This window comes from Lemur catta, chromosome 1, assembly GCF_020740605.2.
Source record: "Lemur catta isolate mLemCat1 chromosome 1, mLemCat1.pri, whole genome shotgun sequence".
NCBI lineage: Eukaryota > Metazoa > Chordata > Mammalia > Primates > Lemuridae > Lemur > Lemur catta.
Window position 1 is genome coordinate 219,856,638 of NC_059128.1, and position 69,883 is coordinate 219,926,520.

Sequence of the window (69,883 nt, forward strand, 5' to 3'; positions counted from 1 at the left end):
GTGGAGCTAAGACTCGGACACAGGTTCCTTCTAAGTGGACTAAAGTGGTAGCTGAAAGGCAGTGAGTCCGGACAGGCGGCAGGAGGATGGAATCCTGTAGTATCCGGGGCCTGTGTACAGTGCTGCAGGAGGAGATGGGTAAAAGAGGTTAAGAACCTGAGTCTGGTTTCTGGGCAAATGAGAAAGCCAGGGGAGTAGGAGAGGGAGAGCTGGATTTGAGAGTTTGGATTCTGTGGCTACTTCCTCAGATCAGCGTGACCAAACAGAAATGTCTGGTTGTCAACTGAACCTCGGGGCTCAAGGGGGCAGCCACAGATGCAAGAAGCTCTGTGGGCCTAATAACTCAGAATGGGCGGGGTGCGGGGATAGGGGTGCAGATTGGGGGAGCGGCAGTGAGTGGAAATGATCTTACCAAGCTGGAGAGGGTGGCCAAAAAATCAGTAGGTGTGGGCTTGCCTGGGATGGTCACCCTGGGAGCAGGAGGAAGGATCAATGGGCTAAGGATTATGCGGTGTCTACACTACAAATGGGGGGATTTAGGCAAAGAAGGAGAGAGGAACAGTAGAAAGGGACAAGAGTGTAGCAATACTTCACCAAGACTGCTGCTCTTTCTAAACTTAGTACAGTAGGTTCCCGCGGAAGCTGGATTTCAGGGAGTTAAAGAAGTAGGTGGAATAAAAGGAGCCATTCCTTCATATAATTAGCCTTGACTGCACTAGCAACTTCTTGATTGTGCGCACTGGGCTATGTCTGCTATGATTGTGCCTGACGCTGTCTGAAAACATCTTGAGCCTCTGAACTCACGGGGTCCACTTGGTTACATCCCCCACTCCAGGTGTCCACCAGGGGGCGTCAGAACCCAGGACTCCGTGGTGCTCCGTTGCGGAACAGTCCGTGGTGACCTGGGTTTGTAATCCCCTGGCTCGTTTGGCTCCTTCCTCAAGCTGGGCAGAGGGGGCGGGCGTGTGGGAGCTGCGGGCAGTGCCTCCTCCCAATGCCCTAGTAAGGTGTTCAGAAAACGGAATTCCCTGGGGGCATGTGAGCCCAGCCCCCTTAGCAGCTTCAGGGACCTCGGACTTGGGCGATAGGGTGAAGGCACAGTCTGTTCTTGGTCCTGGAAGGACTTGGATTAGCAGATACTCTCCACACCTAAGGAATCCTTAGAAATTCCTCCCTTCACCTCTGGTAAGAGGCAAATGGTCCCGTCCTGACTCAGAAATCTTTGTCCTTTGTCAAATCAGATACCTGTCCTGCTCCCACCCCACACTTCCCTTGGGCTGCAGTCCAGGCACCCTTCTAGGCACTGAGATACACTTGGGAACAGACACCAAAATCTCTGGCCCCCTCTGTGCCCTGCCAGAACATACATCCTAGTCACGCCCTTCCATTTCTGGTTGCATGTTGGAATCACCTGGGGAGCTTTTAAAAAATGAAGCCGCCAAGCCCCATTTCAGAGATTGCAACTTAATTGTTCTAGGGTGGGGCTGGGGCATCAGTATTTTTAAAAGCTTTTTCGTGTGATTCTTACGTACAGCAGTATTGAGAATCTGGGTCTAAGGCTTTGCTACTCAAAGTATGGTCCATGGACCAGCACCTGAAAGTTTGATAGAAATGCTGAATCTCAGCATCCCCCTTCCAACTTGCTGAATGAATCCGAATCTGCATTTAGCAAGATCTCTATCTCATTGAGCTACACACTGAGGTTTGAGAAGCCCTGAGCTAGTCAGTAGACTGTTGTCCTTCACCCATGTTTATTATCCTGGCCTGAACGCCAGCTTGAGTGACTTTCTGAAGCTGTAGCAGTGGCTTTCAGAATTTTTTGACTATGACTTACAGAAATAGATTTTACATCAAGACATAGAGCACCCATGTGTATATGTAATGAAATAAGAATGTCACAAAAACAATACCTTTACTACCTGTGATGCACTCGCATTCATTCAGCAGATATTTTTGGCACTTACTTCATGGTAGGCATTGTTCTAGTTGCCTGTGCCTAGAACAAAAACCTCTGTTGTTGTGGAGTTTATATTTTCTGTGTGTGTGGCGGGGGGAAGGATCAGAAAGTTAAAAATAAACCCTGAATATAAAGGGCATGCTAGAAGATTAATATAATAAAATTTCTTGGAAAAATTACATGGGCTTCTGGGGTGCCGGTTATGTTCTATGTCTTGATCTCAGTGTTGGGTATATTCTTGTAAAAATGCAAGTTTTCACACTTCTTTGGATGTCTGTTGTACTCCAATAAAAAGTCCAAAAAATTACATTCTTGTATTTTCTATTCTATTATTATACTCTTTCATTGACAAAAAAGATCAAAATCCACTAGATTCAGTTCACCTCCTAGTAATAGGTTGAAACAGTAGTTTAAAAAAACTTTGTTCTCTTTTAAAAAGCAAACCAGAATGAAAAAAATCTTCAGCCCAGTTGCTCAGCAGCACCTACCACTCTTGGCTGAGCACGTGCTTGCATCTGTGAGCCAGGCTGTCACCCAGCAGTGGCCTTCCTTGCCCTCTTGCTTGCCCCACAGTTCAACCATCTCATGGTGGAGATTCTTAAGGGCACCACCAAAGGCCTCCCTCCAGCAGCTTGGTCCACCTCCGCTTAGAACTAGACCTGACAAGCCCTCCTCCTTGCCTCCACTCTGCTGTGGGCAGCTCTCCTAAAGTTCCAGATCTGGGGAGAGACTGGCTCAGGCATGTTAGAGGGTTGGGGTTATGCCTGCAGCCACCTTCTGAATCTCCTGAGCCTTATGCTTGCTTCTAGTCTGGGGTTCATTTCCTCCATTATGCTGTCAGCTGCCTGGAGGCAGAAGAGTTTCCCTTGATGTCTCTCTGGCCACAAGTAGCAGAGTCACAGAATGATGTGAAGATGTAGACAGCCTCGGAGACATCTCGCAGCTTGGCCCCAGTGCTCAACGCCATGGTAGGAACAGTCCAGGAGTTGGTGAAGATCGGGGAAGGATGAAGGAAGGAAGCAGGAGACTTCCCTTTCTCCCTCAAGCCTAAAGCTCCAGACAACCTGGACTGGAGATGTATAAGGGGCATGCATCTGGCTCTCCAGGGAAACTTGAGATATGGGAGGCTGGGGGGCTGGGTTCCCTAAGAGAAGCACCTAGCAGGACCAACTAGGATGGAGGTGCTTTGACTCCTAGCTTTGTTTGATTTGCAACTTGGTTTACTGGTAGAGAAGTTTGTTCTAAAGCAGTTGTTTGCATCTATTGACCAATAAAATTTAGTTAGTCCTGATGCTTCTAGAAGCAAGGCTCCTGGATTTGGCATTGCTTTATTGTGCCTTAGTGGTTCAGAGCACAGACTTTGGCATCAGGAAATTGGGTCTGAATCCTGGCTGCACTGCTACCAGCTGTATGACCTTGAACAAGTCACTTAACCACATAGAGCCTCAGTTCTATCATCTGTAAAATGGGGATGATAATAGGTACCTCATTAGGTTATTGTGGGGTTGGGTGAGAATAAATGCAAAGTACAGGGCCTTGCCCATAGTAAGGCTCTGTGAACCTTAGCAATTGTCATTACTGAAGTAGTGTGAGGGAGTTTGGGGAGAGAACCCCCCTCAGGTTCCTTCCCTCAAATCTGTCCTCCTGACTTTCTTTCCTGAGGCCAGGCAATAAGGGGGAAGACCCTGGCTGAGGCACGGTGCATTCACCTCTGTGGTTCCATGGGGAAGGGCTGCTGTAACTTGCTGTTACCAAATGATTTAGTAGAAAGTTGCCCTGCCCACCTCGCAGGGCAAGGCACCACAATCCAAATCCCCCCAGACTAGGCCCTGTGTAGTTTCGGGAGCCCACGTCCTTTCTCATTGCCCTATTGCCTCTGGCCATGGCCCTTGGGCCCAATGCTGGACAATGTGAGTGCAGAAAGAGGCATCCGTTATACAGTTCTCTGATGTCTGATTCCTCATTCTGTCCTGAGCTGCTTTATTTTTATACCCATTTTATAGATGAGGTAGAGACAGTAACAAGGGCGGAATGTCTTGAGCCTTCAGGTTCTAAGCCCGGCTGCCCAGGGCTGCCTCCATCTGGGCTAGGATCTAGGTCTGCAGGCTGCATTGTCGCTGGGAATCGGAGCTCTGCGCTGTTTACTTGCGGGGGGCGGGGGTTAGGGGGCAGTGCGGGGAGGAGAGGGCCTAAGAGGGGGCAGTTCAGGAAGGAGGAATGCCCCCTTGGCCCGAGACTGTTTTTGCCCCAGTCCCCGTCAGGAAATATCAATGGCCTGAGACAAATTCTCCCTCATTGAGGAGCGCCCCCTTGGCCCCAGGGAAAGAGCCGGTATGGTCCAGGTTTCTAGGCCACAGAGATTAGGACTAAAGTCCCACCCTCACTGGACGTGACCTTGGAAACTTCCCAATCTAGCCTCCTCATTTTAGAGCCGAAGCAAACTGAGATCCGGAGGAAGTGACTTTTTACACTTTCACACAGTAAATCGGCAGCAGCTGAACTGCTAGAGACTCTCATTCCAGTGCTCCTCCATTGGGCCCCGTTGATTCGGTGGGAACTCCCCTTCTGCTTCACCTCTCCTTCCTTTGGCACCACAAGAACGTGCAAGTCAGGCCCGGGGAGTTGAGGGGGGAAAAGAGGATGGGCCAGGGAGGCCGAGGGGAGGAGGAAAGGGGAGGAGTAATGGGACCGGGCCCTTTAAGAGGGCGGGCCGATCCTCCGGGCCCCGCCCCCGCGGGGCGGCGCAGGCGCAGGCGGGCTCCGGGAACTCAGGCGGGAGGGCGGGCGCTCGCTGGCTGGCTGCCGGCGCGCGGGGCCGCAGCACCTGCGGGGGCCGGCGCGGGGCGCGGGGCGCGGCGCCCGGCGGGCGGACGTCGACGCCTAGAGGCGAGGGCGAGGAGGCGGGCCCGGGACTAGGGGGCGGCCGCGGAGCCGGAGGGGACGGGACCCGGCAGCCCGCCCCCCTCGGGGGACCGGGCGGAGGGAGCCGGGCGGGGGCCGTGTAAGCGGGCGCCGAGGGCAGCACCATCTGGAGGGGCGGGACCGCGCGGCCTCTGGGGGGCAGGCGAGTGCGCTGGGCTGTGCAGGCGGGGGGCCCCCGGCGGGGAGCTCAGGAGGAGCGCGGCGGGCTCAGCCCCGCGCTGCCGGAGCAGCAGCCGCAGCGCGTCGGGGTTCTCAGCTGGGGCCCGCAGCAGCTCCGCGGGCTGAAGCTCGGCGTGGAGGAGCAGGGCGGGGTGGGTCCCGCGGTGCAGGAAGAGGGCGGGGTGGGCCTTGGGGTGCAGGAGCGGGGCGGCCGTGGCCACGAGCCCAGCCTGGGGGTGGTGTGGGGGCCGCCGGACGGCGCGGACTGGGGGCGCCCGCGGACGTGGGCTGGCTCCGCGGGCTGGCCCGTGGCGCAGGAGGAGGGCTTGGGGCCCCGCAAGCAGTATCAGGAGAAGGGGGGAGGCAGCCCCGCAGTGCAGGAGCGGGGCGAGGCCCGCGCCGGGGTGCAGGAGCGGGGGGAGGGGAGCCCACGCAGGCTGCTGCAGCAGCCGGAGCAGCAGCCCGAGTTCGGGGAAGGCTACGGCGAGCGCGGGGAGGGGCTCGAAAGTTCTGGCGAACAGGGGGAGCGGAATTGGGAGAGCTGCGGGCACCTTGGACGGGAGGCGGTGGTCCTGGGAGCGGCCCCGGCGCGCCGAGACAGACTCGAAGTGGTGGGGAGGGCCCGGCCTGTGGGGCCCCGGGGGCCTGAAGGGGAGGGGCGCCTAGGGGTGCAAGAAGCAAATTGGCTGCCTGGGGTGCAGGAGGGACAGGTGGTGCAGGCTGTCCAGGAAACATACCTGAACGGGAAGGGGTCCCAGGAAGGAGAGGGACCCCCTGAGGGGTACAGGACTCGGAGGCGCAGGCGGAGGAGAAGGTGGTAACTTGTAGGCCACCTGCCCGGCACCTGCATCTTTCTAGTGCCAAGGGGAGCGCAGGATGTAGGGGTTTAGGGAGTGGGGAGCAGAAGAACGCCGTGAACCTGAGAGCTTCAGAAGCCACTGCCTGAGGACAGGCAGTGGCCCGCACTATCCTCTTCTGCTACCTCAGCCTGAGCATCATCGAAGCTGTGTCTGCCGGGAGGCAGCGAAAGTTGACAGGCAGGTAAGAAATCCCAATTCCGTTCTCAGCTGGAGTTGGTGTGTTTGTTAGCAAGGGGCTGCAGTTACTTCGGGAGAAGGTGGTCTCAAACTGTCAGTTTTTCAATCTGGGGAGGGAGGAAGCAGTGCAGTTTTCAATCAAAAGGCAGGACTCCTCCCTCCAGTACTATATATGGCAACGGGAGGGATGGGGCATATTCTTAGAGTCTAGACTGGAGGTGAGACTGTCTGGGTGACTGCCAGGTCTGGCAGAGAGGGAAGAGAGGATAGCCCCAGGGCTGAAGTTGCAGGGTAAGTCACCCTTCCACCTGCCTACGGGTGGTGGTAGGGGTGCCTTGGTGCCATAGCTGGGGTGGTGCAGTCAGCACAGGTTGCCTCAAGTCCTCAAAACACATTCCAAAGAAGGGAAGAGGGCACTGTTGTGTTAACAGAACCTTATCTCTAACCCTGTTGGCCGTGTGAGCTAAGATGAGAGTGTAGCAGCCAGTGGCTTGGGCACGAGCCTGACTTGCTCCTGCCACACCGTCTTGTCACAGCTCATTTACTGAGGGCCCAGAGCCAAGGATGATTAGTGGGCAGAAGGGCAGAGAGCAGCTGGTAAGGCTTCAGCCCAAGGTGTGGCTCTGAGTCAGATGGCCCCCAGACTCCTCTCCTGAACCAGACTGGGTGGAGATAGTGCTCTCTGTGGGGGCAGAGGGAGTGGTGGCAGTGGCTGCTGGAGGAGCCGGTTGGCCTGCTCCTTGTGCAAACCCAAACCTGTCTGTTAGCTTCATCCCATGCCTGTCACACTGCCACCTGAGTACTCATGCACCGGAAGTTCAGCTGCTGTTTCCACGGTGCCTGGCTCTTCTGGAATGGCCAGAGTGGTTCTGGCTCTCTGGCTAAAATGGAGAGAATTATCTGTTTTAAACGCATACACACAAGCATACGTCTTCACCCACTCCTTTAGGTCAGCTTTTTTGAATTTGTGGTAGATGAGAGAGGGAGAAAGGCCTTGGCATCAGACAGATTGGTTTTGACCTGGTGTTATATACCTTGTGCTGGCTGTGTCACCTCCTTGGGCACAGTAAATTGTCTCTGGGTTTCAGTTTCCTTTTCTGTACATCGGGCTTTGGCTTTCTCTACACTGTCCTGAGTGCAGAGGGCTCAGACCCTTCTTTGCCAGCCTGGTGCCCACCTTCCAGAAGCCCTGGCTAGCAGGTATTGAGGAGAAGGGGGTCAGTGCTCCCAGACCTTTTCCTCTGGCCCCTAAGCCTGAGATGATCCCCCTGCCATGTGCTTATTCTGGAAGGTAAAGTGGGTTTTTGTTTTTATTTTTAATAACATGTTTATTGAGGTATAATGACATATGGTAAACTGAGCATATTTAAAACATACAATTTAATAAGTTTAAACATGTGCATATACCCATGAAATCACCACCATAATCAAGATAGTGAACATATTCCTTATTCCCAAATCCCCAAAAGTTTTTTGTGCCCTTTTGGAATCCCTCCATCCCACCCCTCTTCTGCCATCCTCCTTCCCCCGGTAACAGACTGGTCCATTTTCTGCCACTATACTTGAGTTTGCAGCATTTTATGTAAATGTTATCAAATAGCATGTGCTCTTTTTTTTTTTTTTTTTGGTCTGGCTTCTTTCATTCAGCGTAATTAACTTGAAATTCATCAATGTTGTTACGTGTATTAATAGTTTATTCTTTTTTATTGCTAATAGTTCATGTATATGCCACCGTCTGTTTATCCATTACCTGTTAATGGGTTGTTTTCAGTTTTGGGCTGTTACACATAAAGCTGCTGTGAACTTTTGTGTTAGTCTTTGTGTGGACATATGCTTTTATTTCTCTTGGCTAAATCTCTAGGACTGGAATGACTGGATCAGAAGCTAGGTGTACATTTAACTTGTAAGAAACTACCAGAATATTTTCCCAAGTGGTTGTACAATTTTATATACCCGTATGAAAGTTCTAGTTTGTTGACATCTTTGTCAACTTTTGGTATGGTCAGTCTCTTTAATTTTAGACATTCTGATATATCTGTAGTGATATGGCAATGTGATTTTAATTCATATTTCCCTAATAACTAATCCTGTTGAGTATCTTTTCATGTGTTCATTTGCCATATGTAGATCTTTGGTGAGGTGTCTGTTCAGATTTTTTACCCTTTTTTAATTGTGTGGGGTTTTTTTCATGTTGAGTTTTGAAGAGTTCTTATATATCATGGATATAAGCCTTTTATCAAACATACAATTTGCAAATATTTTCTTCCAGACTGTGGCTTGCATTTTAATTTTCTTAACAGTGTCTTTTTGAAGAGAAGTTTTAAGTTTTAGTGAATGCCAGTTTACCAATTTGTTATTTTATAGATTGTGCTTTTGGCGTCCTAAGAAATATTTGCCTAAGCCAAAGTCACAATGGTTTTCTCCTATGTTTTCTTGCAGAAGTTTTATAGTTTTGGGTTTTACATTTAGGTTTGTGATTCATCTTGGGTTAATTTTTGTATATGGTGCAAGGTATGAATCGAAGTTCTGCTTTTTGCTTGTGGAGATCTATTGTTCCAGCATCATTTGTTGAAAAGATGCGTCTCTCTGCTGAATTGCCTTTTAATCTTTGTAAAAAATCAATTGTGTGTGTGTGTGTGTCTATTTCTGGACTCTCTTTTGTTCCATTGATGTATTTGTCTATCTTTATCCCAGTATCACACTGTCTTGATTACTGTGAGTTTATGGTATATCTTGAAATCAGGGTAAGATCTCAAACTTTGTTTTTCCTTTTCAAAATTGTTATAACTATTCTAGGTTCTTCGCACTTCCATATGCATTTTAGAATTAGTTTGTCAACTTCTACAAAAAAGTATGTTGGGATTTTTAGTGGGATTGCAATCAATTTGGGGAGAATTGATATCTTAGTAGTATTGAACCTTTTGGCTCATGAACAACATATATCTCTGTACTTATTTAGATTTTGTTTAATATTGTTCAGCAGTGTTTTCTGGTTTTCAGTGTACAGGTCTTTTCTATCTTTTGTCAGTCATATCCTTAAATATTATGTATTTTTTGAGGCTATTGTAAGTGATATTGGGGTTTTTTTATGGTATTGGTTTTTTATTTTTATTTTTATTATTTATTTATTTATTTATTTATTTATTTGAGACAGAGTCTCACTCTGTTCCCCAGGCTAGAGTGCCGTGACATCAGCCTAGCTCACAGCAACCTCAAACTCCAGGACTCAGGTGATTCTTCTGCCTCAGCCTCCCGAGTAGCTGGGACTACAGGCATGCACCACCATGCCCGGCTAATTTTTTTGTATATATTTTAGTTGTTTGGCTAATTTCTTTCTATTTTTAGTAGAGACGGGGTCTCGCTCTTGCTCAGGCTGGTCTCGAACTCCTGAGCTCAAACAATCCACCCGCCTCGGCCTCCCAGAGTGCTAGGATTACAGGCATGAGCCACCACGCCCGGCCGGTTTTTTATTTTAAAAAACTGTTTTAATTGTGGTTAAATACACATACCATAAAATTTGCCATTTTAACCATACAGTTCAGTGATATTAAATACATTCATAATGTTGTGCAACCGTCACCACTCTCCATCCCCAGAACCTTTTTTGTCTTGTGAAACTGAAACTCTGTACCCATTAAATGGTAACTTCCCTTTCCTTCCCCCAACCCCTAATAACCATGATTCTTCTTCCTGTCTGTATAAATTTGACTACTCTAGCTGCCTCATAGGAGTAGAATTATACAGTATTTCTCCTTTTGTGACTGGCTTATTTCACTTAGCATAATGTATTCAAGGTTCATTCATAATTGTAGCATATATCAGAATTTTCTTTTTTTTTGAGACAAGGTTTCACTCTGTCACCTGGGCTAGAATGCAGTGGCATCATCATAGCTCCCTGCAACCTCAAACTCCAGGGGCTCAAGTGATCCTCCTGCCTCAGCCTCCTGAGTAGCTGGGACTATAGGCACACACCACCACACCCGCTAATTTTTAAATTTTTTGTAGAGACAGGGTCTGGCTGGTTTCAAACTTCTGGGCTCAAGCGATCCTTCCGCCTTGGATTCCCAAAATGCTGATTATAGGCATAAGCCATTGCTCCAGGCTAGAATTTTCTTCTTTTTTTAAGTCTGAATAATAGTTTATAGTATGAATATACCACCTTCATGGACACTGGGGTTGCTTTCACCTTTTGGCTGTTGCCAATAATGCTGTTATAAGATGGTATTGTTTTTTACATTTCAATTTCCAATTGTTTGTTACTAGTACATACAAGTACTATTGATTTTTGTATATCAGTATTGAATCCTGCAACCTTGCTAAACTTACTTATTAGCTATAGTAGCTTTTTTGTAGCTTCCATTGGATTTTCTACATTGAGCATCATATCATCTACTAATAAAAAACGTTTTACTTCTGTCTGGTCCTTATGTTATTTCTTTTTCTTACCTGATTGCACTGGCTAGATCATCTGGTATAATGTTGAATAAAAGAATAGATACATTGTTTCTGATCTTTAGGAGAAAGCATTCAGTCTTTCACCATTAAGCGTGATGTTAGCTATAAGTTTTTCATATGTGATCTTTATCAGGTTGTGAAAGCTCCCCTTTTATTGCTACTTTGCTGAGAGTTTTAATAAGGAATGAATCTTGGATTTTGTGAAGTGCTTTTTTATGTCTATCAAAGTGATCATTGGATTTTCTCTTTCAGTTTGTTAACATGGTGAATTACATTGATTTTCAAATGTTTAAACAACCTCACATTCCTGGGACAAGCCTCATTTGGTTATGATGTCTTATTTTTATTTTTTGTCTATGTTGTTGGATTCTATTTGCTGAGTAATTTTTTTTTTTTTTTTTTTGGAGATAGAGTCTCGCTCTTTTGCCCTGGCTAGAGTGCCATGACGTCAGCCTACCTCACAGCAACCTCAAACTCCTGGGCTTAAGCAATCTTTCTGCCTCAGCCTCTTGAGTCACTGGGACTACAGGCATGAGCCACCATGCCCAGCTAATTTTTTCTATATATTTTCATTTGTCCAGCTAATTTCTTTCTATTTTTTAGTAGAGATGGGGGGTCTCACTGTTGCTTAGGCTGATCTCGAACTCCTGACCTCAAGTGATCCTCCTGCCTCGGCCTCCCAGAGTGCTAGGATTACAGATGTGAGCCACCACGCCCGGCCATTGCTGAGGAATTTGTTAAGAATTTTTGCATCTATGTTTATGAGGATAGTTTTCTTTTCTTGTAATATCTACAGGATTCATAATACAGTTAGACCTCTATGTGTGGGTTCACCCAACCATGGATTGAAAAAAACAAAAAAACAGTAAGAAACACCAACACTTTCCAGGCTCCCGGGTAATTTCAGTGCACAGCAGGGTAAAGAACCACCACTCCAGAGCTTAGAGAAGACCCTTGCTTCTCAGATTGTGGTATATCAGCATCACTTGGAAGCTTGTTAGAAAGGCAGACTTGGCCAGGCATGATGGCTCATGCCTGTTATCCTAGCATTTTGGGAGGCTGAGGTGTGAGGATTGCTTGAGGACTGGAGTTTGAGACCACCCTAGACAACATAGTGAGACTGCATCTCTACAAAAAATTGAAAAAAATTAGCCAGGTGTGGTGGCACGTGCTTGTAGTCCCAACTAGTCTGGAGGCTGAGGCAAGAGAATTTCTTGAGCCCAGAAGTTTGAGGCTGTAGTGAGCTATGATCGAGCCACTGCACTCTAGCCTGGGCGACAGAGTGAGATCCTGTCTTGAAAAGCAACAACAACAAAAAGAAATGCAGACTTTTAGGCCCCACTCCTTGTCTATGAGATCAGAATCTGCATCTTAACAAGATCCCCAGGTGATCTGTGTGTACATTAACATTTGAGAAGCAGTGATCTGTACCTGATTTATCCATGCAACAAATATTTAGCAACACCTGCTGTGGGCCACACTATTCTGGGTGGAGTAGGGGTGGGTCTATTGAATTTTTTGTGTCTGCTGCCTTGTTTGTAATTTTGTTGTACCCCTAATTTTTAAAAATCTTGTTTTTATTTTGTAACTACAACACTTTATCTCTCTGAGGAAATTAATGAGAGTTTTCTGCCTGAAATTTTCTTCTGCAGGGTGTTTCCACTTGGTTGCTTTTTTCTATGTGTTTTGCTCTCTTTCTCCCATGTTAGAAGCTTTCCTTGGGTGTCTGGTAATTTTTTTGTTGTCTGCTCTTGATTAAGGGAGGGAGATTACAGCACTGGGTGGCCTTGTTGACTGAGCTTTGTATGGTAACTAGGATGGGCCATTTGTTGGGAACCCCCAATGTTGGTGTCTTTACATCTTTCTTGGCCTGATCACAGTCCCCAAAGAAGACTTACCTCTTATATCCTTCCAGGAGGTGGAGGCTGGTCTCCACATTCTGGGAGCAGGTAGAGAAGGGAACTGGGATCTTGACATCTATTGTGTGTGCTTTCCTTGTTTGGGATGTGGCACCCTTTGTTCTCAACCAAACCTGTTGTGCCCCTGTACAGAGACCTTCTGTTTATCCTCTCTAGAGAAATCCCTGTCTTCTGCAGGCAGGTGGCGGGGCTGGTGGCTTTGTGATTTTGTGTTGGCGAGGGAGTCTAACAGTCTTACTTGTTTCTTAAATATCTTTTTTTTTTTTTTTTTTGGAGACAGAGTCTGGCTGTGTTGCCCGGGCTAGAGTGCCGTGGCATCAGCCTAGCTCACAGCAACCTCAAACTCCTGGGCTCAAGCAATCCTCCTGCCTCAGCCTCCCGAGTAGCTGGGACTATAGGCATGCGCCACCATGCCCGGCTAATTTTTTCTGTATATATTTTTAGCTGTCCATATAATTTCTTTCTAATTTTAGTAGAGATGGGGTTTCACTGTTGCTCAGGCTGGTCTTATACTCCTGAGCTCCAACAATCCGCCCACCTCGGCCTCCCAGAGTGCTGTTTCTTAAATATCTTTTAACTAATCCTCTGTATTTTAACATTTTTAGCATTTCCCTTCTGACAAATCACCTCTTCTTCCAGAGGTTTCTGGGCTGCTAGTTCCTAGGCCATTTAAGGGTTTTGTGAAGTCAGCCAGTCCTCTCACCTTGGGATTTGTGATTTTCTTGGGTCTGCTCTCAATTGTTGCTGGTCCCTTCTCTGGGCCGCTGACCTTCACCAGTCCCTGACTTTGGCAGGGCTGCGCCTCCATGGCCAGAAGAGAATCACTATCACCCTGAACATTTGCTCTCTCCCAGCTCCTGGAGATCCGTTGTACCTATGGGAGCTTCTTAATGCCTTGGACCAGGCAAGCCCCTTCCCTTTTCAGGGTCTCAGTTTCTTCATTGATCAAGTGGGCAGGCAGGATATAGTGGAATTTAAGGTATATATCTTGAAGCTCCTGGCATTTCTCTCACTCCCAGACTCTCCTGGGCCCTCCGTCCTGTCCTAGATTATACGTTTCTGGCTCCTGGGGTTTTGGTGTAGATGTGATCTCAAGGAAATGAGCAGTGCATCTTGCAGAGTAAATGTTCTACAAATCACAGCTCTGGCGTCTTCTCACCACTGTTCCTTTCCCCACCCCACCTCCAGGGCCCAACAATGGGCCCCTTCAGCTCTGGGCTCTTGCTGAGGGGTGGGGGCAGGGCGAGGGCAGGATGACCAGCAGGATGGCCTCTGCCCAGCCCTGGGAGAGCTCCAGGAGTGGCTAGCTGCTGGGAGCTAGCTGGACTGCATCCTTCCTCCCACCCACCATCCTCCTTTACCAGGAGGATGCTGGGCCTTGGTGCTGTGACAGTGGCTGTGCTGGACAGTCGGCGAGAGGCAGCTCTCTGCAGTACTCAGCATCCCAGGCCTGGCACCCAGGCATGCGTGGTGTGCATGGGAATAAGACCCAGACAGCCGCAGGAATTTATCTTCTGTCACACGCTGCTGGCGTTCGTGTGCGGGGGAGGGATGCTCCAGGAGCGCATTAGGGCTCTCAGTGTCCTGTCTCTGGATGTCAGAGTTGGCACGCTGGTCTTGAGCTGGTGGAGCAAGAAACAGCTTCACAGTGGTTTCAAGGCCAGCTTGATACAGGTGGGGAGTTCAGTGTGGGCTGTGTTGTTTGGTCAGATCCTTTTCCTTCTTTCGAAAAGTTACACCTCGTCTGCTGGAGTTGAAGGAAATGAGGCATAGGAGGGTCCCTGTCTGGTGTGTCTGTCACTGCCTTCCCACGCTTTCCTGTGTCCCTCCTCTTGGTGAGCTGGGATGCCTGACAAACCCAGGCCCCTTCCCGTCAACTTTCATGGCATCCTACCCCAGCCCTCCCTCCACAGTCTGGTGGAAGACACCTTTGTGAAGGAAGGTTGATTCAAAGCTCTCCCCCTGCTTGAGGGACTGGCTGAATTGTCCCTGGGTCTGAAATGCCTTTATGGGAGCTAAGTAGCTTAGTGGGTCTGGGACAGGAGTGGCTGTAATGAGATTGACAGCCCCTGCCCGTGAAGGTGCTGGCTTCTCTGGATTAGAAATAATGGGGAGGGGCTAAGCTAGGGAGAGGGGAGGGCAGCCAGGCTTGCTCCTGGCATCCACTGGGAAAGTAAGGTGGCAGCAGCTTATGAGAAAGGAGGCAGGCCACCTTTCTCCAGTGTTTGTCACAAAGGCTGAATGCCTTTTCGAAAAACTCTCGACCAGGTCTCTTGCCACGTTCTGCCTTCAAGATAACAAACGTAGACAGAGGTTACCTTACAATGTACAAACCACAATAGAGGTGTGTACAAGGGGCTTCCTCAATACAATTATGTACTAATACAGGGGTTTATAGGAGTAGTGATCCTTTAAGGACAAGAGCATGATGGATAATTTAAGACGTTAACTGCCATGTGAGTTGTATTTAACTCACACTAGTTTTGAGCCCAGGGCCTCGTAAAGCCTGTGTAACTCACGTCTCTTCACCTTGGGAACTGTGAGAACTATTTTTCAAGTTGCATGTAACTCATGTACAGAAAACAATAAAAAATAACAATTTTTTCATTAAATTAGAAAGGATCATTTTGTTTTCAAAGTTTTTATTCTATTTTCATAATAAAACACCATGGCCCCAAGGAAAAAAATTTTTTTTCTAGTATGACGGTCAGTGTGTTAAATTTTTTTATTCTTTTGGCTCTTTTCCATATGAATTATTATGTGTTTATACTACTTTTGTTTTCAAGCATTTCTTCAACAAAACAACATGAGAGTATGGCAGAAATAACCATTTGGGGGTGGGAAGTGGGAATTTACAGAAGAGATGGCATTTGATTTGGGTCTTGAGGTGTATGGGAGTTCATCATGTAGACAAAGAGAAGGAGTGTCACAGACAAAGAATAGCTCAGAGACATTAAAATTAAAGAGCAGGTATGTCTAGGGAATGGTAAGCATTTAAAAGAGATGGAGGTAGAGAAATAGGCAAGGATTGGATCCTACACGGCCTTTGCGCTAACGGGGGATTTGACTCGCTGAGGAGTTACCAAAGGATGCAAGCAGAGGCGGGACATCAGGTTTGTGTTCAGGTGACAATCATAATAATGGGCAGCCATCTGCCAGGTGCTGTGCCAGGTGTGCTAGTCATTTTTCTCATTGACTCTTCATAGTAGCTCTATGAATGAGATTCTGCTTATCCCCACTCTACAGATGAGGAAATTGAGGCTTAGAGGTTAAGTGATTCGCCCCAAAGTTGCTCAACTAGAAAGTGATGAGCCAAGATTTCAGCCCAGGTCTGTCTGACTCCTGATCTTGGTGGTGTTGATGGGAGGAATACTGAGGAGGTTGAAGCAACATGATTTCGTGGTGTGTCTGGTGGAGGAGGTAGAGGAAGGGTGTACAGGGGGCATATGGTCTCTAACGCAGGTGGCTGGTGTCAGCTTGTGATGTTCTCAGTCAGGAGACAGGAGCATGGATTAGTAGAGTTTAAGGAGGGGATGATGAGCTCAGTGTGGACATGCAGTTTGTGGTACCTGTGCAGCCTCCTGGTGGAGCTGCCCTGTAAATATCTGGAAATGTGGGTCGAGAGGCACAGGATCTCAGGAATGGAGACAGCACATGGTGGTAACATGAGCCCTGGGAGGAGAGGAGGTGACCCCCAGGGAGTAGAGCATCCTTTGAGAAGAGAACAGGCATGGGTTCAAAAGTCTTAGGAAATACCAACAGTTAAGAAGAAGGGTGAAGAGGCTTTAGGGCTGGCCTTGGCCTGTGGGCCCAGTACCACCAGCAAAACACAGCCTCAGCTTAGGACCTCAGCTGCCAGGCTCCCCGGGGAGGGAGTGGGCCCTGAGTGTTCTGGAGCTGGAGAGGGTGTGGACAGCCATGGTGTGTGTCTGAATCACTCCCTTCTCTTTCCTGGCACCCGGCCAGCCTCCTCCCCAGACCAGTGTGATGTCAGACCCAGCTGACCTGAAGGTATGGGATTGCCTGGTGTACTTCCCTCTGGGATGAGGTTCTGAGGGGAACCAAGCTGGCTTTGGGCCGAAAGCGTGGGCCCTGCGCACAGAGGGGTGAGTTCAGACTGATGGGACTTGGTGGGGCTGACATGTGGAGGCAAGATATTCCCCTGGCAGGGAGAGGAGCTGTAAGCCCCCATCCTCCCCACGGTGTTGTTTTTCCTCTAGCCCTTGGAGAAGAGGGAGGTGGAGATGGGAGGAGGGCCACCTTGGAGGTAGGGTTGGCATATATTCCCAAGAATACGGTAGATTGTTTTGGAAAAATCCTCTTGGCCGGAAATTACATGTCATGTCTGCTCCTCAGCATGGATTTGTCACTTCACTGATGCTGTTGGAGAGGCTGGGGAGAAAGGAGTGGACAGCATTGGTGGGCTGGTCCCCAGCCTCTCCTGGCTGCCTTTAGCTACGTGCTGTGAAGAGAAAGAAGCGCAAGTGAAGACCAGAGAGGTGTACATGTGGGGGTTTCTCCAAATCCTAGAGGTAGCTTGGATCCTGTGGATGCCTTACAGCAGGCTAGGAGACAGGCGAATTATGGAGGGGTGAGGCAGGGAGAAAGCAGGAAGGAGGAATGGTTTGGATCAGACCCTGCATTCAACCAGGGCAAGACAGGATGGGCCTGGCAGTTTCAGCCTTGCTTTCTACAGCATCCCCTGAGTTTGGGTTTTTGCAGCTACTCCCAAGACTAATTTCTGTCTCAGCTGCAGAAAACTGCTGAGGAGTTTCTGCCTAGAATAGACCAGGTGTCCTGGACCCCCTGCCTGGCAGAGTCAGCCCCCTACCCCAGCTTCAAGGTGAGGAAGGGGCTGTGTGAGGAGAGTGGGCCTTATGGGCACCCACTCAGTGCCCTCCTGGGGTCTCCTTCCTTAGCCTGGAAGCTGAGTGGGAGGGGTGTCACGTCTCGGCATCTGTCCTTTCTCTGCCCAACCTAGGAAGGGGTGAAGGTGCCCTAAGCTCAGCCCTAAACACCTGGTACTAAGGAGTCAGTGGATGCTTCAGATGCCATGAGAATGAGAGGGTACCTGTGCGGTGCCTTGGGGCCCTGAGGGCTGGAGGAAGAGGAGGAGTCTCTGCAGCAGGACTAACCGGGCTGGCAGTGGCCTCACCCCAGTGCTGAGCGAGGCACCCCTGTGTAGGCACATGTTGCAGCGGCTTCTCCAGCAGGAGTCTGGGCGCTAGAGTCACTTCTCTGAAGTCAGAGAGGCCAGTCCCAGTACCCTGGCCTGCCCAGCGCTCCCAGCCGCAGGGCTGTGCTGTCTCGGGGAAGGGGAGGAGATGTCACAGTAGCGGGGCTCGTGGAGCTGCAGGGCGGGGCTGCCTGGCTGCTGGTCTCCCTCGAGCGCGTGCGAGTGCGAATGCGGGGAGGTGTGGCGTCCACGGCGAGGTGAGGAGCGCGTGGCGGAGCTGCGGGCGGGGGTGCGGGGCGCAGATGGCCGCCTTGCGCTCTTGGAGCAGGGTGGAAGCTGGGGCAGGTAGAAGAGTAGCGCCCAGCTACGTCTAAAAGGAGGAGTCTTAAGTCGAGTCAGGATGAGGCTTTTCTTCTTGTGGGCTTCTTAGATGGATCCCCTCATGGAATATGGGGGGGTCCTGGAGGCGGGCTGAGGGCAGAGTGGGGTTGTGGCTCCGTGGTCAGGGAAGGTGCAGCCCCTGCCCCTGCTCTGTCTCTATGGGGTCAGCCCCGGCTGGCACTGCCCTCCCCTCCGCTCCTGAGAGAAGGGGTGGGAGCAGCGCTGTGGCGCGGGGAGACGGGGAGATCGGAGTGGAGGCTGGGGGTGGGGTTGGGGGAGGGGATGGCCGCAGGCCCAGAGGACGAGAGGCCGTGACCCCCCGGCTGCCAGTTGGTGGCGGATGTGAGGCTGTGAGGTGCAGGGTCACCTGGCCTCTAGGCCAGCGGCGCTAGGGCGCATAGTGGCCCTGCTCTCCGGAGACGCTGAGGCCCGTCCCCTCAGGACGCAGGGCGGTGACGCTGCCGGTGCCGCTGGAGGGGCGGGGGCTGCGGCCGCGGCGCTGCTTCCCTCCTTGGCCGAACCGCCACCGGCAGTTTGGGCCCCATGGGGGAGAGATCTGCTTACCAGCGCCTCGCTGGGGGTGAGGAGGGACAGCAGGTAATGAGGGGAGGCTAGGGCACAGCCAGGTACCTGGGACTCAGACCCCATCACCTGCCGGTGCGCTGAGGGCCCGGCCCTCTGCAGCAGCCTGTCAGGAGTGCGTGTGTCTGTGCTTCAGGAACCGCCCGGGCGCAGAGCCCTGGTTAGGAGGCTGGGTAAACAGCGGGGTGCGTATGATGGTGTGGTGGGGCCAGGGGTTTCGGCGGTGGTGAATTAGTGATGCTGGCATTTGCCTCCGTGTGCACTGGTCCCCTGGGACCCAAATACACTGCCCTTTGGGCATTCTGTAATGTTCCTTGGGAGCCCAGGAAACACTGCTAGGATTTGGGTTTAGTCTTTTATGGCAAGTGAGTCTCTGCCCTGGGCATTCGCATTTACTGGGCTTTCAAGTATGCATATCAAGCCAAATGTCCATTTGCTTTGGAAAATGTGGTCCTCATATAGATGGGGCAGCTTCCGTTCCTTTTGGAGCGCAAGCACTTTCTCTCCTGGCCGGCAGAGGGCAGTAGCTGACAGGAGAAAGGGGGACACAGGCCCGGAGAGTTGGGGCAGAAAGGTCGGGGCTGTTTTTCTCCGGCTGCAGCATAAAGGGGTCCATTCTGACCCTCAACATATTTCACTTCTCACAGCCTCCCATGCTGGATTGCTGGGCAAGCTGCTAGGGTTTATTCTTACTGAACATGTAAGGAAGGAGGGTTCCTTCATGTCTCTGAACATGGGGTTCTGGTGGCTTTGGGTCACATCTTTCTGGGATGGCTAGTTTTTAATCTGGCTCTTCTGATCCAGCGCCCTGTCTTGCAATAGGAGTAACCCTGCTTAAATTGCCCCCGACCTCAGGTCCACCTGGGTCTCCTTCCAGGTGGTGCTTGGTGGGTGCCAGGGTAGGCTTTAGGCTTCTCTGGTTTGAGGGCATGGTCTGCCAGGATTTGGGGAAAAGTCAGCTCCAACATAACTTTGACCTGACCTTGTCTTGTCCATTAGCTCTGACCTCAGCCCTCAGACTGGTTGTTCACGGGGAAGCTGCACCTGCCTGTCTGCACAAGCTTTGGGCAGGAGATGATGGGGATTGGGAAGAGGGATTGATGCCAGGGGTGTCCCCGTACCTTTTGGGGTCAGACCAGGAAATGTCTGTCCCTTCAGGCATCCCCAGGGAGACCAAGCACTGGGAGAGGGCCTGGAAAGAGAGCCTCGGATGCTGATTCCCCAAAACTCTCTCGCCCCAGCTGCCTACCCTCTAGCCAGCTGGGGCTCCCTGAGCTGGTGGCCAGCTGGACAGGGACAAGAGAGCAGTGTGCAAGAAACAGGGGCTCCCTAGGCACGGCCTGGTGGGGGGAGCTGGGGGAGCCAGAGAGGACTTCCTGCAGCTGTCAGGTGTGTCTGGGGGCTGCAGTGAGGGGGGTGTAAGAGCAGCTGGTGCTCTTTGAGTAGGGGCAGAGGGATCATTTGTCAGTTCTAGGAACATGGGGGGCCCACGGGGGCTTGGTGGAGAGTCTCCAGTCCCCTTAAGTGGAGTCTGTTGTCTGTGTGTGGGGGTGCTATGCAAGAGACATCCTACAGCCTGGGGCCCTACAGCTTTGGGGTGGGGGCATCCCAGCAGGGGTCTTGGGGCATATTTGTTTTAAAGGGGTTTTGGACTTTGGCCAGCTGGTCTGGGTAGCCAGGGTGCTGTGGGCAGCAGACAAGGCAACCGCAGGGTAGGGGGTGGAGATCCTCACCCCCACCCCACCCTTGCTCTTGGCTGGACTGCCCCACTCTGGCAGGCTGCCGGCCTCCTATTTCCGTCGGGCACCAGGGTAACAGGGCCACATTAGGGTCTGAGCCAGGAGATGCCCAGCCAAGGCTGGGACTGGGGGGATGGGGAAGGGTCTCTGAAAGGTCTGCCTGCAGGGTCCAGGAAAGATTCTTTGGGATCCCAGCCCCCAAGTCAGGTTGTGTTCTAGTCCCCACATCCCCAGACAAGCCTGTATGGGGGCCTGTAGTCTCTCTTTGTACATGCTGTTTGATTCACATAGCCCCCACCCTAAAATCCCAGGAGTTGTCTGCAACTGTGAGAGCTGGGGTAGAAGCCAGAGACAGGGGGCCTTGTGTATGGGGAGGCAGGGGGGCCAGCGCGGGTGGCTGGGAGGAAGAGTCCCCCCCATTCCTGCTGCCCTCTTGGCAGTGATTCAGAAAGGTCCTTTTTCAGCCAGTGTCAGAGCTGCTCAGCTGGGGAGGGAGGGAGGGAGGGAGACAGGAGGGAGGGAGGGCGGGCAAATGGGTGGGGAAGCCAGGGAGCAGGGCTGGAGCTGTGACCACTGCACTGGAGAGAAGACACAGAAACAGGACAGAGGGCCCAGGCTGCAGCCAGCAGGAGAAGAGCTAATCTGCTCCCTGCCAGACTGGCCAGCTGTGGAAGCCCGGCTGGGCTTGCAGCAGAGCAGAGGGGCCCACCCTGTTCTTCTGCTCCATTTCCCACCCCCAGTGTGGGATTTTGGGGTCTCCTGGGACAGACCCCTGGCCAACTTCCCTTCTGGGCGTGAAACTCAGAAGCTGAGGCCCCTGCTCACCCACTTCCCGGGCCAAAGCCCCAGTGGCCTGCTCAGCAGGGTCCAGCTCCGTGGAGATGCCAGCGGCACGTCGGTTCCCTGGCCTAGAGCTCTCCTTTCCTCTCCTGGCCAGACTGCGGCGGCGTCTGTACACAGTGAGTGGGGGGCTGGGGGCAGGGGCCGGGCTGGCTGGGGACTGGGTTGGTTCCTCGGAGAGTGGAGAGTGGGACTGGGAATGGCTGAGGGACATCTCCAGTGAGGGCTTGACTGGGGGGTCTGGGCCAGTAGCCTCTCCCCTGTGGCTGCTGCATTCATTCTCGTTGGTCTGTGTGTTAGAAAAGTGTGTGCAGGAGCCAGGTCAAGTGTGTGCTTGCACGCCAGCCGCGGAGCCAGGTCGGACACAGGTGTGCAGACTCCACACTGTGCTGGGGGCCAGGCACACGCAGAATTGGAGACTGTCTGAGCTGGGGGGAGCTGCAGCCATGCTCTGTGCTTCACAAAGAAACTTGGGCTGGAGGAGGAATTAGAGCAGGGGAGGCAACCTGTCTGGGGTTACCCGGGGCTTAGCAGTAGAGGCAGGACTGGGACTTTGACTTCTTTCCTCCACGGGATCCCAGTGTTCTTCCCAGTCTTCCCACACACGCAAAAGCCCTGTCCCTGGGGTTAGGGAACAGGGAGGGGAGCGTACAGCTGAGCAGAGAGGTTTGTTAGCTGGTGCTTCAGGAAAAGGGAACAGGCCTGGCTGTGCTTTCCAAGTAGCTTCGGGGGAGGGGCCTCTGGGTCTCCCCCAGCTCTCACCACTCAGGGCATGGCTTTGAGCTGTTTTCAGGAGCCCAGACGAGGGCAGGAATAGGAAGCCTGGAGCCCTGGGACTTGGGGTGGGGAAGGGGAGGTGGGGGCCTATAGACTGCTTGCCTTAGTGGGGGCCAGAAACCCCATCTTGAGGCTGAACCTTGTAGGGTGTGGGGTCACTTTGCTTCAGGGACAGGGTAGCGATGGTGGGAATGCTGGCTGGCCCCGCCTGGCCAGGCCTTGGGGAGAAACTGCCTAGGCCAGTGATTTTCATGGTGCACCTCTGGGCTTTCTTCTGGAAAGCAACAATGCCCTGTCCTCTTAAACCCTTTTTTGTAAACAGATGATTTTGTTAAGGATGAATGAGTTAATACAGCTGAATGCTTAGAACTGTGTGTGTCATATAGGAACTGTAGTTGAAGTGTTAGATGTTACTGTTATTGTTACTCTTCTTAAAACTAATAGAAGTTTAACCTGTTATGTGTGTGTGTGTAAGTCAACCAGTCAACATAATGACAACTATAATGTAACAGAGAAATAAAAGGAAAATAATTTATAACATTTTATGTATTCTGATGTGTCTGTACACTAGATGACAGAATGAAGTTGTCAGATACTAAGACCTCAGGTAGAACTACCACGAAGGCAACATCTGCAAGTGCCGACTGAGGAGAGTTTTGGAATAGTAGGGGTGGGGGGGTGCTTTCATTTTTTCAAACAGCGGACTTTTGCTCTATTCTGAATAAAGGAAAGTCCAGTTTTCCCACAGTTTACACAGTTGTTCCATTCTAGGAAAATTCAGTGTATATTCAAACTACAGAAGTAGTTTCTTGTTCAGATGTTAAATGGGATTGGAGTCCAGGTCTGGATGATTATAAACAAGTTTTTCACCTGCGTGAATTGAGTTATATGGGATTCGGAACAGTATGTGAGACTGTCCTGTGTGTTGTAAGATAACTCATGTTCTTGTTCTCTAGCCACCCACTAAATGTTATTCATGCCCCCCAAACATTGTGACAACCAAAAGCGTCCCCTAGGGGGCTGTGCAGCCCTCATGAGAACTATTCAAATAAAGGGTTACAGCTTAAAGTTTGGAAACCACCGGCTGGCCCAGCCGCTTTGGTGGAAGAGCCAGGATTTGAACTGAGGGTTTCTCATTCCCATTTGTCACTCTTTGTACTTGCCTGAGCTGCCTGGGAAAGTCTGAGCTGGTACTGTGTTGGCAGGGCCCCTGGCTCATGCTGGCCGGGCTGTGAGTGCCTGCTTCTCTTCGTGCATCTCATTGTGATGAGAGCTGGGGATGAGGCCACCTTGGAGTTGGGCAGGGGCGGGGGGTTGAGGGGCATCGCTTGGCACCTAGCCGGGCAGCTGGCCTTTTTCCTCTTGCCTGCCTTCCTCATTGAGGGTTGAGCATGGGTCAGGGGCTGGCCTGGCCTGGCCAAGCGCTCGACTCTGAGCTGTCTTACTTGGACGAGGATGGGTTTGGTGTCCCAAGGGTCAGGCTGCTTAGCTTTGAAGGTGCCACTGGCTTCTTTCTCTGGGCCCAAGAGAGTATAGGTCAGATGTCATTCACCGGTACCCATTGGCTGATTGTAGCCTGCAGATGTGTTTTGTTTGGCCAGGACTATATAGTGCATGTCGTTTCAAATTTGAACGAACAGTGGACATGGTTAAAAAGTTAGGAGAAAGAAGATATATAAAGAACAGAATGATATGAATAGTGTGTGACTATTTATTTGTGTGAAGGTAAAAACAAAGTCTGAAAGAGTACATAAAAGACATTACTGGCAGCTGGCTTAAGGGACAAGGAGCTAGGTGGCTGGGCAGTAGGGGAGGGAATGAGACGTTATGGTCCCTGCGTGCCTTGTGAATATTTTACCGTGTGCATATATTACCTTTTCAAAAAAATTTTAATGGTAAGATTTCACATATAAATTCATATTTCTGGTATTTCTTGAAAAAATTGGAAGTTTTGACAACACTGGGCCAGTCTCTTGTGACAACCATTGATAGGAGCAGAACTCCTCAGTGTCTGGGGCATCTGGAAGCCTACCTCAATCCCCACCCTTCCCTATTGTCTTATACTTACTGTGGCCCAGTAGGCGCTTGGATGGTGGCCTATGGAGTGGTCTTTGGATTTTTGGAAGAGACTCCAGGGTTGTTGAACATTGGGAGGAACTTAGCTTAGAGCTTTGGTCCCAGGATCTTCCTGTGGAGCCCCTCAGATATGAGGAGCCCCTGGGTGGGCCTAAGAGGACACTGTACCCCCAAAAACATTTTACTGAAACTTCAGGAGTAAGAATATGTCTGTTTTCAAGGAGAGACAATTGTTTTTTATCAGATTTTCAAAGGACTTGTGCCCTGTGGAGACTTGAAGAGCCGGTTGATCTCAGGTTGCTCGGCCACAGATTTTGGGAGTAAAACCCTGACTCCTGACTCCAGGGCCAGGGTTGTATCCCAGCTGCCCTAATTCTACCCTTGCGGCTGGCAGGAATGGGGGAAGCACATACAGGCTGTTCTATACAGCTGTTTTGGGGAGCAAGAAGGTGGCTTATGAGTTCTTCCAGACAATGGTCTAGTAGATGTGGGTGAGCCTCGGGCACTCAGGGGCAGGGCTCCTGTTACCTCCCGCATCCCTGGTCCCTGAGTCGTTCTCCTCTCCTCACAGCGGCTGGGCAGCAGCAGCATGCAGCCAGAGGAGGGCACAGGCTGGCTGCTGGAGTTGTTGTCCGAGGTGCAGCTACAGCAGTACTTCCTGCGGCTCCGCGATGACCTCAATGTTACCCGCCTGTCCCACTTTGAGTATGTCAAGAATGAGGACCTGGAGAAGATTGGCATGGGCCGGCCTGGTAGGTGCAACCTTGGCCTTGCTTGTCTTTACCTTTGTAACCATTTACATCCTCTATCCTCAGGACCACTAAGCACATGGAAGACCCGCCCCCCTTTATTCCATGGGGTGGCAGCTGAGAACTCTGTCTGCCTGTCCCAGAACCCCCAAGGTGGGGCTGGAGGGACATCAGTAGTTGCTGCACACAGGAGTTTGCGGGTGTAAAGGTGCATCAGAGTTTGGGGAGAATAAAGACTTATTGAAGCTCTGGCTACTCAGGACTCATTGCATACCCTCTTTGTTTGATTGACATCTGTAGGACATCTGTGACATCTAGTGATCTCACCGTCTTGTGTAAGCATAGGATCAAGTCTGTTCTGGTCACCATTCGGAACACCAGGGGCGTCAATGTTCAGAGATCCATAGGGAGAAGAAAGATAAAAACTTACAGTTGATGATTTGCTAACTTTCTTTTTGTCCGTCTGTCTTTCTCTCCCATGTGCGCGTGCACGTGCATACACACACTCACACCCAGAAAGATTTGCTCTAAGTTGAACTCATTTCTTATCTTTGTATTTATCCTAAAAGTAGGGGTTGTAGCATCTAGAAGTCATGGTGTTCTTTGTAGAACATTGGAAACTTAGTGCATTCAACTTAACATAGCTAAATAGATAAAATAATGTGCTAGATTAAACACTGACTTACGCTACTTTTGGCCTGGATAGTTGGTGTCTGATGCCAGTAGCATAAGAAAGTTTTATAGGGAAAAAAACTCAAAATTGAGAAAATTCTGTTTACTACCTTGATTTTTTTCCCGAGAGCTGGGAGATCACTACTATTCAATTCATGTGGTTAAGCATCTGGGAACCATTGCCTAGAAGTGCAATGCAGTGAGCATCTGGTCAGTTGAAGCTCCCGGTTAGTTGAGATTGATTTCGTTGGTATCCTTGTGCTGGACAGTATCTAGCAGTGGACCCAGCCCAGGGGGACCGAGGAAGCCCGTGGGGCGGGCTCTGGGGGTTGTGAGCCATCTTAACAGTGCCGGGCTCCCCTTGCCTCCCTGCAGGCCAGCGGCGGCTGTGGGAGGCTGTGAAGAGGAGGAAGGCCATGTGCAAACGCAAGTCGTGGATGAGCAAGGTGGGTGAGGGGTGGGGAGGTTGCAGCCTCGAGGGCCCACTCTGCTGTCGGTTCTGGGAGCCTTCCCCTAGTCCCCAGGCAAGTGTAATCTCACCATGTTCCCTGGCACTTTGTACAGACCTCACTCCTCCAGGGTCTTATCGGGCAGGGCACTTGTAGAGCTGCCCGGCTAAGTGTCTGTCTCCGCCAGAGATGGACACGTGAGCAGCCTGTGTGCAGTAAGGTCTTCACAGCCCCTCCCCGAGCGCCTGCAACAGGAGCTCGTTGACAAGTGCGCCTTAACTTAGCCTTGCTCTGTCTGAGTGTTGGGGCCAGTGTCCAACGTTTGGTGGTGGAGACTGTCTGGACCCAGGACATCTTGCTTTGCTTCCCTCCTCCCCTATCCTCTCTAGGTGTCTCTGGTCATCTGGCTCTGCTGACAGCTTCCTTCCCCACAGCCTGCCCCCACCCTCCCACCTTGTCCTAATTTGGGATTGTGGTGTAGTGAGTCCCTGGTCTGACTCAGTGGAACTTTGCCCATTGTCTGGAAGACAATGAGAGAGGAAGTGAGCCAGCCAGGGCCTTCCCTCCCCACTTCTGGCCTCAGGGCTCGGGTAGGGGGTGGGCAGGGCAGAACAGCTGGGCTGGGATTGGGCAGCAGAGATTTTCTGGCTACAGTCCGGCAAAGGGGCTGTCTCTTGGGATCCTGTGGCCTTTTCTGGGAACACTGTCCTGGTCCCTTGCCCAGGTTTTAGGGAAGGATGAGTGTGTTGGGGCGGGTAAAGGCAGGAGAGAAGGGCAGTGTGGTTTGCCAGGATTCAGGGGTCTTGGATTTGCCACTGGCTTTTATGATAGGTCCCTGGGCAATTGGTGATCCTCCCCAGACTTTAGTTGTGTCTTCAGTGAGCTGCTGTGGCCCCATTGCCCAGCTCACCTGCAGGTCTGTGGGGAGGGGCCCCAAGACAATGGCTGTGAAGGGCCTTGTAACCTGAACATTGCTTGCAAAAGTAAGGAATTCCACTTACGAGGAGGAAGGAAGGCCAGAAGAGGCCCTCAGATTTGAGATGCTCCTAGCTCATAAGGCTCCACCAGCTTCGGGTGTGGGGGGCCTGAACTGGGAGCGTGCAGCCTGAAGCCAAAGCTTTGAATGCCCGAGTGGACGTGGCCAGCTTTGACCCTCACAGCTTCCTTCCTCCTGTCCCTTGATCTTTGGTCCCCTTCCTCTCCAGCCCAGGCCTCAGAGTCCCCTCTAGTCTTCCTTCTTTCTCAACCCTCAGCTTTAGGCGCCCCTCCAGAAACCCAGCTGTCTTCCTGGGCCCTTCCCCAGCAAGGACTAGTTTCATTTGACACACACACACACACACACACACACACACAAACACACTCTCTCTCTCTCTCTCTCTCTCTCTCTCTCTCTCTCTCTCTCTCTTTCTCTCCCCCTCCTTCCCTCTCCCTCCCCCACTTCAACCTAGACTAAAATTATCCTCTCCCCTGGGCAGGATGAAGGGCAGCCGACTCCCTGGGGAGGGTGGAGACAGACAGTGCCAAATGGTCAGCCCAGAGAAGGGGCCAGGGCTAAAAATGGACAGCGAGGTGTTTGTGGAGGGCCCCTCAGGCTCCTGCCTCATCTCCTTGGTTTAGGGGCTGGAGTCTGTGCTGGGCAAGGGGTGCAGTGAGGGGGGTGGGCAGGAGGACTGGGAGGAGATTCAGAGCTGGGGTGGGTGGTGCCTGAGGGCTTCGGACTGTCTCTTTCCCCACAGCTGGGTGTGGGGCCACAGCAACCACAGGCTGCGTGCCTGTCTGTTTCTGCCACCCACCCTGAGGATACTCTGAGACTGTGGGTGTCTGTTTGGGGGTTCCCCCGGAGGGAATGTGGGCCTCCAGCCAGGCTGCCCCCCACAGTCTGACAAAGCCAGGACCTGTCTGGAGTCTGAGCTGAGGACCCAGGTGGACCCAGTGGGACTGAATGACTGGCTCTGCAGTCTTGGGTTCCATCTGGCCCCTGGCTGCCTTCAAACAGGTGTTCAGTGGAAAGCGGCTGGAAGCTGAGTTCCCCCCTCATCACTCTCAGAGCACCTTCCGGAAGACCTCGCCCACCCCAGGGGGCCCAGCAGGGGAAGGGCCCCTGCAGAGCCTCACCTGCCTCATCGGGGAGAAGGACCTGCGCCTCTTGGAAAAGCTGGGAGACGGCTCCTTTGGCGTGGTTCGCAGGGGCGAGTGGGACGCTCCCTCGGGGAAGACGGTGAGCTCTCTGTGCCAAGCGGGCATGGCAGTGGGATGGGCCCCGAGGCTGGTAGAGGCTCTTCTCCCCTCTCTGCTGGGATGTGGATGGGGACAGGTCACAAAGTGGCTCACCCTGGAGTCCATGCTCAGGTTTAACTAAGCACCTGTGTTTCTTGTTTCAATTATAAAAATAACTTGCCTATCATAAAAGTTTGGAAACTATTTGAAAAATAAGAAAAAATAATTGCCTGTAATTTCACTACTTAGAGGAAGCAGAGGTAGCATTCCTGCCTTTTTCTCCCTCAGGTATTTTACTGGATTTAGTTAAGATACAAATTTTGGATGCAACTTTTTAAAACTTATCCTTTCTTTTTGGCATTTAAAAATTTTTCCAGAGGGATAACATGTATACACTAAAGCATATAAATTTTCAGTGACTTTATACATTTGCATAGACCCACGATCAGCCTGCTGTCCAGACGGTGTATGGAGCATTCCAGCACCCAGAAGGCTCCTCATGCCTCTTCCACTCTGTAGCCCCTTCTGCAAGGGAAGCTACTATTCTGACTTCTCAAACTGTAGATTAGTTTTTTGGCATTATATTTAAAGCATTTTCCTTCTACACCAAAAAGACTTTTTAGGTTTCATTGTATTATAGTGTTTTAATATCCTGTCATCATACTGGTCCATCTCCTACCTTATGATTGCTATTTAACCTAGAAATTCCCCCAGGAAGGGGAGGCCCAGCTGATAGCCCCTAGGGACCAGCCAGCTGCCCTTCCTCAGTCAGGCCACATGCAGAATGTGTCAGCCCAGGCACTGGTAACATGCTCACCCAGATGAGCAGATCTGAGGCAGGGATCTTTGAGCTGAATTGGAGGGTGGAGCAGCTTCTCTCTGCTCTGAGGGTTGGGGGCTGGGCAAGTCCTGACTCCTTGCAAATCCCACTCTGGGCAGGTGAGTGTGGCTGTGAAGTGCCTGAAGCCTGATGTGCTGAGCCAGCCAGAGGCCATGGATGACTTCATCCGGGAGGTCAACGCCATGCACTCACTTGACCACCGAAACCTCATTCGCCTCTACGGTGTGGTGCTCACACCACCCATGAAGATGGTGAGTGCTGTGGGCAGACAGGGGCTCTGGGCCCCCAGGTGTCCCCCCTGCCCCAGGGATGAAGGGGCTCACAGGGGCCCGTACGGTGCCGACTGTCTGCTGGAGCCCACGTCCATCCCTGGGCTTGGCTGGTGCTCATTGGCAGAGCAACACCTATGGGAGGGCCTGGTCCTTGAATTTAATTTTTGGAATTGCAAGGCTTTGCCCCTTTGGGCTGCTTCTCTTTGGGCCTTAGTTTCCCACATTTCCTGGAAGGAGAGGCCTGGGAATCTGTAGGACTCCTGTAGGTCCTCAGATGACAGGCCAGGAAGGCGCATTGAGCATGGCTCTGGCAGGCCTTCAGGAGAGGGACTGGCAGCCTAGCGTGGGATACTGAGAGGGCGGGGCTCATCCAGGCCTGTTCCTCCTGCCTCTTCCGTGGCCTCAGGTGACAGAGCTGGCACCGCTGGGATCGTTGTTGGACCGGCTACGTAAGCACCAGGGCCACTTCCTCTTGGGGACTCTGAGCCGCTACGCCGTGCAGGTGGCTGAGGGCATGGGCTACCTGGAGTCCAAGCGCTTTATTCACCGTGACCTGGCTGCCCGCAATCTCCTGTTGGCTACCCGAGACCTGGTCAAGATCGGGGACTTTGGGCTGATGCGAGCACTGCCCCAGAATGATGACCATTACGTCATGCAGGAACATCGCAAGGTGCCCTTTGCCTGGTGAGGGGCAGGTGCTGCCGGCTCACGGGGTCTGGACCCCACCCTGGTCCCTGCAGACCCAGGCCTCAAAGCTTCTGGGCCCTTCTGTACCCCATAGCCCTTGGCTCTACCTGGGCCTGCCCTTGTGTACTGTGGGCCTAGGGTGCCCTTCTTGTGTACCCATCCGTTCACCCATCCATCCAGGACTTCTCGAGGGCCCATGTGTCAGGGTCTGGGTACTGGAAGGCACAGGGATGAATGCTGTGGGGACTCGTACAGCAGTGTGTTACTCAGTGGGGTATTAAAAGGCCTCCTGGAGGACTCCATGTTAAGCTCCTGAAGCATCAGGAGAGTTAGCCAGGCAAAGACTGGAGGTTAGGCATGTTCTAGGTGGAGCTAGTGGTAGGCAGGGCCAGACCGCACTGGGCCTCATAGACTGCCTGGGGCTAGCCACCTGCACACTGGGGTGGGTGGCACCTGGCCCTGTGCTGGCCCATGTGTGGGCATATCCTGTGCTGAGACCATTGTGGTCCTCTGGTACCAGAGGTACCCAAAGGAGTGCGCTCTCCCTGCTTTGGGGTAGGAGGGGTTGGTCCAGTTATGCTTGCCAGAGCTGTGGCTTTGGGCATCCCTTATAACCCAGCATGTGTGCTACCCTAATTAGTAACTGACGTTACATCCAGGGTGACTATAGATCCTAGATTATGCCTGTTGTCCTGGAGTAATTTATAGCACCCCCTTTTGTATTCAAGTACCCTGGATTGGATGGTAAATTATAAGGTCACATTTTTGTGTTATAGCCCCTTAAAACAACCCTGTGGAGTGGGCAGGTTATTGTTCTCCTTACACAGATGAGCAAAATGAGGCTTAGAGATCTTGAGTGACTTTCCCTGGGTCCTGTCCCCTTTGAGTGGCAGTGCCAGCTCTTGAGTCCCATGAGAGATCCTTTGGTTCCACTTCCAGGGTGCCATCCTCCTCTCTCTGCACCTCAGTCCACACTGGAGCCCCCCTTTTCTAGCCCCACTGCCGTGGTGCTTCTCCCTCACCCAAGAGGGAGGCCCAGGGAGAAGTGCGGATATACTGGGGTGAAGCCAGTGGGACTGCACCCATTTTGGTTCTTTACCAGGCCCCATCTGAATTTGCCACCCCCACACTTCCTGGCTGAAAGGACCCAAATCCAAGGATCCTGCCCCAAATCTGGAAATTCTCATCCTCCCACCACAGTTAGCAAACAGGCTGCATTCTCATCCCCGCCGCGTCCTGGAGCCTCTGACCTCCTCCTTCCCGTTCATGCTTCCCTGACTGGGGAACGTCACCTCCTTTTCCCACCCCAGGGTGCGTGTGAATAAGAGACCTGAGCGTAGGGGATTTTCTCCAAGTCTGTGCACTGTGTAGTCAAGAAGTCCTGCCCCTCCCTGTCCACTTCATGTTGTGTCCCTGATACCTGTTGAGCCTGGCACATGTGGCAACCACAGATGCTTGCTGAATGAGTGTTTTATGTCCATTGGGGCTGATACATGTGGGGGTGCTCAAGGGGCCTTCTCTTTGACCCCTGCTTCTGCCAGGTGTGCCCCTGAGAGCTTGAAGACACGTACCTTCTCCCATGCCAGCGACACCTGGATGTTTGGGGTAACGTTGTGGGAGATGTTCACCTATGGCCAGGAGCCCTGGATTGGCCTCAATGGCAGTCAGGTGAGAGGCCTGGGAGCTGTGCTTCCCATAGGGTATTGGGGGGGCTGTTGATTTGATCTCTGGCTCCCAACCTGACCTTGTTGGATCTGACTGTCATGTGATGGACCCCACCCCCCCATGTCTGCGTGACCTCTCAGGGAGAACTAAGCAAAAAGAAGGGGCTGCCCTTGCTCCCTAGCCCTTGCCACGTCCACCCATTCTGAGGCCCCAGACCTGGGAAGATGGGTCAGAGTTTCTGGGAGAGGCCCCCCCCCCCCCCCTGCAAGCAGATCCCTCCTTTGGAGGAATGGCACTGCAGCCAGCAGCTGCAGCTGTGGGGTGGGCTAGAGGGAAGGTGGGGAGTGAAGAGCTGAGTGCCCTGCTGGTCCTCAAACTCTGCACCACCCCATCACCCCACTTCAGATCCTGCATAAGATTGACAAGGAGGGGGAGCGGCTGCCCCGGCCGGAGGACTGCCCCCAGGACATCTACAATGTCATGGTCCAGTGCTGGGCTCATAAGCCAGAGGACAGACCCACATTTGTGGCTCTTCGAGACTTTCTGCTGGAGGTGAGAGTCAGGTCTGCCCACCGGAGCAGGGATATCCAAGCAGGGGCTGCCCAGGGGTCAGTCCTGGGTGGGTAATGAACTGTCTCTGCCCCCAGGCCCAGCCCACTGACATGCGGGCCCTTCAGGACTTTGAGGAACCAGACAAGCTGCACATCCAGATGAATGATGTCATCACTGTCATTGAGGGAAGGTAGGGAGTGCAGGGGCTGTGCCCTGCCCTGGGATACCTTGAAGGGCACAGGTTGGAGGGGCATGTGGACAGAGATCTCTTCTGCCTCCCGTGGTGCCACACAGGCTGGTGGTTGGGCCTGAGCCCTGCAGTGTGAAGGGAGGCCAGGCCTGGGTCAGACTCCTGAGTGCATGGGGTTGAGGACTCAGATGCTGCTGCTCAGATGGGCTTTTCCCTGCCTAGCTCCTCTGTCACCCTTTTCCACTGGGCTCTAGCCCCGGCTATGTGGATGGGGCCAGGCTGCTGGCCTAGAACTCTGGAACCCCAAACATTCCTCCTTTAGGTCGCCCCTTCTCTCCATGCCTCTTCTCAGCATGAGGACTCTTGACTGTCTACCTGGTGCTTTTCGGTACCCAAGCAGCCTTCCCCTTGCCCAGGCCACCCCTAGTTTGGGACCTTCCCCCATCCTCTACCCAGGCCCCCACCTTTGTCCCCCTTCCCAGTCTCCCCTCACAGGGCCCTCTCTGCTCCTGCCCCCACCCCAGCCTCTCCTGAGTCACTGTCTCCTACCTGCAGCCAGAGTGCTAGCTGCCCCCCCTTGGAGGCCCCGCCCACCACTGGCCCCACCTGCTGTTATCTGAGCCCAGAGTGTCTGAGGAACTGGTTGGGGCAGGGCATGCCTCAGGTGCCTTTGGGGCAGGGGGTGAGTGTCGAGGACCAGGAAGAGGAGTGAAGCTGAGGAAATTCCCTGTGCTCCCTGCTCCTCTGACTCAGAACCAGGCAAGGATGGGGGCTTGGAGCTGCTTCCCATGGAGACTTTTCTACCTGGACGTTAGGGTGTGGGGCTTGCAGCCTTCAGTTAAATCTTGGGCCTCATGGGGAGTCGGTGAGGCGGGAGAGCCTCTGGGTCTGAGTCAGGTGATAGAGCAGGGCTGGAACCTGGGCTGGCTGTGTAGGAACAAGACCTGCACCGCTGTGGCCCCAGCACCTCCTCCAGGCCAGAGTTCCCTCGCCTTTGAGCTAGAGCTGGGAACAAGAATGACATACCAACAGGTTGTAGGCGTCAGCTATGGCTGGGGAGTGAGTGGTGGTGGAAGAAAGCAGAAGGCTTCTAGAAGAAAAGAGACTGGGGGGACAGGAAGGAACACGGTCAGTGGGTTTGGAGCTGAGGGGCCAGGGAAGGGACTGTGAGCACAGCACTCTAGGGAGCATTCTGGAAATAGGAAGATTAAGGGTGGGGGCTCCCCTGGAGGTACCCGGCAGGGCCTTAAGCCAGAAGTCTGGGCCTACAACCATTTCCACCTCTGGGAGCCAGAGAGCTTGGACCTAACCCCCTCTTGTGCTCCTACTGCAACCCCAGGTCTTCACCACCCACTTCTCTTACTTTCAGTGGGAGCTCATGTGCCAGCCAGTGTTTCCTAGGGGTGACTCAGGAGCCTCCTGTGTTTATGGAGCGTGTGTCTCTCTGGAGCTGGCGCCCGAGGTCACCGCCAGAGCAGGGCAGGCATCGGGAGGGGCCAGGGAAGCGGCTCCTCCCGGGAGGGTCGTGGGTGCGCCCGCCCTGCCCTTCCGCCACAGGCTCCGGTTGGCCCCAGCTGCTGGGTCTGCGGCTGCTGCTGCCACTGCTTGGGCTGGCTGGGCTCCTCCTGGGCCACCGGCCCTGACTTGGACCGCAGCACCTGCCCTGCTGGGGCCCTGGAGCTGCTCAGGAGGTGGGAGGTGAGGGGCAAGAGGCCACGACAGCCGGTGAGGCTTTGGGAGTGGGCCCGGGTGTCGGTGGTGGCAGAGCTTTAACCCTGCCCCCTTGTTTTCTCAGTCCCGCATATCTGTGTTTGTTTGGCGGACTCTGTTTCCATGTCTCTGGGTGGATGGGCTCTGTTGTGTGTCTTGGGCCTGGGTTTGTGCACGTGGGCTCTGCCTGTTCCTGCCTGGCTCTCGGCTCCCTCCTTATCCATGCTTTTCTCTTAGCCTTGGATCCCAGAGTCGGGAAGCCACTTGCCCCAGCTCTGACTGATTCTGTAGTCTTAGTGTTTCTCAGGTACCAAGCGGCGGGCAGAGGGAAGACACCTAGATATTGTGAGCTGAGCTTAGGAGGCTCTGTCTAGATTCAGAGAGACACATGATGACTGGTCTTTGACAGGGGGTCTTATTTGGAAGGGTAGGGTAGCTGGCAGCACTTCTATTCTGTGTTCAGAACTGGTGAAGGACAGAGGTTTTGAAATCCATTTGCAGGGCCTGCCATGGCCCCAGAGTTGCTGATTCCTGTGGTAGGTCAGGGAGGTGACAAAACATCTGGGTTATCCCTTGAGGCTAGGGGTGCCTGGGGCATCCAGAGAGAAGGTGGGGGCAGATGTTTTGAGCAGAATGTTTAACCAATGTTTGTTTAGCCATTTCTGGACTACCTTAAGCCAGCACTGGAACAAGTGCTAAGATTTCCAGAGCTGGGGCAGCCATAGGCAGTTCTTAGCTTAGGTTAGGCCTTGGTTTTCTATCTTGCCTGCCCCAGGGGTGCTGACGGGAGGCCGCTGAGGCAGCAGGAAGTAGACAGTTCATGCCGGAGGTACTGGCCCCTTTGCCTATCCCCCAGGACTCCCCATCTATCTGTGCTTCAGTCACTGCGGGATGGCAGGCCTGGCCCTCCCGTTGTCGTGGACACTCTGGCCAGTTCGTGGTGGGAAGAGAGGGTGGGGCCAGAGCAGGCTGAGTGGGAAGGGTGTCTCCATCCTCTCTGGGATGCTGGCACCTCAGCCCCGAACCTCAAAGTGGGATATATGGGCTGTAAGATGCAGCACTGGCCATCTTGGAAGTTCCATTTGAGCCTTGACAGGGGAGAATGCTGCTTCCGAGTGTGCTTGGGTGCAGTCCTAGGGGGCTCTCCTCCTCACGCACTGCACCCTGGCTCCCGCCCCCCAGTGGCCAGCATGTTTTTGAAAAGTGGCGTCAGGACTCCCAGCAGCCTTGGGGGCCCTTGCCTCGGCCATGCCTGTCATAAGGGGAGGTGGATTTGGTATCTCTTTTCGCTCTCAGACTTGGGTGCAAGGCAGGCTTCTGTGTGAGGAGCTGGGCTGTCCTGGCCGAGGGAGAGGGGTGGAGGCAGCAGCCTCCTGCCGGACCTGGCCTTGGGCATGAGTCTACTCTACTCTGAAGGCCATCTCCACCCGGGCTGCAGTTCTCTCCCCAGTTAATAAGCTCCTCTGGAGAGGGGTGGGGGGCAGAGTCTGGCATCTAGCTGGGGTGGTAAGAGCCAGCAGGGAGCCAGTAGGTGCTGGGGGCAAGCAGCAGTTGGGTGACTGGTGCTGGGTACCCCTCTCCTAGCCAGCTGGCATAGGAAGCTGTATGCATGGTGGGAAGCCATTTCTCTCCTCCTTTGAACGGCCCTGCTATTTTCAGATGGGCCTTGACCCTTCTTGGGGTGTTGTCCTCTCTTCCTTGCCCTGCTGAGGGCAGGGTGGTAATCACAGGCTTGCTGTGGGTGGCGGTGGGGCTGGGCTGTAGGAGCTCAGCCCCACCTCTCACCTCCCTGGGGACTGCTCTGCTCATGGGGTTTAACCTTTGGTCTCTGGGACAGGCTGTTGTGGAGGTCTCCCTGCCTCAGCCGGCCGTTGTCACCTCACGAGCGCTAGGTCCAGGTGCTCAGGCATCACTGCCACCTTCATCCTCTCTCCTCCAACCCCTCCTGTCCGGCTGCATTTCGAGGGGGCCTTCTTGACGTTCCTGGGTGTGGGGCAGGTGAAGGTGTGGGGGTGATAGGGAGGGCATGCAGCTTGGCCCCACGTGTGCCCAACATAGCAGCGTGGGCTGTCACTACCTCTTTTGAGCCCACGTTCTGCCCACATTGTGAGGTATGAACAATTCCAGCAGCAGATGCAGGAGCCACACAGCTTTTAGGCATTAGAAGTGTCCAGGGAAGAGCTCTGTTCTTTCTTGCTCCCATTCCAGGCCCTGGCTTGGGCTTTGTCAGTGGAGGTTTAGTGTCAGGTCAGAGCAAGGGACGGATGGTCCTATGGTCTGGTCACTCCAGGAGTACTGAGTTCCCTCCCGGACCCCTTGTCTTAAGATAGAGCTGCTCCTGAGGAGATGGATAGGGTGGCAAGGGTGAGGGTCCCGCAGCCCTGCCAGAAGGTGGTGGAAGGCACTGGAGATTGACAGAGTGGTGAAGAGGAGGCTGGGGTTGCCCCAAGTGCTTCCAGACCCTTGCAGGTCTGCGTGCGGGAGGGAGGGAGCAGTTGGAGAGCTCGGCCCACATCCCAGTGCCGAGGCTCCTGATACTCTTCTCAGGCCCCTGCATCTCTTAGAACCTGGTTGATGAGTGAAATCAAGTGGCCAGAACAGGACTGGGGCCCGGGCCTTGCCCAGGGAGGTGGGCAGGCAAAGTGGTCTTGGAAGAGGGGTGCTGGCCTTGCAGCCATAACACGTGGGTTTGAGTCCTGGGTCTGCTGCGATCTTTCTGGTAATCTGGCAAGTCATGTTGCTTGTTGGAACCTGTTTCCTTGTTTGTAAACTGTAGGAAAAGCTGCCTGACCCACCTAGAGAGCTTAGGGTAAGGCTGTGTGCAAACAGCCAGGCCTGTGTGGAGCTGCGGGGGAGGAGGGCTGATGGCAGGCCGCCTGGCCCTGAGGCCTGCCGAGGTGGCTAGGGTATAAGGGTCCCACCGCTTGGGGCCCCGCCCCACCACACCTGGTGCTCATTGTGTCATCTCTGTCCGGCAGGGCTGAGAACTACTGGTGGCGTGGGCAGAACACGCGGACGCTGTGTGTGGGGCCCTTCCCTCGCAACGTGGTGACCTCCGTGGCTGGCCTGTCAGCCCAGGACATCAGCCAGCCACTGCAGAATAGCTTCATTCACACGGGGCATGGCGACAGCGACCCCCGCCACTGCTGGGGCTTCCCGGACAGGATCGACGAGTGAGTACCTGGGCAGGCCCACCGACCCCTGCTGACACTCCAGGGCCTGCAGCCCCTCACCATGCCCATGTGAGCTCTTGCTGCCATTCACCCTGTCTCTGGGGCTCCCCAGCCCTGACCCGGCCAGTCTTCCCTCCTGATCCCCTGCTTGTTCTCGGCAAGCTGCAGAGCCTAGAAAGCCCCAGCCTGGGAGTCAGCATTCCTGATTGGGGTGCTTTCTTTTCTCTTTGGAGGGCGTGGGCAAGTCTCTTAACTCTGAAGCTTACTTCGTCTTCCATAAAATAGGTGCACCCAGCAGAGGTGGCTGTAGGTCCACCAATGAGGTAAGGGTTGCGAATGTTCTCTGTGCTAGAGAGTGCTGCTCAGATGCAGGGGTCACAAGAGAAGCTTTCCCACTCCACTTCTTCCATGGGCTATTCCCAAGTCCGTTTTCCTAAGGCCAGTGTGCCAGGAGGGCTTCCACCAAGTGGCAGTGCGGTCCATCCTTGGAAGCTCCTGAACCCAGTTCTGCCTACAGTGAAAAGCTGTCAGACACTGAGCGATCCTCTGCCCCACGGCCAGAGCAGGGGCCCAGGAAGCATGGCTTTCGCAGTCACCTGTGTGGAAGGTGTCACTGTGCACACCTTGAAGCTCACACATGCTCCCCAGCCTTGTGTCTCAAGCTGACACAGACACTGCCCCGTCAGCCGTGCACACACAACTCTGGCTGCCGTCAGCCCTCTTCCTCTCCTGACGCTCCGCGACTGCAGAGGCACAGAAGAGGTGCTTTCCCACAGCAGCGGGGCCGTGCGTCCTCCTGCGAGCGCCCTCCTGTGCAGCAGCTGCCCCGTACAGGGCAGCTTTCGCTTCCCTCCTCTTTCTGTGCTGCCGTATTTTCTGCTCTTTGCATTGTGGTTGTCTGCCTCCCTCAGCACTCTCCTGGCTTAGCGCTGGACGTGGTGTCCATGTGCTCTTAAGCCTGGCCCGCACACGGGCTCTGTGGAGTGCAGCATCGCCCCTCTTGCTCTGGAGCAGAGGCCTGCAGGACCTGAGTAAGCAGAGCCTCTTTCTGGGTTCTCTCTCACCCTCAGTGTCCCCTGCAGGTTCCCAGCCTGGGCGTGGTCCTCCAGCCCCACACACAGTGCTGGTTTCTCTTCTTTTCTTCTCTTAGCTTCCTTTCCTTCCCGAGGTCCACGTGCTAGTGCTGGGTGTAGAGGCCAGGTGAGGTGCAGCGATAGGTGCCAAAGGAAAGGGCCCCAGGTTGGGTGCTGGTTGTCAGTGCTGGGGATGGAGTCGGGGCGAGGCGGCATCTGGGCTGCAGTATCCTGCTTTCCCCTGCACGTCCCCTGTGTGAGGCAGAGGGTCGCTTGGTGTCCAGCAGCTTTTCACTGTAGGCAGAATGGGGATGAGGCACTTCCAAGAATGGACCCGCACAGCCATGACTCCTCCTGGCTCACTGGCCTTAGGAAGACGGTTGGGAACAGCCCTTTGGAAGCAGTTGAGTAGCAAAGCTTCCCTTGTGACCCCTGCATTTGAGTCACAGTTTTTCTTCTCCTGCTGGGTCTGGCCCTGGGGTAAGCACAGACCATGTGGGAGTGAGCCCAGACCAGGGGAGCAGGATCTGTGGGGACTTCGGAGGCAGTGTTAGGCGGCAGCTCAGCCATGCCCACCCGCCCACACCTCACCCTGTGGAGCTCACTATGCCTGGGAGGGCCTTGCAGTCTCCTTTAAGTAAAAGGATGAGGCCACTGGGGGCACGTGGGGACAACACAGAGAAGAATCAGTTGCTTCCTGGGTGCCCCGCCCCAGGGAGCCCCCTGGTAGCAACTCACACCAGGCCTCCAGGCCTCTGCTGGCCGCAGGGGGTTCCGGGCCCTCGATCTCTGCAGCCCTTTCTCCTGCTGACTTCTGGTCCACGTGGCGCCTTGGGAGGTGTTGTAAACAGGGCCTCCACCCTCCACGCCTCACACGCCATGACCCCAAGCTGGGTGAGGTCGGCCTGTGTCTCTTGCCTCACAGGAACCAGGCAAGGGCCTGAGAGAGAGTGCAGACACCTCCCGCAGGGGCCAGTGCCCTCTGCCCCACTCCTGGCGTGCCACGGCCAGCCCAGCCCCATTCCTGCAGGCTTTAATCAGCCCCAGTGACTAAGTCCCAGCTACTGACAATGGGCACAGGGGTTGAGGGTAAGTCGGAGCAGGGCAGGTGGGCCATCCTCTCCCCCTCCTCCCGGCAGTGTGGCAGAGGCTGCCTCTTGCCCCCTGACCAGGGCGCAGTGGCCCTCATGCCTCTGTGCTCCGGCCGTCCCCGTGGGGCCTGCAGCACAGGAGAGCATGCCTGCAGCACAGGAGAGCGTGCCTGCAGGTAGCTGCCTGGCGTGGGCTGAGGTGCCGTGGGTCGTGGAGTGTTGAGGGAGTCCCTGAAGTCCTAGACTGTTCAGCCCTCTCTCCAGGATGTCCTCCCGGTTATGCCTGGATCTGTGGAAAAGATACGGGGATCCACAGACTGGGAGTCAGGAGCTCTGTCCTCCACGCCCGACTCTCCCGCTCAGCTGCTCCAGGATGAGGGGGCTTTGATGAGATGGTCCTCTGGACACACTCAGGATTTTATTTTCTGCCTGAACCCAGGGGACAGGCCTAACGTTTCTGCCAGAGGTTTTCTCACTGCCCCCACCCTTTGCCTGCCATCTTACCTGGCTCTCTCCCCACAGACTGTATCTGGGAAACCCCATGGACCCTCCTGACCTGCTAAGTGTGGAACTGAGCACCTCCCAACCCACTCAGCATCTGGGAAGGGTGAAAAGTAAGAGCCTTCCCACCCCTTGGCGTCCCTAGTCCGTTGGCTCCCCAGGAGGGGGCACTGTGTGCTGAGGCCACCCCAAGCCTGCTGTTCAGGGGACAGTTGGGTCAGGGCGGCAGGCAGAACAGCTGTGTCCCTGGCTCCAGTCGGGCGTGGGGTGGAAGACGAGAGGCAGCTGTATCCGCCGAGGTGGGCATCCTCAGGCTGGCCCTGCGTCAGCCCCGCCCGCCTCAGCTTCCCTCCTCCCTCCTTCCCCACCACCGCGCTCAGATCCTGGCTTTCCTCACTTCCCCTGATCCTGTTCTCTCCTGAGCCAAAACCACCCCACAGGCTCCGTCCCGGCCAGGAGCCTCAGCCATCTCCCGGATCCTGCGCCTGCCATCCCAGCACACGGTTCCCCTTCCTGCCGCCCCACGGCCTCCCATGTGCTGTTGGGTGTGTACATTTGCTCGCCTCTATTCACTTCTCTCCCTCTCTCTCTCCACACTCTGCCCTCTCATCTGGCTCTGTCCCTGTCTTCTCCGCATGGCCTTTCTTGCAGGGGAGCCTCCACCTCGCCCGCCTCAGCCTGCCATCTTCGCTCAGAGTAAGTGGGGCTGCTCTCGGTGCCTTGGCCCCCGCCCCCACCCCCTCTCTCCTCTCACTCCTCCTCTCCTCCTGGAAGGTACAGAGCCCCTGTGGCAGCTGGGCGGGAAGGGATGAGGGTGTGTGCTGTGAGCTTTTGCTGCTGACCTGGCCTGTTATGCCTGTCTCCCCCCTCTGCACCCCCAATGCCCGGGCGTCTGGAGCAGGTGTGGTCCTGGTGCCTGCCTCGACCTCTGTCTGCCGCTGCCTGGCCCTGCCTCGCTCCCTTTCGGACCTGCAGAGGCTGCGTCTGGGCTTTCGTGGTGGGTGGTCAGGAGCTCTGTCCCCTCCAAGGATGGCTCCTGTGGCCCTTGATGGCGGGAGTCTGCCGCATGCCTGCACTAATGGTGTGCCGTGAGGGGGTTGGGGGTGAGGGTTTACTAACCAGGGCCCAGGAGCAGGGGTATTTTGGGGTCTTGTGTTGAAGACAGGTAGGAGTGGGGTATTGATTACTCTACCTTAGGTGGAGGCCGGGGTCTCACCAGCCCGCACGGAGGGCTGACGGTGCGTGGAGAGGGTTCTGCCCTCCTGTTCGAATTAAGTGGGGCATGCGCTGAGAATGTTGGCAGCCAAGGGCTGACCTCTAGCAGAATTGGCCGTGGAGAGTTGCTGGGGACACTGGCCTCCTTTCCCACATTCCACTGCCCTGGTGCCCCTGCCTGACTCAGCCTTCCTGTTGGGGGTCTCCCTTTCCAACACAGAGCCAACCTATGACCCTGTGAGCGAGGACCAAGACCCCCTGTCCAGCGACTTCAAGAGGCTGGGCCTGCGGAAGCCAGGCCTGCCCCGAGGGCTGTGGCTGGTGAAGCCCGCAGTCCGAGTGCTGGGCACCAAGGCAGGCCGCAGCAGCGGGGCTGAGGTCACACTCATCGACTTCGGTGAGGAGCCCTTGGTCCCGGCTCCACGGCCCTGCGCGCCCTCCCTGGCACAGCTGGCCATGGACGCCTGCTCCTTGCTGGACAAGACCCCGCCACAGAGCCCCACGCGGGCGCTGCCCCGGCCGTTGCATCCCACACCTGTGGTGGATTGGGACGCACGCCCGCTGCCCCCACCCCCTGCCTACGATGATGTGGCCCAAGATGAGGATGACTTTGAGGTCTGCTCCATCAACAGCACCCTGGTGGGCGCGGGGGTCTCCGCTGGGCTCTGCCACGGTGAGACCAATTACGCCTTTGTGCCTGAGCAGGCGCGGCTGCCCCCTCCCCTGGAGGACAACCTGTTTCTCCCCCCTCAGGGGGGGAGCAAGCCACCCAGCTCCGCCCAGACCACAGAGGTCTTCCAGGCCCTGCAGCAGGAGTGCATGCGACAGCTGCAGGCCCCGGCCGGCCCACTGGCCCCCTCACCCAGCCCAGTGGGCGATGACAAGCCCCAGGTGCCCCCTCGGGTACCTATCCCCCCTCGGCCCACGCGCCCACGTGCTGAGCTGTCTCCGGCCACCTCAGGCGAGGAGGAGATGGGTCGGTGGCCTGGACCTGCCTCCCCTCCCCGGGTGCCTCCCCGGGAGCCCCTGTCCCCTCAAGGCTCAAGGACCCCGAGCCCCCTGGTGCCACCTGGCAGCTCCCCGCTGCCATCCCGGCTCTCGAGCTCACCTGGGAAGACCATGCCCACCACCCAGAGCTTTGCCTCAGACCCCAAGTATGCCACGCCCCAGGTGATCCAGGCCCCTGGCCCACGGGCTGGGCCCTGCATTCTGCCCATCGTCCGTGATGGCAAGAAGGTCAGCAACACCCACTACTACCTGCTGCCTGAGCGCCCGCCCTACCTGGAGCGCTACCAGCGCTTCCTGCGGGAGGCCCAGAGCCCTGTGGAGTCGGCCCCTCCGCCTGCATCCCTGCTGCTGCCCCCACCCTGCACCCCGGCCCCTGCCGCCCCCACTGCCACCGTGCGACCGATGCCCCAGGCTGCCTCAGACCCCAAGGCCAACATCTCCAGCAACAACAATAACCCAGGGGCCCGGCCACCGGCCCTGAGGGCCACTGCTCGGCAGCCACAGAGGGCCTGCCCTGGGGATGGGCTGGAGTCTGGGCGGCCCGCAGACAAGATCCAGACGGTGAGCCCCAGGCCTGGCCTCAGTGGGGGGGTTGGGGCCCAGAGCAGCAGCCCAGATGGTGCTGACAGTTGGGTGGGTGTGCCCAGCTGCAGGCCATGGTGCATGGGGTGACCACGGAGGAGTGCCAGGCGGCCTTGCAGAGCCACAGCTGGAGTGTGCAGAGGGCTGCCCAGTATCTGAAGGTACCACCACCTCCTGCCTGCTCCGGTGCTCCCAAACCCTCATCCCTACCTCTGCCTCTCTGCTGCCCCCGCCCTGGTGTGGTGCCCCTTGGCCCAGTGCGTCCATGGCACCACCCTCTGCCCCCAGGTGGAGCAGCTCTTTGGGCTGGGACTGCGGCCGAGGGGGGAGTGCTACAAAGTGCTCGAGATGTTCGACTGGAACCTGGAACAAGCCGGCTGCCACCTTCTGGGCTCCTGTGGCCCTGCCCACCACAAGTGAGTGAGCCCCCCTCTCTGGCCCCCATCCAGGGGGGTGTCCCTGGGGCAGACCACACCAGGAAAAAGCCCAGCACCCCACAGGCCACTCTCAGCCAGGGAGACACAGGGCTCTCCAGCCGGGGGGAGGGGAGGAGGACACAGGTCCCAGGAAGCAGGCAGTTTTAGTTGAAAACAATTTCTCCTAAACACATTCATTTAGATTTTTTAGCCACTTGGTTTTCAAATGAGCTAAGGAGTAAAAAAAGGAAATTGGAGCCTCTTTGGTTGAAGGGGGCTTGCTTCCCTCACACCCACATATAGCCCTGCGTGGCTCCAGGGAGCAACACTTCAGGACCCCATGATTTAAACAAATATTTTTCTTTTTTTGGTATTTCTGTTGAAAGTAACATTTAAAATTGTAATGCCTTTTAAAGGAATGTCCAACAACAACAAAATATTCATTATGTCCTTCCAGTAAAAAGTTTTATAACAAAACATAGCTATATGTAGTATAACAAAATATATAAAGATATAAATAAATATAGATTTTTTTTGTATTTTTGTTGTTGAGACAGGTTCTCACTGTGTTGTCCAGGCTGCTCTCAAGCTCCTGACCTCAAGTAATCCTCTTGCCTTAGCCTCCTAAAGTGCTGGGATTACAGGCATGAGCCACCGCACCCAGCCTAAATGTTTTTAAAAACACAGATATATAAAATAACCTACTAAATATGTATATGAAACTTTTATCAAGTCAAAAAGTAGTGAAATATGATCAAACGGGTGGAGTTAGCATCATCCCAGGAGGCGCTAGTGAGATGTGGGGGTTAACACTTGTCAGACAGCCCGAATTAGAACCAGCCTTTGTTGTCACCAACAGTGTGACGTTTCTCATCTGTAAAGTGTATAAATAACAGTACCTACCTTATAGAAGCAATTAGAAAGATTGATGAGTGATGTATCTGCCACATAACACACCAAATGTCTGGCACACAGACAAATATCTAAGTGTTAGATATTTGTTAGATACTGTCTTGTGGTTATTCTCATTAACTTACATCCAGTTAAACTCGGGCTTTATTGTACCTGTCGTCCTTGGATACTCTTAATACACAATAGTGCTGTTCTCTTAATTTATTCATAGTTTATTAAAGACAAAAGGTAAACCAGGATGATAAGTTCCCAAATTATTGCCTGAGACTACCATTTCCCACCTGATTCACCTGCACCGAGAGGCAGTGACTCCTGTGGCCCTCTGGAACGCACACTGGATTTTCCATACTCTGTTTAATGGAGGGACGTTTTGGTTGTTTCCCTTCCCTTAGGCGCTGAGATGCATCTGCAGAGCCAGAGGGCCTGCCCTGAAGGAATCACTTGAGCCTATCCATCTGCCAAGGGCGGGGTGATGCCCCCACAGAGGCCTGGAGGACCTGCTGCCACTTCTGCTCCTGTGGACAGCGAGGCCAAGGCAGCAGGAGGCCAGGAGCCCTGCCTTGCCTGTCCCTCCTGCACCCAGTGCTGTCCCTGCACACTTTGGTTCAGCCCTTGATGCCCAGCCATGCTGTGGGAAGGAGCCCTGTGAAGGCAGGCGCTGTGTGTGACCTGCCTCTGGCTCCAGCCCAAGGCTGGGCCTGTGGCTGGAGTGGTGTCCCCAGTCCCTGCCCAGGGGGACCAGACTGAGAGGAGACCAGGCTTGACCTGGGCAGGGAGGATGTGTTGGCCACAGAGAAAGGTGGACCAGCACCCAGTGGGCCCTCCTCAGGGCTGGGCCCTTTTCAGGGAGCCCCTGGCAGGCAGTTGGGGTGTCAAACAGAATGTGAGCTATGGCCTCACCGAGGACATGTTATGAGACTTGGCTGGTCTTAGAATCTTGTGCCTGGAAATAGCCTGAGGTGGCTCGGGAAGCAGGGAAAGGGTGCCAGACCATTCTCTGGCAGGGACCAGGGCCCAAGGCCCCAGGGCTGGAAGGAGACCAAGGGGGCAGCTGCCCTGGAGGGACATTAGTGCTTCCTCTTTGACCCCAACTCTTCCCCTTGTGCTGTTCCATGTTTTTCCACCAGCCTCTGTTGCCAAAGTTGCTGCCCTAGCTGTCGGTACCTGCTTCTTCCAGAGAAATAAAATTAGTTTCTATTTTATGTTACTTACTTGTGCCTGCCTGTTTCTTTGCCTGTTGGTCCACAAGCTTGAGGCCCCGAGGCCCCCCAGGCCACCGGTTTGTCTTCAGGACAGCAGGCCTTGTAGTACCACCTGTAGGCAGAGGGAGGAAGTGCAGGCCTGGGAGACCCTAAGGAGTCTCTCCTTACAGGGCTGGTGGAGGGGCCAGAGTCCCTGCCTCACCTAGTCACTGACGCTCACGGCCCCCATCCTTTTGCTCCATGGGTTTCTGAAAACAGGATATGCTGCAGGAGGGAGTAAGGAACTCAGTGACCTGGAGCTAAGCCAGCAATGCCAGTAGCAAGGAAGGGTTCAATCTGTGTATTAATTTTGTTTTTCTGAATATGTTCATATGGTTCAAAGTTCAAAAGGTACTACAGAGTGAAGTTCCCTGCCCCAGCCGCCTGCCTTCCATCCCCAGAGGCTGCCTGTTCTGTCCATTCTTGTGTAGTCCTTGGTTTTTTGTTTTGTTTTTTTAACTTAACCATATTTTGAAGAATTCCATAGCAATACTGGAAGAGCTTCCCTGTTCTTATTTAGGGTTGCACGGGTGTATGGAGATACCATACTCTATTTAACCAGGCTCCTTTTGAGGAAGGGATGTTTTGGTTGCTTCCAATGTTTTGCAGCTACAACCACTGCTACAGTGCATCGTTTATGTGGGCTGTTTTCCACTTGCAAGTCAGTTGGAAGGGTGAGTGCCCAGCAGTGGGACTCCCGGGTCAAAGGGTATGTGCAATAATGGTGTGTGTTGCTGAATTGCCCTCAGTGGAAGAGGTAGTTCCAGTTGTCACACCAGCAGTGTGTGTGAGCTTTCTATGTGTTAGGGAGCTCTCTGATCTCTGCGAGACTGACTGGTGAAAAATGATGTTTCTGTAGTTTTAATTGCATTTCTCTTATGTATGAATAAACTTTTAAAAAATAAGTTGAGCCCATTTGTATTTTTTATGAATTGCCTATTAATAGCCTTGGCGTTATTTTTTTACTTTTTCTTGTTTTCTTTTTAATTATTATGGGTACATAATAGTTGTTTTGATACAGACATACAATGTGAATCAAATCAGGGTGATTGGGGACTCCATTACCTCAGGCATTTATCATTTCTTTGTGTTAGGAACATTCCAGTTCCACTCTTCTAGTTATTTTAAAGTATAACCAACTTGTGGATTATAGTCACTTTGTTGTGCTATCAAATATTGTTCATTCTACCTAACTAATTATATTTTTGTACCCATTAACCATCTCCACTTTATTCCCCCCCCCCCACTATTCTTTCCAGCCTTTGGTAACCATCATTCTACTCTCTGTCTCCATAAGATCAATTGTTTTTAATATTTAGCTCTCACATATGAGTGAGAGCATACGAGGTTTGTCTTTCTGTGCTTGGCTTATTTCACTTAACATAATGCTCTCCAGTTTCATCCATGCTGTTGCAAATGGCAGGATTTCCTTCTCTTTTGTGTCTATGTACTATTTTATTGTGTAAATGTACCACAATTTCTTTAACCATTCATCCGTTGATGAGCACTTAGGCTGATTCCAAATCTTGGCTATTGTGAATAATGCAATAAACATTGGAGTGCAGGTATCTTTTCAATATACTGATTTCCCCTCCTTTGGATATACACCCAGCAGTAGGATTGCTGGATCATATGGTAGTTCTATTTTTATTTTTTGAGGAACCTCCATACTGTTCTCCATAGCGGTTGCACTAATTTACATTCCCACCAACAGTGTAGGAGGGTTCCCCTTTCTCCACATCCTCACCAGCATTTGTTACTGCCTTTTTGATAAAAACCATTTTAACTGGGGTGAGATGATATCTCATAGTTTTGATTTGCATTTCTCTGATGACTAATGATATTGAGCATTTTTTCATATACCTGTTGGCCATCTGTATGTCTTCTTTTCAGAAATGTCTATTCAGCTCCTTTGCCCATTTTTTAATCATATTATTTTTTTTCCTATCGAGTTGTTGGAGCTCCCTATATATTCTAGTTATTAATCCTTTGTCAGATGAGTAGTTTGCAAATATTCTGTCCCATCCTGTGGGTTGTCTCTTCCCTTTGCTGATTGTTTCCTTTGCTGTGCAGAAGCTTTTTAGCTTGCTGTGATCCCGTTTGTCCAATTTTGCTTTGGTTGCCTGTACTTTGGGGGTATTACTCAAGAAGGCCTTGCCCAGACCAGTGTCCTGAAGTGTTTCCCCAATGTTTTCTTATAGTAGTTTCATAGTTTGAGGTCTTAGATTTTAAGTATTTAATCCATATTTATTTGCTTTTTGTGTATGGTGAGAGATAAGGGTCTAGTTTCATTCTTCTGCATATGTTTACCCAGTTTTCCCACCACTATTTATTGAAGAGACTGTCCTTTCCCCACTGTGTGTTCTCAGCACCTTTGTCAAAGATAAGCTCACTATAGATGTGTGGGTTTACTTCTGGGTTCTCTATTCTGTTCCATTGGTCTGTGTGTCTGTTTTTATGCCAGTACCAAGCTGTTTTGGTTACTACAGCTCTGTAGTATAATTTGAAGTCAGGTAATATGATTCCTCCAGTTTTGTTCTTTTTGCTCTGGATGGCTTTGGCTATTTTGGATCTGATGTGGTTCCATATAAATTTTAGGATTATTTTTTCTATTTTCTGTGAGGAATGTCATAGGTATTTTGATGTGGATTGCATTGAATCTGTAGATCGCTTTGGGTAGTATGGGTATTTTAACAATATTCTTCCAATCCACAAGCATGGAGTATCTTTCCAGTTTTTTGTGTCCTCTTCAATTTCCTTCATCAGTGTTTTATAGTTTTCATTATAGAGATCTTTTACTTCTTAAGTTTATTCCTAGGTATTTTATTTGTAGCTATTGTAAATGGAAGTACTTTCTTGATACCTGTTTCAGATTGTTTGCTGTTGGCATATAGAAATGCTACTGATTTTTGTATGTTGCTTTTACTTTTTCTAAAAATGTTTTTCTTTATTTCAGCATATTATGGGGGTACAAATGTTTAGGTTACATATATTGCCCTTGCCCCACCCAAGTCAGAGCTCTAAGCATGTCCATCCCTCAGACAGTGCACACCACACCCATTAGGTGTGTATATACCCATCCCCTCCTTCACCTTCCTATCTGCCTGACACCTAACGGATGTTGTTACTAAATGTGCACTTAAGTATTGATCAGTTAATACCAATTTGATGGTGGGTACATGTGGTGCTTGTTTTTCCATTTTTGGGATACTTCACTTAGTAGAATGGGTTCCAGCTCTATCCAGGAATAATACAAGAGGTGCTATATCACCATTGTTTTTTGTGGCTGAGTAGAACTCCATGGTGTACAGTATATGTTGATTTTGTATCCTGTAAATTTACTGAATTTGTTTATCAATTCTAATAGTTTTTTTTGGTGTGGAATCTTTAGGTTTCTCTAGATAGAAGATCATATTGTCTGCAAACAAGGATAATTAGGCTTCCTTTCCAGTTTTGATGCCCTTTCTTTCTTTCTCTTGTCTGACTGCTCTAGCTAGAACTTCTAGTACTATGTTGAATAACAGTGGTGAAAGTGGGCATCCTTGTCTTGTTCCAGATCTTAGAGGAAAGCCTTTCAGTTTTTCCCCATTCAGTATGATACTAGCTGTGGATCTGTCATATATAGCTCTTACCATGTTGAGATAACTTCCTTCTGTACCCAGCTTTTTGTGAAGAGATGTTGAATTTTATCGAATGCTTTTTCAGCATCAATTGAAATGATCACATGGTTTTTGTCCTTTGTTCTGTTGGTTTATTGATTTGTATATATTGAACCATCCTTGTGTTCCTGGGATGTATCCCACTTGATCAAATGAATAATCCTTTTAATGTGTTGCTACATTCAGTTTGCTAGTATTTTGTTGAGAATTTTTTCATCTGTGTTCATTAGAGATATTGTTGGCCTTAGATGATTATTCCATTTCCTACTAGGTTTTAGGAAATTAGTAGATCAAGGAAACTAGCTCTTTGAGCTTCTCATATTATCATATGAGCTTTAGGAAAAGAGGTAAATCATAAGAAAGTAAGCTGATGGCTTGAGTTTCTTAAAAACAAAACATGGGCCATTCAGGATGGGCCTCAGCCACTGTGTGTCTGCACTCTAGGGTGGCCTATGTGGTGGGCCCCAAGGCTCAGAAGCTCTGAGGCCGGGGAGGTCTGTGTACCCTGTTTGCTGAGGCAGGAATTAAATTATTTTAACTGCGATTTTTAAAAATGTTAAAATATTTAGTCAAATATAAAAGGAAAAAATTCACATTAAGTGAGTTTTGAGCATTGCTGTTAGACCTGCATTTCCATCCTCAGCTCTGTTTCATCTTGGAAAAGTTGTTTGACCTTTCCAAGCCTATAAACTGGGAGAGTAATTTGTGTTCTATAGAAGGGTTGTGAGGACTAACTGAGCTTGTGAAGATAAAACATTTTGCTTAGTGCATAAGTACCCACTAAACTGTAATGGTAAATTTTATTTCTTCATATTCCTGCCTGTTGCTGTCAATCAACAGCTTACATTATATACTGACCACACTCGGTGCATGGAATTGTGTTGTACTTTTCTCATTTTCTCTAAAATGATATTTTAGGAAACAGTTTGTTCTTTTGCTACACACACATTCTATTTATAGAGCGTGGACCTTTTTTACTCCCTCTAAAAAAAGTCATTTGTTTTGTAAATGATGGCCTACTTTCACATACTTTACCAGCATTTAAGAACCCACTACAGAGCTAACACATTTCAGACAGATTTTTGCAAGGAGGGGAGGACACTGAAGCAGCTGGAGGTGTCTCAGGGGATCAGAGCCCCCAATGTACTTTTTTTGTCAGACACACGGCTCTCTATAAACCCTAGGGTTTCCTGCTGTTTTTCTCAATTCTAATCAGCCTGCCAGCTTCTGCCAGCATCTCCTGGGTTTACAGGAAAGATCTGCAGGGAGGATGTTGAAAAAGCTGACCCAGGTTTGTTTGCCAACATGGGCAATCAATTTGGTGAAGATTTATTGGGCACTTATCTCTGTGTCTTGCCCTGATGAGAGGACAGAAGCTGAATAGACACAGTCTGTGCTCCAGGGGAGGAGCTCACAGTCTTTTGGGAATTGTGACATCATCATAGCAAGATGCTAGGTGCTTTATAGTCATTATGTACCAGGTGCCTTGGAAGCAGAGGAGGTGGCTGTCCAGGAGGTGACACTGTGCTGACTGGATGAGTGAGAATAGGCAGACTCCAGGAAGGGGAGGGGTGAGGAAAGCATCCCAGGTAGAGGGATCCGAGACAAAGGTAGGCTTGTCCCAAGTACTGAAGTTGGCAAGGCTGCAGCTCATCCTTTTGTTTTGGGGATGGATTGGAGGTGGCTCCCGTGATGCCAGTGAGTGAGGCAGGCCTGGATTGTGAAGCCGCTGGTATGAAATGCTGAGGTCTTTTGACTTTGTAGACAGCAGAGGAGAATTAAGCAGAGGGATGATGTGATCAGATCTGTGTGTAAGTAAGATGCGTCTGCTTGAAAGTGGCTCACTGCTCCACTGCAGCCAGGAGAGAAGGAAAGCTCTAGCACAGGTTTCTCACTGCACACTGGAAACAAAGTGTTCTTATTTTGAAGCAAGTTGATTTTTACAGAAATTAAATTTAGGGAACAGAGGACCCTCCAACTCCTGGACTCCCTGGTCAGAGCAATGATGGTTCTCAAAGTCCTGTCCAGACAGAGGTGGTCTAGGGTTAAGTTTTCACTTGCCTGTGGGGAAATGATAAGAGGGGAAATGATAAGAATCACACAACTGGATTGTCTTGTTTTGTTTTTTAATATGCCGTTTCAAAGACCGTCTTTATTTTTCAAGGACCGTCTTTATTTATTTATTTTGAGACAGAGTCTTAACTCTGTTGCCCAGGCTAGAGTGCCGTGGCGTCAGCCTAGCTCACAGCAACCTCAAATTCCCGGGCTGAAGCGATCCTCCTGCCTCAGCCTCCCGAATAGCTGGGACTACAGGCATGCGCCACCATGCCTGGCTAATTTTTTCTATATATATTTTTAGCTGTCCATATAATTTTTCTATTTTTAGTAGAGACGGGGGTCTCGCTCTTGCTCAGGCTGGTCTCGAACTCCTGAGCTCAAACGATCCAGCCATCTCGGCCTCCCAGAGTGCTGGGATTACAGGCATGAGCCACAGTACCCGGCCTCAAGGACCATCTTTATTCTGAGATTTTTGGTATTGAAATGGCTGTTCTTGTGTAGTGCTGGTAGTGGTCATATTGGATGGTAAATTTGTCCCCCATGCCCTTATGTAGCTAGCAATGCTATGTCACCACCTCCTCCAGCAATTATTATTGTTTTAATGATCCCTGGAATCAATCTTGAGAACCCCTGGACAAGAGTACTTTTGTATTGGGCAGCACCACCTGTTGGCAAAATGGGACATTGCAGTCTCTCAGGCTACATTTCAGATAGTGGGAGGGAGGGATAAGATTGTGTAAAGTCATTGCCCAATAAATCAATTAAGTCCAAATGCTGCTGGCTCAGGCCCATGGGTGCTTAAAGGGACTCAGCCCAGGAAAGCTTGGAGGGGAAGGAAAAAGATCACCCACCATCTGGAGCCAAACGGGGACCAGCTAGGACCTGATGCCAAGAAAACAGATGGGGGGTGGAGCGGGGGAGGCGGCAGGGCGGGCTCCTCCAGAGCCCATACCTAAACCTCGGCAAGAAGCCAGTGGCTCTGGGCTATCTGGAAGGACACTCAGGGTTGACAGTATGGTCCAGTCACTCCCAGCCAAAGTCCTGGCATGACACAAGTGCCATCTGAGAAGCCTCAGCCTCCACTGTATTTATGTTTTTATGATCATCATACATGCTCATCATTGAATTGGAACATTCAGAAAAGCACAATGAGAAAATTAAGATTACCCAGAAAGCCACTTTAAGATTTTAATATATTTTCTTCCAGTTTTTTCTGTGCACATATATGTGGTATGTATTATGGTTTTATAAAAATAAGCTCATCTGACATGCAGTTTTATAATCTTTTTAAATTTAATATACCATAAACAATTTTCTACATATTTAAATTAATCTTCTCAAAGAATAAGCACTGCATAGGTTTCATTCTATGGATAAACTCTAGTTATTTAACACATTTTGCTGGCATTTCTATTTTGTAACATTATTTTAACAAATATTGCTAATGGACTTTTCAGAAAGATTTGTCTCCTTTATTAAAATAAAACTTATGTTTTTAAGAGAGAACTATTCTGAAGGTACATTTAAAACTGTTTATGAATGAGGTGATATGTTGAGAATAGCTGGATGTTTGGAGGAAATTGACCCTAATCTGGTAAACGCTGAAGCTGTGATGGGATGTGGGACTCATTGGGCCACTTTACTTCTGAGGATTATGGACCTTTCCACAGTGAAAAGTTAAAGAGCATGCACTGTCTGGCTGGAGAAATCCCCGCTGGTCCAACTGTCTTCTCTGAAGTTGTCTCTTTGGAGGTTTCTCACTTTGTTCCCACAGCCACCCCAAGATGGCCCCCAGGGACACATGGCTTCTCCCTAGTAAGGCTCTGGCACGAGGCGGACAGAATGCCCTTCCCTTGCTGGAGACAAGGTGGAACTTTACAAACCACAAAGCCAAATTCTGCAGGAAATGTGGAAACACCTCCAGTGTGTCGCCCCAGCCTCGTCGCAAGCCCCGGCCCATGTGCTCCCTTTTATCGTAAGGCCTCGCTGGGGGAAAGGGCAGCGTGAGAGCCTGTGAGACCTGCAGACCTGGGCCCATCCTGGACCTACTGGACTGGAATCTGCATTCTCCCAAGATTCCCTGGGTTCTCCAACACATTAAAATGTGAAAAGCATTGAACTAAGGCAGCTCTGCTCTAACCCCAAAGAGCTGGCAGGCTGTGGGTGGCCCTGCCTGCCTCCCTACAGCCCTGGTCCTCTTGGAGGAGGCTCTGTGCTCCCTGCCCCATCCTCCCAGATGGCCCCCTACTGCCCAACCTCTTTTGAGTAAACAATACATTTTTTAAAACTCTGTTTTTAATTGTAAAATATACATAACATAAAATTTGCCACCGACTATTTTTCAGTATACAGTAGTGTTAAGTATATTCACATGGTTGTGCAACTATCACCACCATCCACCTCTAGAACTTTTCATCTTGCAAAACTTTAACTCTGCACCCATTAAAAAACTCCTCCTTTCCCTGAGCCCCAGGCAACCTCCATTTTAATTTTTGGGCTCTATGGTTTTGACCACTCTAAGTACTTCATATTAGTGGAATCATACAGTGTTTGTCCTTTTGTAACTGGCTTATGTCACTTGGCATAATGTTCTCAGGGTTCATCCATGTTGTGGCATGTGTCAGAATTTCCTTTTTAAGGCTGAATAATATTCCATTGTCTGTATAGACCACATTCTGTTTATCCAGTCATCTATGGACACTTGGGTTGACTCCACCTTTTAGTTATTGTGAGTAATGCTGCTGTGAATGTCAGTGTACAAGTATCTCTTCAAGACTCCGTTTTCAATACTTTTGGGTATCCTGGAATGAGATTGCTGGATCATCTGATAATTCTATTTTTAATTTTTTGAGGCAGTGCCATACTGTTTTCCCTAGTAGCTGTAGCAGTTTACATCCCCACCAACAGTGCACAAAGGTTCCAATTTCTCCACATCCCTTGCCAACACTTGTTATTTTCTGTTTTTTGATAGTTGCAATCCTAATGGATGTGAGGTGGTATCTCATTGTAGCTTTGATTTGCATTTCCCTAATGTTTAGTGATGTTGAACATCTTTTCATGTGCTTGGTGACCATTTGCATATCTTTGGAGAAATGTCTGTTCAAGTCCTTGCCCATTTTTCAGTCATGTTGTTTGCTTGTTGTCAGACCCCCTGACCTGGGCCATGTCTCTCACCAGCTGGTTTCACTGGCTTTGGGAATCCTGGTTTCTGCCTCTCTCCTCTCCCCAGTGGGTGATGTGGTCCGGCTTTCCCACCCCACCAGTGGATTCTGTTCTGGCGTTTCCTTTTCTCAAGGAATTATCAACCTGCCCCTGAAGGACCAGTGATGTGCATGTGGTTCTTGCCACCCTCCATCTAGCCTGGCTCCACACCTGTCAGAGACGGCTGGCAGTCCCACTGATGGCCTCCGATCTCGGGAAATGCAGCCTGTCCCGTGGCCTTGCAGCCCCCAGTCCAGGCTGCCAAGAGCCCTGTGGTGGTTTCCCAGTGGTCCTGTCTAGCCGTGACCGCCCTCTGGAGAGGCTACTAGGCTCTTATGGGCAGCCAGTGAGTGAGGGAAGCTGTCCATACACAGATCCTTAGTATAACACCGAGCTGAGAGCTCTGACGGGGCAGAGAGGGGCAAGCAGCCCTACTGGCACAGTCTGTGAAATGTGAACCTGAAGGATGAGAGGTCGCCAGGCAAAGAAGGGGAAAGTTAGAGGGAACCGCCTGAGAACAGATCTGGAATCAGGGACGCACTCATGCCACGGGAAATGGTGGCAAGGCCGGGTGCAGGGGGCGGGTGAGAGACCCTGAGAAAAAGCAGGAAAGGTGGCCGTGGGATGATTTCATCTCTGCCAACCTAAATAACAAGCAGAGAGAGGTTCTTCAAAAGAAAATGACCTTTAGGCCGGGCGCGGTGGCTCACGCCTGTAATCCTAGCACTCTGGGAGGCCGAGGCGGGTGGATCGCTCGAGGTCAGGAGTTCGAGACCAGCCTCAGCAAGAGCGAGACCCTGTCTCTACTAAAAAATAGAAAGAAATTATCTGGCCAACTAAAAATATATATTGAAAAAATTAGCCAGGCATGGTGGTGCATGCCTGTAGTCCCAGCTACTCGGGAGGCTGAGGCAGTAGGATCGCTTAAGCCCAGGAGTTTGAGGTTGCTGTGAGCTAGGCTGACGCCACGGCACTCACTCTAGCCCGGGCAACAAAGTGAGACTCTGTCTCAAAAAAAAAAAAAAAAGAAAGAAAGAAAATGGTCTTTATTTGGGTATAGGACCCTGCAATGGGAATGCGGTAAACTATTAATATGTGCATACTTAGGATGTAAAGGAAGACAGAGGTTTTTAAAGGAAAGATGCAGGGGGATTACATAATTGTTTGGAGGTAATCCTTGGTTACAGGGATCAATAACAAGAGTGATGCCAGTCTGAGACTGGACTGGCAGTTGCTGGGCAGATGTCCCTGCAGAAGTATTTCTTGTGTAAGGTTGCAATGGCCTTTGTGTAAAGTTGCAGTTTTTGCAGAGTCTTTTGTGATAGTTTTGTTACCAGGCATAAAAGCATGAGAACCCTCTCTTCATAGCCTTCCCTGGCTGTATTTGTCAGTGTTTTTGTTTGTTTTTTAACACAAGTGACTCCCTTTTGATTCTGACAGCTTTCACATCTCCATCATCAGGGCTCTAAGTTCTAGAGAGCAGATCTCCCTTCGTATGTGCTCCCGGAGTGCGTTGGCCAGACTTCCTGTTGGCTTTCCAGGTCAGCGTTTTGATTTCATTCCCCTCCCTCCCTCCCTGTCTTCCTTGGTATGGCTACTGTTAGGTACTTAGAATACACTAATAGTATTAATGTAAGACATACTGTCTGTGATGGTAAATCGCTGGGTCCCTAGTCCCTTCCCCTGCCGGTACCAGAGAGGTCACCCCGGGCAGGAAGCACACCTGTGCCTAGGGCAGGCCCCTGGAAGGACTCAGGCTGGAGGGACCCCTACCCAATCTCCTCTTGGGGCCTGCCAGCTGCCTGCCTGCTTCCCCTGGGAACCCAGGGCTGACCATGGCCGTGGGAGTGAGGGAGAGCTGGGCAGAGAGGGGCAGTAAAGTGCTGTCAGACCTAAACTGGATTTCAGGTAGAAATGCTATAGGCTTGGACGTCTTTCACGGGCCCAGGCCGCACTACGTTTTGGAAAGTGGTTTGGCTGCCAGAAGTCCTGGGCTATGAACACTCTATCTTATCTGATAATTATGCTGTTTAACCACAGCCTAGTCCACAGGTGGGAAAGCTAACAGTTTCCTCTATCTAATGTGCATTTACTTTGTCTCAGATACATAGTTCCTATTTGAAATAATTCTTATTTCTAACTCCTTTATTTCTCTACTGGAAATTTTTATTTTTTATTTTTTAATTTTTAGAATTGAACAATTTTGCTTCCCCCACTAGAAGTTATTTATTTATTTATTTACTTACTTATTTTTAGAGACAGGGTCTTGCTCTGTCTCCCAGGCTGGAGTGCAGTGGTGTGATCATACTCGCTGTAAACTCGAACTCCTGGGCTCAAGTGATCCTCCTGCCTCAGCCTCCCAAGTAGCTGGAACTACAGGCATGAGCCACTGTGCCTGGCTAAATTTTTTTTTTTTTGGTAGAGAATGGATCTCACTCTGTTGCCCAGGCTGGTCTTGAACTCGTGGCCTCAAGCAATCCTCCCACTTTGGCCTCCCAAAGTGCTGGGATTACAGAGGTGAGCCACTGTACCTGGTCCCTTAATGAATCTTTTAAAAGCCTTATTGTACTTAATTCTACTTAAATATAGAAAGTTCAGGAAAGCAGGTATTTCTGCCACTAGTTGTATGACCTTAAGCAAGTCCCAATTTTCCCTGGGCCTGAGTTTCACAGACCTTAAAGGAGGGGGTTGGGCCATCCCTGCTGGCTCTGATGTCCTGTGTTCTGTCCCAGGGAGGAGAAGGCTGATGGGGATGCCGATGCTTTAGCTCTTGTCACAGCTGCCATCTGCCCACCTCTCTTTGTCTCTCTCATCTTTGCTATCTAAAGGCCCTGGCTTGGGGCCCAGCTCTGCTACTTGTGTGCAACCTCATTCTAGTTATTTAATCTCTCAGGGGCATCTGTTTCCTCATCTTGAAATAGGGCTGTGAAATTGTGAGGAAGTTGATGTGTCAGAGCTTCCAGCTGTAAGTTCTTCCTGTTAACTTTTGCTTCCCCTCTAGTCCAAGTTGGAGGTGAGCCCTCAGTTTGCCAGACCTCTTCTCGTGCCTCTTTCTGTATGCAGAGCATTATGAAGAGAGTAGGAGAAAAACCAGCATCCCTTCCCGTTGGGAGCTTACATCTGGATGGAGGAGCCAGGCTCTGGGAGGGGGGCTGGAGTGTCTGGGCCAGGCGGGACTGGGCAGATTTGGACACACGTGGCCCTCAGTGGCAACAGCACCAAGGGTTCTGGGACCAAAACCACTTGGTTTGGTGCTCACCTTAGTGCCTTCCACCCTCATCCTCCACACTGAGGGGCCCTCGGGCTGCTTGTGGAGCTCTATGATCTGTGGCACATTCGGACCTTGTGCCCATCCAGTGAACTTTTTATTTTGGTTATTGTATTTTTCAGTTCTAAAATTTTCATTTCTTTTCTTTCTTTTCTGAGAAAGAGTCTCACTCTGTCACCCAGGTAGAGTGTAGTGGCGTCATCATAGCTCACAGCAACCTCAAACTCCTGGGCTCAAGAGATCCTCCTGCCTCAGCCTCCCAAGTAGCTGGGATTACAGGTGCACACCACAATACCTGGCTAATTTTTCTATTTTTGGTAGAGACAGGGTCTCGCTCTTGCTCAGGGTGGTCTTAAACTCCTGACCTCAAGCAACCCTCCTGCCTTGGCCTCCCACAGTGCTAGGATTACAGATGTGAGCCTCCGCACCTGGCCCCTTTATTTCTTTTTATGGTTCATTTCTCTACAGAGATTATCTATCTTTCTACTTCAAGAGTGTTTATCCTTACATCTTGGAGCATGGTCGTAACAGCTGCTTAACATCTCTGGTAATTCCAATGCCTGCCTCATTTTGGGATTGGCATTTGTTAATTGTCTTTTTCCTTGTGAGATGTTAGATTTCTCTGGTTCTTTGTATATTGAATACTTTTGGATCGTATCCTAGACCTTGTGAATATCATGTTTTGAGACTCTGTGTCTTATTTAAAGCCTAGAGAGAATGTTACTTTTCTTTATTGATTGGTTGGTTTCAGGAGGTGCTTGACTTAGTTGGGTTCAGGCCACGAGTTTCTGTCTGCCTTCTGTGAGCTGTGGTTCCACCCTCAGTTCAGTTTTCAAGTCTTCGTAGTACGTTTGGACCTGTTCCATGTGTGCACCTACCAGTGGCCAGTCTGGGACCTAGGTGGCTGTCTATCTCATAGTTCAGTTCTCAAAGCCTTTGGTGTGCAGTTTAGGGTCAGATCCATGGATGTGCAGTTCAGGGATGAGCCTGGGAGTTCATATCCAACTTTATGGGGCTGATAGCTGTGCCATCTCCTTCTCTTCACAGTCTCTTTGATACTTTCTGGCTACCAGATCATCCCATCCCCTGCCTTTCCTGGTTCTTTCTAATGTGAAAGCCAGGGCTTTAATTTTTCTGCCCCACCACACACTTTCTGGGACTGCAACTGCCTCTGGGGCCAAACGAAGAGAAGATGGAGAGGGAAAACAAGCCAGTGGGGATTTCCCCCATACTTTTGGGCCCACAAATCCCCTGGTCAGAGAGGAGAGTTCTAGGTGCCTGTCCAGCAGTTGTGATGGGTTTGCTGTGAACTAGATACCCATTGACTGATGCCAGCCATGGGATGCATTATGGCTCATCCAGAGAACAGATACCAGCCTAAAACTGAAAACTGTGACCACAGTCTGTAATCCTTTGCCACCTCCACAAGGGCAGGGGCCTTTGTTGCTTTGTTCATTGATATATCTCCAAATGCCTGAAACACTGCCTGGCACATGGTAGGCACTCAGTAAATATCTGTGGAGTTTGGTGGACTATTACTTCTCTTAATAGAAGCTTCCACCATTTACTGTGTACAGAGGTTCTAAACCTACTGTCAAACCCAGTGTTCCCTCTCTATGACAAATATTTTGAAACATCTTTACCACACTGAAATGAAATTTCATAGATAATATGACTGTTTGAAATACACTATTTAAAAATCAGCAAACTGCCTGTAGTGGTACTGGGGGTGCCACACAGACCCCTTTTCCAGGACTGAGACCCTCCTTCGAGCTGCGGAGTGCTGGCTGCTCACAGCTCACTGCCAAGGCCAAAGAGAGCCAGGTTTATGCCCCCAGGGTGAGGCGGCCCACATCCGACGACTGGTTGATGATCCCCTCCTGCTTCGATCTGGGATATCTCTGAAGGGCCACCCCAGGTCTGAGTCCCCGAGACAGCAGCCAAGGCCTCTGCCTCAACTATATCACAGCTCAGCTTCTTCCTCTGCCACTTCTGCATTTTCTGCCCCTTCTGGGTGTTTCTGAGAGTGCATCACAATTAGCCACCTGCATACAAATCTCCCTCTTGGAATCTGTTTCCTAAGAAGGTGCCCTAGCTGTCACACAGAAGAGGAATAAAAGAAGTGCAGTTTATAACGAAAATGTTCTGTGTGTGCCATCGCTCAGGCATGACTGCTCAGGCCCTCGCAGCAGCGGTATCCCAGGTCTCCCCTCAGACGCACTGTGCTTTGACAGGGTCCCCAGAGATGCGCATGCACGTTAAAGTGTGAGGAGCAATTTGCTAAGAGTTCATGCAGGGTCAGATGCTTGTACCTAAGTGACTGCTCTTACAAACGTGGGCTGACACAGGTGTTGCATGGCCAAAGCAATAAGACTTTGCAAATCTTGGTAAAGTGGCAAACAAAACACATTATGAAACTCCCTCAATTTACACAGTCGTTGCATTCTTGGAAAAATCAGTTTGTCTTACAAAAAACTATTTTGTCATCTAGGATACATAAATTAACTCATCGTGCATTACTGCCCTGTGCATGGTGAGAGGTTCTTGGGCCCTGCCCTTTAGGCCAGTAGCCTTTGGCATGGTAACAACTGAAAACCCCAGAACTTCCTAAACTGTCCCCTAGGGGTCATTCCTGTCCTTGTTGAGAATTACTGGGTCTCCCAGAGAAAAGCCTGTGCTTGGAACTTTATATGGTATTTATCTAATCCTCCCAATAAGCTCAAGAAGTAAATGTTATTATTCCTTCTCTCTAGCTAGGAAAATCAAGTTCAGAGAAGTAAAGTAATTTGTCTGGGGTCACACAACTAGTAAGTGGGAGCAAGCAAGATTTGGACCCAGGTCTGCCTGTCACCAAAGCCCATGCTTCCCCCTGTAGGTTACTTTGCAGGTGTTTGTAGTTTATCAAGAGTTGCGGGGTCACTAGGCAATGGCCAGATTTGTTTATAACAGAAAAGAATAAACTGTATTTAGGGCCCACGCTCCTGTGTGGACACAGGCTAACTATAGGAACTTGAGGCTGACAGCAGCCGTTGGGGAACCCCCACCTTAATGGCCCCATGCCCTCAGAGCCTGGCTGGCACGTGGAACCACAGCCCCAGGCCCCCTTCCTCAAGCGGCACCCCCAAGTGACTGTCCACCCACATACAAAACCCACAGATCCACCGAGAGCCAGGCAGGCCTGCAGCGGGGAGGTGCCAACGACTGTCTCTGGGGGCGTGAGGGAACAGCAGCACTCCAGGACCCAGCTCACAAGCTGTGCGGCAAGCACGTTCTGGTCCTTACCCCACAGGGCCCTCTCGGCCCCCACTGCCCTTCCCTTCAACATCCACACCACACATCCTTTTTTGGAGTGAAGGCAAATAACGCACCCTTTAACACCCTGGATACAGACTCGCCTGTTCTCAGCTGGGTCTGTGTCCTCACATTTGTGAGCTCCTGGGGCACAGACAGGGGCACTGCTACCCCCAGTGTCCTCCCTTCAATGGACCCCCGAGTATGGACGGCTTGAAAACGGGCCCGCGCAAGCACCCACCGCATGCCGAGGGCACAACTGCGGCAACTGTTTGCCTTTGTGCTCCTGTATCTTAGAGCAACCCTAGGGAATAGCTATTGCGAACCCCATTTGACGGATGGGGAAACTGACGCTGAGAGAGATACGGTCATTTCCTGAACTAGCCTTAGTGGCAGAGACTGGGCCTTAGCCTGTCCGACTCCTAGCGCTTGTCTTTACCTCCGTAGTGCTCAACCCTGGGCCCGTTAGATTCACCCCGGGAGGTTAAAGAATTCTGATGCCTGGACCTCACTCCTAGAGATTCCGATTGGATTGGTCTGGGACAGGCAGGCACGATTTTTAAAAAGCTCTCCACGTAGTTCCAATGAGCAGCCGGGATTAGGAAGCACTGCGCTTCACTTTGAATTAACTTGACCTTGAGCGGGGCTTTGGAGGACGGCGGGCGGCGCGGCCGGTGCACGCGGGCGCAGGCAACGGCGCGGCGGCGGCGACTCCGGGCGGCGCTCGCCGTGTGCGCGGCGCCCCCTGCTGGCCGCTTCGTGCTGCGCTTTCTCGGCGCCTGGGGTCTGGCTGGGGCTGGGGCTGGGTGAGGACGTGCCGGGTCCCATCCTCCAGGAAGTAGTCATCAAGATGGGGACCAGACGCCCAAGGACTTTATAATGTTAGGGGAAGTACCTGCGTGAGAGACAGTAAGGAGGGAGGCGGGGGAGCTGGGAGAGCCTTCGCCGGGCAAGCCTGAACCTGAGCGAAGGAACGAGGGAGGGAAGGTGACAGGCGCACCCTTGCCTGCGGCCGCCCGGGGAGGAGGAGACGGGTTGCAAAGCGCTGCAGCCCGGCTTTGTAGTAACAAGGCTCCTTCCCACGGCCACCTCACCCGTGGCGTGTAGGCTTTAAGGCAAGACTGCGAGGTAAACCCCACTGCTTCCAGGGTGTGTGATTGTGGGCAAGTTTCTCAACCTTCCCGGGCCTCCACTCTTTCTTTCATCTGTATCATAGACACGGCAAGAACATTTTGCCTCCGAGAACCTTCACAATCGTAAGTGCTTACTTAGCCTGTGGCAGAGAGTCAACAAGGCTTAGCTATTGTTGTTAGAACCCTTGAGCTATGCCCTCGTCATTTGGAAGGGTGTAAAGACACAGTCTGTTCCAGAAGGAAGTCTTCCTTATAGAGCAAATACTCACGGGCACCATGTTTAGCGCTACCCACTGGTCCGTACCGGGTCCTCACCCTCCCCCCATGGTGGGCACATTGGGGATTCTTTCTACTCTGACTCCCACACTTTCTCCCTGCCCACATCCACTGGTGACTCTGGGGCCTTCCATATACTCTGGATCGTGGCTCTGTCAGATTTTCCTCTTCCTGGAGCTGGTGAGGAGACTTTAGCAGTTGTGAAGGAGGCAGATGGGGGTGAAGGAAAATGGCCTTCCACATCCAGCCTCAAAAGGGAACAGCCACAAACCCAGCACACCTTTCTTCTGCCATCATTGATGGCCTCACAACAGCCTGGGGAGGTGTGGTTGGCCCGCGTGGGGGCCAGAGCGAGGTGGGGGGCTGCTCAGAACGAGTGCCTGCAGAGGGGGGCCAGGTGGTGGGGGGTGCAAGTGAACCGAAGCTGGGGAGTCTGGGGGTGATCAGGCAGGAGGCCCCTAAGTGGTCCCAGGGAGAGACTCAGGGCGCCAAACAGGAAGTATGTTGGTTCGTGACAGACGAGGAGGGAGGGAACCGCCTGTGCAGTGCTAGACAGCCCAGGCAGCCAGGACGCCTCTCGCTGGGTGTCCTGAGGGCAGCTCAGGCAAGTCACCTCAGGAGCCCCACACCTGATACCAGCCCCCACCAGACCCGTGGCTGGTCTGTAACTTCCTTCTCCCCAGGACAGGCTCGGTTTTGGTCATTCCAGAGGGGCCCAGAAGCTACAAGACCCTGGGCCGAGTCCTTGCTCTGCAGCCGAGGCTTCCTCCCTGTCCTCCTGGTGACCCCATCATCTCTGCCATCCTGTGCTCACTGAGCCCAGTGACTAGTGCACAGAAACCTCCCCAGGAAGAGCAGAGACCAGGCCAAACTCTGAAATGGAAACCAAATCCAAATGGGCGTGGCTGATAACCTGGGCAGCCACTTGTCACTGCCCTCGGTGCCAGGAGAGGTGTGAGGCCCAGGGAGAGGAAGGAAGGGGGCCAGGGTGAGAAGAGGGGCAGGCAGGGGGAGTGGGCATGGGTGGGTCGGGGAAATATTGCCCACTAAACTAGAAGCTCCATGAGGGCACGGACCAGGTTTGTCTCTTGTCCCCAGGGCCTGGCATGTAACTGGCACATAGTAAGCACTCAAAGAACATTTGTTGATTGGCTGACTGATTGACTGATTTTGAACAAGCTCACCTGGGGACTGCACAATAGATGGTGGAGATGGGGCTGGGATGAAAGGAGCTAGCTTGCTTCCTAGGAGAGACACAGCCTCTGGACAGAAGCAGCAGGAGCCTTTCTGTATCCCAGAATGGTGGCCCTTTTGAGAAGTCACGGCAGGGCCAAGGGAAGGAGCTAGAGTGTGCACTTCAGGCAGGGGCCTCCAGCAGATCCTACACCCAGGGTCAATCACCAGCGACCCGCCGGGCATAGGAGGAAAGATGCCTGAGCAGTGAAGGATGCCTCTCTCGGGATGAGCTGTGCTGTTCAAGGAGGACATCTGCGTGGTCCAGTATGGTGGCCACCAGCCACATGTGGCAACTGACACTTGAAATGTGGCTAGACCAGGCCAAGGTGTCCAGTAAGCATAAAATACACCTGCACTTCAACGATTTGCTAGGAGGAAAGAAAGTAAAATATCACATTCATAATTTTTCATATTAATAGGTTGACATATTTTAAATATATTGGGGTAAATAGACTATTATTAAAGTTGATTTCCCCTGTTTGTTTTTACTTTGATGTGGCTATTAGAACATTTAAAATTATAGGCGAGGAGCTAGATTTGGTGGCACGTGCCTATAGTCCCAGCTACTTGGGAGGCTGAGGCAGGAAGATCGCTTGAGCCCAGGAGTTTGAGGTTGCATTGAGGTCTGATTGTGCCACTGCACTCCAGCCTGGGCGACAGAGTGAGACTTCATCTCTAATAAAATAAAATTACATGTGTGGCTTGCATTCTATTTCTGCTGGACAGCACTGCCCTACACATTATTATACGGTTGCTTTTTTTCACATAATATATTGTGGAAGTTATTCCAGATCAACACACACGGAGCTGTCTCGTTCTTTTCAAGGGCCACATGGTATATAATTGCATAAAGATGCTACGTGAGGTTCTGACACGGTGAGTTTGCAGTGGTTACAGAATCCTGCATTCAGTGCTGGAAACTGCAAGTCTTCCATCTCAGAATTTGAGGGCACAAAGGGAATTCTAAGCGGGACCTTCCAGGTGGCAGGTAGTGGGCAGACTTAGGGTCAGATGTACCGACTGGCAAGCTGCCCACAGAGAGTGACCCAGTTGCTATTGAGGGGACGTGTTATGTGCTGAAGGAAAGAACTAAGACCCAGATATTGGGGAAAGTCTCCAATTGGGAGGGGAAAGAAAAGCGAGAGGAAACAGGAAATAAATAGACAAAGAAGCAGTCCAACAGTGATTGAGGGACCAGGGTGGCTCAGGGTGACAGAGGTCAAGGGTGAAAAAAATTTCTGAGAGGAGGAAGTCAAGGACAGGCACACATCCCAGTGAACAGGGGCCTCTAACTTCCACAAAGGTCTTTGGATCTGTGGAAGTTTAAAAAAATCGTTGTGTGCTTTGTAAAAACATAAGCTATTTTCACATTAAACATACGTTAGTCATCTAGCATATGGTTAAGGAGTCCCTTCCGTGTGCCAAGTCCCATTCTAGGGGTAGAGTTCAGAGGTAAATAAGATGGTTGAGAGTCCTGCTCTCAGAAAGCCTATATTTCAGTGTGGGGAAATAGATAATAAAGAAGAAAATAATAAGATTCCAGGTCGCCCTAAGTGCCAAAAAGGAAATGTGATAGAGTGACCGGGGTGGGCGGTGGCATGGCATCATCAGCGAGGGCCTTGCTTGCTGTGCAGTGACGTTGTGACAGCCGAGCAAGGAGAGGGCAGCTGAGTGCCCCTCAAGACAGGTAACTACGAGAATGCAACCAGGCGCTCTGACCGCCACGGAGGCTTGTGTGGGCTGCATTCCAACGTGGAAGAGATCACAAAGGACTTCAGACAGAAAGTGGCCCTGGGGAGTGTCGTGATTGATGGGCTCAGATTTGTCAGGGTGGCAGGATGAGGCTGAGAGCCAAGAGGGCATGTTACTGGACAGGTTCCTAAGCCATGGTGAGAAATTGGGGCTGAGGGCAATAGCAGACATCGAAGGGTTTTAAGCAAGACAGAGACATGATTAGCTGTGAAAATGGGGAAGACCACGCCTGTCACCATGTAGAGAATGAAGGAAAGGGATGGGGCTGGCGGTTTAGGGGTTGGGCTAGCCATCGGGTGACAGAGAGAAGAGTGTGTCCTGAACCGGGTAGGGTCCATGGTGACAGAGGATAGAGGCAGAGACAGGGAGGAGAGATCTAGAGGAGGTGGAACTGACAAGATGTCTATGTTGACTGAGTGGATTTTGAGGATTGAGACAAAAAGACCAAGGCCAGATGTGGCCACAGTTTGCCAGCCCTTCGTATAGAGGATCGTTTTAGCCAAACATTTGTGAGGTTATCAATTTCCCCAAGAGTATCTTGGGTTTCAAGTCACCATCTTGTAAAGCAAACTACTTATATATTTTTTTCTTATGGAATTTTTTTCCCCAAGGAATGTTGGTCAGCCCCACGAATATGCAAGTGTTTGTAACCACACTATGAAGTGAAATACACAACCCTAGAGATATATCCACTAAAGGTAGAAATATTATTTATTGGGGTTCCACATACAATTTCACTTAGTAACAGTTTCAAAATTGTCAAAATCCTCATTTAATTTCCATGAATTTTTTTCTGGATACTATTGTCTTCTATTGATCTAGTTACCAATTCTTGAACTGGAGCTAGCCTTTAAATTTCTATAGTCTTATATTTTGATGTCTGGTCAGACAAATGCCTCTACATTTATTGCATTTTTAATTTATTTATTATTAATCTTGGCATTTATGGTTATTTTTCATATGAACTTGATAAACTTTCAAGTTCCAAAAAAAGAACATTGGCATTTTTATTCTAATTGCAGAAATTACTAGAGGGATGACCCAGAGTCTCTCTCCTTACTGCTCTCTGGTTGGGAACCCAAGAAGGCAGGGATCCAGGGTTAGGCCCAGAAACTTGCCTAGAACTTTATTTAGCATCCAACCAAATAGCTGCTGGTGACTAACAATTCACCCAGGGCTGGCCTGGGACCACCTGGAAGCCCAGATTTCTCCCACTTAAGCGGGAGGAGGGTGGGAGGGAGACTCTTGATGTCTGCATAACTTCTCCCTCTGCCGGAGAGCCCTTGCCCCTCTTGGCCTGACTACTTTCCACAGTCTTTAAAGACTGAGCTGAGGCATTGCATCACCTCCTGCATGAAGCCTTCGTTGATACCTGCCTCCTTGCCAGGCTGGCTCTGGCTGGGGACATCAGGAGGACAGAGTTATTTACGGAGGCATAAATAACTCCATAAAGAGACAGCGTCTTCCCAGGTCTAAGCAGAGCAGAGGCTTAGAAAGTATTTGTTGACTGAAAAGAAACTTGCTTGCTTATGACCTTCTTGGCCCCCGGTATTCCTTCTCCTTGGGCCCCAAATCCTTTCTGCCACAGATACAATCTTTTAAAGGATAGTTTCTTGATTAGTTTATGTAACATGGGGATGGAGGAGGCACCTAGGTGTAGTGACCCCCAAAGTGACTGACACCCCGTCTGCCTACAGGCCATGCCTCCCGTAGCTGCTCCCAGCCCGGGGCCTGAGCACAGTGAGGATACCAAGCAGGCATCTTCCAGCAAAACTTGGGCTTCCTCCAGTGGGTGACTGCGGCTCGAGGGCATGCTATGGGCTGGATGGAAGCTTTCTTAGAGCTGAGCTGTCGTCTAGGCTCTTCCTACCCAGTCCTCCTTCTTTCCCCTTCCCGCACAGAGGGCAGACCTGTACCAAGGCCTGAAGGTTCTTCCCACCCTCTCTGGCGCCCTCCCTGTCTGGTGCCCAGCCAGCCTCTGAAATGGCTCCCAGTGACCCCCACCTCCCACACTGGATCAGGGCTGATCTGTGTGACCAGTGGAATATGGCACCAGTGACAGCCTGGCACATCTGGGATTAGGTTACAAAAGACACTGCAGTTTCTGACTTGAGCCGTGCCCTCCCCCTCTGGGGAAGCAGCTGCCATTCTAGCTCACATAGCCAGGAACTGAGGCCTGCGGGCCAGCAGCCACATGAGAGAGCGTGCTTGGAAGCTGACTCGAGTCCCCACTGACTGCTTAACTGCAGCCTCATAAGACCCTGAGCCAGAACCAGCTAACTCGGCCTTTACAGATTCCTGACCCTCAAGACTGTGTGAAATGAAAAAAGTTTGTTGCTTTAAGCCACTTGGTTTTGGAGTCATTTGTTAGGCAGAGATAGATAACTAATGTACTCTGCTTCTCCCTTCAGGAGTTTTCTCCAATAAATCTTTTGCACGACTAATCTCGTCCTGGCATCAGCTTTTTGGAAGACAGAAATAACACAGGTGTAATCAGATAGTAATAAAACAGCCAGTCTTTGTGGGACACAGAGCTATGGGAAACACATGTAATCACCTAGCATTTTAGTTGCTCTCACAACAATCCTATGAGATACTATTATTGTCTACATTTCATAAACAGGAAAACTGAGACACACAGATGTTAATGCTTTCGAATGTGGAGACAGAAGTTAGAGCAGCAAAAAGAGCTGCGGTTACCACAGGCGTTCTAGCTCTGGCTCTGCCCAGTGACTTTGGACAAGGCGTTTCACCCCTCTGGACCTCAGATTCTTCACGTCCACAATGAGGTCCCTTTTACAGTGATACCAAGGATAACAATAAGGTAATAATCACCAGGATTCTGAGAGTTAGACTAGTAAAACCAACATGTAATTGATGAGATCCCACCCATAGGCCCATCCATGTATGTGTGAACACAAAAAATGTATGGCACAAATGTCAACTGGAGTCATTCTTTGCTCGGGGTCTAGAGATAAGAATGGATTAAGCCCATGTCAAGTGCAGTGCTCTCCCGAGACACTGAAAACCTCGGGGGGCTGGGGTGATACTCTCAGGCCACCTCCAGCTCCAGTTTCCTGCCTTGTGGCTTCTTGGGCTCCACGTTGCACAAGGCAGTCCTGCTGGGTACTCTGCCTCTGTGTCAACCCAAATGTGAGACATGGCCTTTCTCTCCCTGACCACTGCCCCAGGGCCCACCTCCATGATGAACCCACCTGCGGGGGAGCCCTGGCCTTGGTCTCCAGGCCACTGGGCACACTGCACAGAGAGCCACTGCCCATCACAGAGTGGCAGGTGGTCTTTCTATCGTCACCAGGCTACCTGTTCTTGCTGCCGCACAGGGTTGCCAGATAAAATCCAGGGCGTTTAGTCAAATTTGAATTTCACATAAACAACAAATAATCTTCAGTGTAAATATGTCCCAAATTTTGTACAGGAAATATTATACTAAAAAAATTATTCATTGTTTGTGTGAAATTAAAATTTAACTGGATGTTAAATTTGCTCCGTTTCTAAGGCTTCTCCTCACTCCTCCCTCCCAGGTCACCCCTGACACTGCAGATTTTGGTCACTAGAGCCATTCTGATCTCCCTAGACCTCACCCCAAAACTCAACCCAGGTCCACCACACCTGCATGTCTAAATTCCTTGAGGACATCTGCTCCTTTATTAGCTCAGGGCATCCACAGTTATGTTTTCTTCCTTAATTCCTTCAACCTGTTCTGAACAGCATTTTTCCTCCCTGTTGCTGGTGTGGAAATCATCTTAAGCATAGAAAGGCATCTCGAGCTGACACTAGGGTGTAGCAGGCCTGTCAGTGCCTAGACAATGCCAGCAACACGGATCAAGAAAGAATTTGTCCTTGGAGGCCCGCCAACAGGAAAACAAGAGCGGGGGGCCCGGGAGGCGCACCAGGCGGCAGCCTGGACACAGGGACCCAGCTTCCCTACTCCTCAGAGAGGCCTGGGAAACCATCCCTGGCAATAGCCCAGCCTTATCCATTGGATAGTATTAGGGGGCGGGGAGCGGGGGACAGTTTTGTGGCCACCAAATAAATTTGGAAAATCGCTTGTAGAACAGCGCTCATTTCAGAGCGTTGAATAGGCCAATGCACATGGTGAATTTCCAGGAGGGGGAAGTAGGCAGCCTTCTGCAAATGTCATTGCCACAGAGTCCTTTTTTTTGGAAGGCAGCTCATGCAAGAGTGTTCTGCTTTGGGAAATGCAGTCCTACACCCTCCTGTCCCCTAATTCTGTTTCTAGGCTCATCAGGCTACTGAATTTGAGTTTTCAGATACCCAGAAGTTGTGAAGGGGATGCCCTGTCACCAGACACGGGTGTGCTAATCCTTGCAAAGGGACGGGCTCCACTGAAGATGAATAGACCCACACCAGGCAGAATAAATCAACAGGCAGATGTAAGCATTCGGCCAGGCTGGGAGTCCCGATTTCTATTTTCAGTTAATGAGCTGGCATTCAGGCTTATACATCAGTTGTCCTCCCGTGGGTCTGGTCACAGGCATCATTTCCGAGAGGTTGGCTGTGCCCAGGGCACTGACAAGACCTCACTCCTGGCCTGCCAGGTTACGAGGATGGGCCTGGCTGGAGTTACCAGCAGGCCCCTCATCACTGCCCGGGGAGCACCTTCCAACTCTAGAATTATGGGGACTTAGGGAACGTGGATCTTTCCTAAGTGTTCATTTGCTGAGGGCCAAAGGAATGGGTCACCATGCATGGGTCAGCCATCTTAGCAGTGGGCAGAAGGCCAGAGGCGTG

At 51.5% G+C, this 69,883-nt stretch overlaps 1 protein-coding gene across 9 annotated transcripts; it reads left to right on the plus strand.

Moving 5' to 3' along the window:
* Positions 1–5,711: 5,711 nt before the first annotated feature.
* TNK2 (tyrosine kinase non receptor 2) lies at positions 5,712–45,202 on the plus strand. 9 transcript variants are annotated; one of them, XM_045540050.1, is made up of 16 exons: positions 5,712–6,079; positions 24,592–24,772; positions 25,817–25,887; positions 27,887–28,108; positions 29,047–29,199; positions 29,627–29,904; positions 31,449–31,575; positions 31,978–32,124; positions 32,220–32,314; positions 37,003–37,197; positions 39,884–39,975; positions 40,303–40,407; positions 41,298–42,646; positions 42,739–42,828; positions 42,956–43,083; positions 44,388–45,202. In XM_045540050.1, the coding sequence occupies exons 2-16, from the start codon at positions 24,610–24,612 to the stop codon at positions 44,392–44,394; spliced, it is 3,222 nt and encodes a 1,073-aa protein (XP_045396006.1). In that variant the 5' UTR covers positions 5,712–6,079; positions 24,592–24,609; the 3' UTR covers positions 44,395–45,202. The 9 variants fall into 9 exon arrangements, with proteins under 9 accessions (XP_045396006.1, XP_045396004.1, XP_045396007.1 ...); XM_045540048.1 differs by having other exon boundaries at positions 5,713–6,079; positions 42,733–42,828; XM_045540051.1 differs by having other exon boundaries at positions 5,713–6,079; positions 27,938–28,108; positions 42,733–42,828.
* Positions 45,203–69,883: the final 24,681 nt, after the last annotated feature.

Bases quoted from the DNA above. Each gene is read 5' to 3' on its own strand.
- TNK2 (XM_045540057.1), top strand. From the start codon at position 18,550: ATGGGGGAGAGATCTGCTTACCAGCGCCTCGCTGGGGGTGAGGAGGGA. The intron at 28,109-29,046 runs GTGAGCTCTCTG...CACTCTGGGCAG, and splicing joins ACGCTCCCTCGGGGAAGACG to GTGAGTGTGGCTGTGAAGTG. The intron at 31,576-31,977 runs GTGAGAGGCCTG...ACCCCACTTCAG, and splicing joins TTGGCCTCAATGGCAGTCAG to ATCCTGCATAAGATTGACAA.